The following is a 72089-nucleotide window of genomic DNA, read 5'->3' on the forward strand; positions in this document are numbered from 1 at the left end:
CTGGTCCTGCTGTGTATAACCACCACTGTTTCTGTGTAGCTGAGCAGAGGGCTAAAAAACTAATGATAATGAGAAACGTGCCTGCTACCCGAAAGAGAAGATGCAATCTCCAGCATCATTTACAAACCTACCTCCAGAGCTGATCTTGGCTGCAACAGTGTTCAGGTTTTTTTAGTAACAGCACCAGAAACACATTTACATAAGCAGAGCATCCAGACACATGAGTAGCCATATCTGACAGACCATTAAATGGGGTTTTTTATGGGAAAGGGTATGTATATGCAGTTCATTAGAGTTTGGGGGGCAATTTACCTCAAAAGTCCCATAAAGAAACAAAGCAGAGCTCTCTACCATGAACTTTATGTATGATTATATTATTGAACCATCTTGTTGCACAAAAATTCAATTTATGTTTTCCACATAATTTATTTTCCATTTAAATGGCTTTTTAATTACTCTCTAGGCGGTAAGCAAAATAAAGTATAATTTATGGCACTTTTAGTAACAAATCCATTGTTCATTTTCCGACGGAGCTGAACACACTAGCAAGGGAATTCTGAAGTAGCTTTTATTCAGATAGCCTTCATGTTTTCCAAAGAAAAAGTGTGCCAGCTCCACAGTCTGAGAGTGAGAATGCGTCTTTCTTTTAGCAGCGATTTACACATAAACACATGAAAAACCCTCCCAGATAAAAGGAAAGGTGCTTGCAAGGCTTTTGGAGATAGTGCCCAGCATAGTAACACAGCAATTGGTAAATTCCTCTTTTCAGGTCATTGGGATTTTCAGATGGCAAATAAATAGCAAACTGTTTATTTGGAGGTCATACCTCCCTACCATCATTCAGCACAACGAAGTTGCATGTAAGTTAAATAAATTAAATACATTTCTCATTCCTATTTTGTGCCTAACTGCTCCACAGTCCCAGATACCATGCAATCATGTAATGAAAGACAGATGCTGCTATAAAGAACGTGCAGCTGAAACAAACTGTGCACGGAAATGGGAGATGTAATAGAGACGCTGAGTTATCAGATCTTATTAATTTAATGTTTGGGTCCAGAGCCATCCCAGCAAAATTTTATCTGAAGTGCTGCAATTAGGAGGAGAATCACCAGGCCCCCCCCCGTAGAGTCGATGGAGAAGGGTAGTCCTTGCAGAGGGTGATCTGGAGCTCAGCTGAGGGCGCAACAAGGGAGAGGTGAATCCAGCCCTGTGTGCCTGGGCTGCCTGCTGAGCATGGCAGCAGGCTTACCACCCACCCAAGCTGGCAGGGGAAGGAGCGAGCCTGTGCCCCCCTGCCTGTCCACCACACTACATTATGACCTTTCTATTCTCCCCAAGATATCTGGATGAGGGAGAGCTCCAGCTGGGCATTCAGCAAGGCTTGGTGTCACTCCTCTCCTGGGGACCTTGTGTCCCAGGGAGGCAGTGATGTTTCTCCCTTGTTTGGAGGGTGCTGCTCTGGACATTCGGGATGGAGCAGGGCTTGGCAGCCTGTCCTTCTCCAGCATGGCTGCTCGGGAGCGTGGACAAAGCAGGAGACATACACCGCCATCCACCACCAGCCATGTGTCAACTCCACCAAAGTTCCTGCTGGGCACTGCCCCCCATGCACCTGAGCACAGCAGAGGCCTACACACATCAACTTTCCAAGTGATTTTGCTGTTTTTTTCCACTCAGCACTGAACAACTGCTGCATGCCCTTGATGCTATATTTGGTTGATGTTCCATATCTTTATATTTTCCTTTTCTTTTTTTTTGGTTGTTTTTGGTTGGTGCTACGGAATGTTTTCTGAATCATAAATCCACCACTCAACGCTCAATGCTCTCGCTTTGTCCCCGATGGAATGATTTTAATCCATTATTCTGTATTTAGTAACAAGAGAACTGTGTACCCATCATAAGACCATAGCCAGTCCACAAGGTTTTGTCATGAATAACATTGAGATCTACCATTTTTTGGGTGGCCTTTTTGATTAAACCAAGATATAATAGCTTTGCAGACAAAAAGCACTCAATGTTTTCTGTAAACCAGGTAACATTCAGATATTCTGGTGAAAGTTGCGTTATTCATCAAAATTATGGTTTATGGGAAGACAGAAATTATTCCTGGAACTTAACAGATCTAGTGATTTCTTCAGGTAGAAAATATGTACAGTGTTTTCTAAGACAACATTTGGAGCAATAGTTAATAATAAAAGGGTTTAGCTCCTGAAAACATAATTCAGTATTTCCTTTCAGACTAAATAAAATACTTGGTTTCTACCAAACAAAACTTAAAAAGACCCCTCACTTTAAAAAAAAAAAGCCATGCAACTTGAAAAGGGTCTTTAAAATGTGATGTGATTCAGCCAGCAGACTGAAAAATGCACAGCTCTGGTCTTAGTTTGGGCATCAATAACTGATCTAGCCTCAAGAGTGATTTCTGGAAACCTTGGCTTCCAAGCCCAGATTTTATAGAAGTGCTATTGGTAATACAATATCAGAAGCAGCATTTCAGTAGAGACTACTCTATAGCTGGCACTGCAGAAATCCTTTACAGAACACATACAACAGTTGGTAAACCTATAGAAAGCTGCCACTTACTCTAACCGAAGCCTCAGAAGAAGACTTTGCAGCAGATGTCTCAGACGGGCATGAGCATACCTGCCTTGCCTTGATTTTTCCTTAGTAACTCCATTTCCTTAACCGTTTGGGTATTGATAGTTTGCTGTCTCCTTTAGGTCTGAGGAACTTGGCTGCAGATAGAAATGGAACCAAACAGAAAAATCATCAACAACAAAAACTGGAGGAGGGAAAAAATAATTAAATCTGCTCCACAGACATGATAATGCCAATGATGGAGATTTTACACCTCTGTCGGGGCACCAGGTGTTTACTGTGGTGGTAGACAAGGTACTGACTAAGGGGGTGACTGGTGAATTGCACCCTGTGATTCCCTGTGGCATGTGGAGCTCAGAGTTCTTGCCTGAGGATCATCCTGTTTGTCAGCCAAGCTTTCCTCCAAAGAACAAAAAATGTTGATGACATCTGTGACTCCCCAGTGACAAAAGGACAAGTCAAAGCCTGGTGTACCCTGAATTCCACAAATTGTCTTTTTTTCCTGCCTGCTTTGGATAAACTTCAAAGAATGGGGAAAAGGACACTGGTATTGGTTCTGGAGGAAGTCCTACAGACCAGCAATCTGAGAGCCACCAGCAGACTGGGCTCCAGCTGGTGAACTGAACCTCACGGAAATCCACAGAGGATCCCCAGGGAAATGAACTGCTGAAGCTGAACACAAGCTGATTTTGGGAGTATGTTGTACGTTAGAGTTAATATGTAGTATTAACTCTACAGTTACTCAGTATCCTCTGCTGTAGGATGCAGAGAACTAAGGTTCAAACCCCTGTACCATCTTTGATTCACACAGGGGGCTGAACCTATATCTGCTAGATCCCAAAGTACTCTATCAGCTTTCTCAGTTTATCTTTCTGGAGTTGATCTCTTGTGTATAAGTAATTGCAGATGAAGAAAGAAGAGACGAGTCTCCAGCCCTAGGAGTTGAAATCTTGCTGCAATTAAGATTGAGCTCTGAGGTATTTTGGGTCTCCTAATCCTGACTGTGAGCGTTGACCATCTCAGGTGGGTAGGTCCCAATCCCTCTTGTTTGACAAGGAATTGCTGGGCCTAATAAGCTACCTAAAGTCTTGTCAGAGTGGATGTAAGTTTCAGAGTGAGCATAGTGGTATTTTCTGATGGAAAGCATTTGCAATTGGAAAAAAAAAAAAAAAAACAAACAAAACCCAAAACCAACTCTGGCAAACTCCAAGTATGGTACTTGCATGTATTTGATTATGTAAAAATTATGCACAGTTGTTTTATTTTAAAAAGAACAGATCAAAAGTGTGTAGCGTATTTCTTGAAGACTTCACTTCCAATGAATTCAACTGGAATTTCCCAATGAACTTATTTGAAAGAAACACTGAACCTCAAGTGTTTCTTTTTACTTATTCTGCCATTCGTACATTGCTTATTTCTTACAATCAAAGCTATTTATTCCTACTGTAGAAAGAGAGGTATGGAGAGCTTCATTGAGACTGAACTTTGTATTAGCAGCTCAGATGAATTCAACTTTATGAACAGGTCAAGCATTTGTTAAAATTCTGTTAGCTTGGCTGCTCTGGCTCTGCTCTGTTTAGGGTAACCAAGGTGAAGTGGTTATTTTAAAAGCACCTCCAGGAGTTAAGAGGTAATTTTTTAAAAGGGTTTAGGCTCTCAGGCTTTCGCTCCTTTAAAAACATAAAACAACCCAAAAAAATCAGTCTTAGAGATCGCCTCAGGGTGAGCCATGCAATCTCACCAGTCTTCCAACTCACTAAATACTGCATTGATGGACAAGAAGTACTGGGAGCAAATCCTTGGTATCCTGGCTCCTGGAGGTCCACCTCAACTGGCCACCCTACCTTGCCCCTTGCCTGGCACCAGTACCTCCTTGGGATTGGTTTTGGACCAAGGCCTCAGAGCACACGAGGAACTGAGATTGGTCACAAGATCACTTTTCATTTCTGTTTTTGGGGATTGTTATAATTTTACTGCTTTTGAAACCTTTCCTGAGAGGGAAGAAGGCCCAGCTATGGATAAAATGAAAGCACACAGAGGGAAACAGAAAATGAGCTGCTTCTGCAGAATTAACTCAGTTTTAAGCAGAGAACATATTTGGTTTTGTTCTTGCAGCTAATTTGTCATGAGTATGCAGGAACCCAGGATTTGACATGTACAGGAATAATCCTATCCTGACAGATCTGACATAATAAACCACCACATTCTTGTGGTATTGCAAAATATGTAAATCATTTTTAGAGTCTGTTTTAATTACAATCTTTCTTTCTGGCGAAACGTCGATGAGTTATTATTCATAACGTAAACTGACTTGGCAGTCCAAACATCTACACATAAAATTCAACAGTCTTCACATATTTTAAAGAACAGGGAGGCCTAGACTGAGAAAGCATGGGAAAATATTGCCATCGGCACTTGTGGGTCCTGTTGCCCCCTGCTTGTCAAGGGACTGCCGACTGAAAAGACATTTTGCTTTCTTCCCTCCAACCAGAGATGAAAAGCCTGGCAGCCTCTTGTAAGGATCTTGCAAACTGCAGCCCGAGGAAGAGCCTGATACAGCACGTAGCACTCACTGTGCTCGCCGTTTTAAGTTCCCTCTTGGCCGAATTAGGAACCAATTTACTCTTCAGATGCACCAATGCGTCCAAAGCTTAGCTGCTCTGATATTCATCAGCTGTGCTCTACTTAAAGCCCAGTTGCTGTTATCTGCGACCAAGAACTGGCAGGAACACTGGAAGAATCCTCAACGTTAGGGAAGGTTGATGTGACCCAGACTGAAGCTGGTTGGGAAAAGGGTGGTGATACCCTGACCGGGGAAGCGGGTGTTCTCCCAGGACTTATCTGAACTTGTGCTCAGTGCTGTTCCTTGCAGTCCTGACTCCCCACACAGCCAGAATGGGGGTCTTGATGAAGAGCACTGCTGTTCCCACCTGCCCAGGCTTCCCCTGGGTACTGGCAGAAAAAGAGAGAAGGCCATGCATCCCAGTAGGCAGTCAGGATGCAACAGCATCAGTGGGAAGCAGAGCCAAGCTCTTTGGTTTCCATGTAGCCCCTCAGGAAAGACATCAGCCATTATGCATGCCACCACCTGGTGTTCTGGTATCTCCACCTCACCTGGGCTTTAAAGAATGTCTTACAGCTTTCTATTCTAATGGTTGCTTTCAGTTTGTTTATGCTGACAACTCTACAAATCTATTAGCTTCTCAGGCTTTTCATACTTTTTCCCTTCATTCTGTCTTATTTTTTTTTTTCCCTCCAGTTCCTATTATTTATGCTTTTAGAACTACTGCTTACCTCCTGTGAATGCATTTGAAATTGTGTTACGTATTTGACAAAAAGCTGCCCGACTGCCTCTACGATGTGGGCCCTGTGGCTTGGCTCTACTGAGGTGAAAACTAAAGAAAGGAAAAAAAAAAAAAAAAAAAAAAAGCAAAGAGACTAGAGAAGGAGCTTCGGTGTCCAAATCATCCCTGCAACCAGGCAGGAAGTCCCTCTCAGCGGCGTGCCGCAGGCTGTTACGCAGAGCTTGCACAAGTCATTTAGAAATTAGAAAAGAGCATCATGTGCTTCCTGTGCAGATCTGAAACTGGAGAGGCACTTAGACACCCTTAGTTCCTGCCCCGACCTGTGGTGGGGGCTCAGCTAGCACAGCCTCCCGGGGCGGGGGGTCAGCCACCCCTCTGCAAATTCCCCCCACTCCCACCTGCCTTTCTTCAGTACATAAATACATTTGGGGCATCTGCTGGCCCTTCTGCCTCTACAGATTTTTACCCTGTTTGAACAATTAAACATTTAGACAGTCAAACTGTTCCTTCTGGAAAACCGGACCTGATATGCTGCGTATTAGCATCAGGTACAGACCTGGAAGTCTTCTTGCACTAGGCCTTTTTTTTCCTCCAGTGTTTCCAAGGCGAAATAAAAAGCAGTGCAATGAAGATAAAAACACTTCTCTTTTGTTATTTCTGCCTCGGGTTCATCATTTTTCAGCTTCAGTTCCAGTATGTGTCATGGTGGAAGCCAAGATGACTTTGCGATATCTGAAGACTGATGAATCGCTAGGTTTGATTGGGAAGTAGGCAATTAGTGATTCTACAGACAATAAAACCAAGTGGCAGACAAGTGAGCCCATGCATACAGCTCACTGGCCATTTAGCTCCTAGGCTAGCAACTCAGAAGCTGAAGGAGCTGAAGCTTAGTTGTAAAACTACTTTCCAAAAGCCATGGTCCTTTGAGACAAGAGGCCAAATTTTCAGGTGTTCTCCACTTTCAAGTGGAGTGACTGTAGCCAGATGTCAAAGAGTGCCAAATCCTCAGTGCTCTCAGCTGCACTGCATTCATGGACACTTTTTTGTTGTGCCAATGAAAGATGAGCCTATTTGAAAATCTATCCCCTGTGATAGGATTGGGCACTGCAAAAAAAAAAAAAAATCTCTAACAGAGAAAGAGTTTCAAATACTAATTTGGAAAACAATTGAAAGTCCTTTTTCAACAAAATATATAACTTTTCCATCAAAATGTTGTTTTCCAAGTGGAACTCCAGCTTTTCATAATTTTCTTATTTTTGTCAGAAAACCCCAAAGCCCAAATTGTTTTTCAACAAGAACCCCAATTGTTTTTCAAGTAAAAATTTGGTAACACTAAATAAACGTCTTTACTAAAAGCATACATAGCAGTAGGTAAAAAAAAATTATTCTGTTCCAATCTGTTTCATTATTTTTCTTCCCCTGATAAATACCATTCCCACATCATAAAAAAAAAAAAGAAAAAGGAAGCAAGCAGACCCATAGGCTCCCCAAACCATTTCTGCATGGCCACTGTAATCTCTGCTATCAAGACCAATTTTTAACCCTCAGCAAGCAGCAGAGCATGACAATTAGAATGTAAGGCATTAAGAAAGGCCCTTTTGAAAGTGCCCATCCCCAGCCAGTGCTTCCCCATCTTAGAGGGATTACGGCAATTATGATACGGACTATTGGTTGGCAGCGGAAGGCGAGAGGCAAGAGGGAGTATTCAGAATCCTTAGTCCTTTCTTTGGCCTGCACAGAGTGGGAGGAAAGGTGGATTTTGTTTCTTTGGGATCCCATTGGATAATGGCGAGGAAGGAACTGGCAAGCGATGAATGTGTGGACTGGGAAGCCCAGGTCCCTGGCACACCTAAAGAGGTTTCCTGCTGCTCCTCGGAGCTGACTCCGAACTTCAAGACTGCAGGGTTGATCCCGGTTTGCCTGGCACCCCGGTGGAGATGAAAACAGACAAACCACTGGGAAGAAAAGCAGGTAAACAAAGGACCTTTTGCAAATTGAAGTGGCTCTCTTTCAAATGCATACCAAAGTTGGACAGGAGCCCCTCTGATAAATTTTCCCCTTTGAGAGCTGCGGTGTATGGCTGCATAATCTCACTAGCTGTTGCCCTGAAAGCAACTATAAATGTGGGGTTGTTGCAAGAAAACCCACACAGGTTTCCTGTTTCTTATGGTTCAAGATAAAGGTTGCACACAGCGTGAGCTCGGTTCTTTACAGCAGTTGTTTTCTAGCAAGACTAGAGTGAAAGATCTACAATTAACTCAATTTCAAGCAACTTATAGCTTCTCAGAACAATTAAAGTCATTTCACACAAACAGCCATACCAGCAGAAGCTGAGATGCACACGTCTGTGGGAGGTTTTAACACAAAGCATTGTCCCAGCTCCTTAAGGAAAAAAAAAAGAAAAAAGCACAAGATATGGGTATCTGTTAGTGGGGCTCATAAACCGTCACAGGTTGGTTTGCAGTCTCAGTACAATTCTGAACATGGTGGTGCTTCAGATCAGAGCAAAGGCTGGTAGCTAGCTGCTAGAATCCGGGGGAAAATATTGCTCATCCTGTCAACCCAGTGTGTGTGTGTGTATTGAAAAAGAAAAAAAAAAAAAAAGGGATCTGGAGGAAAAGATAATAACATCTCAGCATCTCTCTCCACTAAGGTGGGTTGCATCCCCTGCACTATCCTCCTCTAATGGCTTCTCTGTCGCTTGTTCCCCCTGGAAACAAGAGGCGCCTCGGGGATGCGAGGGAGAAGCAGACGTGAGTCAGTGTGTGCCAGCACCACGGTGGTCGCCCTGCCTGTCATCTGTGCCTGGAGGCACCCGGGGAAGCCGCCGAGCATCCTGCAGAGGCGAGCAGCTGTGGCAGCGTGGGGACGGCGTGGGCTGGGAGAGCTGAGACGTGGCCTGCACACCTGGGGGACCTGCACACACACGCTCAGCTGCATGGCGGGGACCCCTGTGGCAGCTGGCTCTGGTGTTCACCGACGTAAGCTTGTACCCCACACCGAAGTCAAGGAAGTTGCATCGATGTAAATCGACCTGGAGATAAGAATCTCCTCGTCTACACTCTATGAAGTCCCACTGGGGACGCTGCTGCCGCGGCTTTGAGGTTTGTGCTTGTCGGTGCAGAGAGAAATGCAAGGAACCTGTACTGGCACCTACCATTTCAGTGTCTCCTTTCAGCTGACAGACCAGGCACTCTTCAAAAAAGGTAGGCAGGAGCTGGCACTGCTTCCAAGAAGTGCTGTTCTGAGGAGCTGAAGGAGACCACTGTTGCTTGGTGAGGCTACTGCATCCCTGGCACCTTTCCCAAGCAGAAAGCAACCATCAAGGCTGGGACTGGATCACTGAAAACCTGTGGCACCGCAAGCTTCTCTGCTATTTTCCACCATGAGACAGAAAGGCAATTTCTCACCTGGCAAAAAAATAACAGGTTTCAGAAGCTGATAGTTGAACATGACCTAAACTGCTGGTGTAAGGGAAGTTAGAGTGAGCCCCTGTGTGAAACATTACCTACCTCAGCTAACAGGAGAACAGCACTTACTCATCCAATTTTTCTAGCCCTGATCCTGGAGCCCCTGAACGTGATAGAAGAAGCATCACTTGGACCTGTTACCAAAGGAAGCCAGCATTACTCATAGAAGCATGAAATAGTCACCTCTGCTCGGATGGAAGGCAACCACATTCACCAAGATACCACTGTGCAGCAGTGGTATGTAGTAGGTCTGCCGGTTGTCTTAACCTCTATGGTATAAAGTCCTCAGGTAAGACATAGTTTGCTTTGGGCTTTTGCCCCTAAATTTCACCTCCAGCATCCTTCATGGGATAGTGTAAGCATGATACATTTCACTGTGTCTTTCTTTTAAATGTTTAAATTTTCAAAACAAAGTCCAGAAACTCTTTCTCAGCTGCCCCCTAGCTTAAAGGATGTTAAAATTCATAGGCGCCTTGCTTTATCACTATGAAATTCTCCAAGTGCCTCAAGTGGCAGTTCCATCTCTGCCCAGAACAATCCTAGTCCTGATCAGACTGAGCAACAGGGAACCTACCTGATCCCTCAGCCTTAAGGTCAAACCCGAAGTGTTCCTCCTCTTTCTTTCTGCCCATAAGAAAGCCAGGCCAGGCAGGTTTGCCGTGAACATGCCTAATGCTCACCACCAAGATCCTCACAGAATTCAAATGCTTCATTCATTTAAAACACTTAATGCAGCACCCACAGCTTCCTTTTGTGATAACTACATGAGCTCTCACTATGCCCAGGGCTAACTTCTGCCTGCTTTTCCCAGACATTTCCCTTTCTCCTCACCCTGGCAGATTTTGAGAGATTTCTGGTTTTATCTTAAATTTCTTTATTCTTGGTGAAAGTTCGGCTAAGTACCTGTGCACCTGCAAGGGAAGTCTGACCTTTCACTAAAGACTGCCAGAGAACTGTAATAGATGTCCACGATCTGATGCCCAGAAGCTGCAGCCTCTCTCTGCTCATGCACCTGAGACGCCCATGGCAGCCTTTTCTCATATCCAGTTTGCTCCTTAGCCTGAGGGAATTCCCACTCACATTTTCCAGACTCCAGGTCATTCAGGATGGAACTACATTTCTTCACTCCTGCCTGTAAAGCAAGATCACTTAGAGAAACTGAAATGCAGAGGATGTGGCAGAGAGAGTAAGTGGAGGAACTGAACTGAGTCTACCTTATACAACGCAACACAATGCAACACAAATAGCCAAATCTTTTCTTATTTAAAACACACGGGGGATGGGGCATCACCACACTCTAATTTGCTGGTGGGGAATAATGTTTGGTGTGAAAGTAGCAGCTTCTTGGGCAACTCATGCACTTTTGACTCACCGTACGTCTCTCCTGTAGCCAGCACACAGATAACTCCTGTCACAGGACATGGGTGGCTGTGCCAACATGGCAGGTGAACCCTGCTAAACCTGTCACCAAGGCACAGGGGCAGTCCTGCCATGTGCCCATGTGCCACCATCAAGTGAAATGGAGGATACCAGTCATGGGATGGGTTGCTATCACATTCTGTTGCTGGGCCAAGGCTAAAGCCCAGTGGGCGACCACAGAGAGCAGGTGGCAGGACTGACATCACTTCGCCTGACCCATGTCCTGCTCCATCATCTCTTTGGAGAAACCCCTGGCAAAGAGGGCAGCTGCCACCAGGACAGGTCAAAGGGGAATCTTGGAAGAACAAGCCTGACCCAAGGTGAGCTGGGTGTTAACATTTTTAATAAAAAATGTTCACCTCTGGATATAGTAGTTTAGATGGTTAATAAAAGTGTCTTAGAGGTAAGGTTTTGGTTTCAGGTTATACCTAGTGTGCTAGGAGAGGGTGCTACGGTGGAAAGCAGCTATCCTGCTCCTCCCTGGTCCCTTCTGCCAGTTCTGGTGTGGGCTCCAACAGTCGCAGGGTGAGTCAGTTCAGCTGGCTGAGCTGGCAAAAACCAGCCCTGCAAAACAGGGAGCAGCAGGAAAGAAAAGAATAATTTTCATTAGTTCAGCTGCTATGTCTTCTCATCCCCTAGCCAGACAATTATCCGGTCCAGTTCAAGGCAGAGGGAAAGGCCAAGAAGCAGGACCATTTGGAAAGTTCTCTTATTAGCTGAGGTGTAATGCAAAACCACACTCTCGGGGGCCCAGGTAAGGGAATGCAGCAGCTGAGGGTTGGGTACATCAGTCCCTTCTGCCAACCCTGCTGGGGGAAGGTCATCTTTGCCAGCAGGGCAGGCATATTTTAAATGTCCACAGCTGTTTGCTCAGTGATCTCTTATCATAATCTTCAGCTTCTTATGTGACCTCCCTTCAAGAGGTCTTGGTTCAGCTGGTGTCTCATGGTGCTCAAGCAGCAGGAGATATTACTCAGTAGGCAGAGCATGGATTTTTGGAGAGACAGAGAGGCTGATGTATACTTCCATGTATACTGATCACTATGTGATGCTCTACAGAGAAGAATGATCAGCTTGGAGTTTTTTAAACAGATGTGAAGGTGTGTGTCTGGCACATCTCTTATAGGATAGGAGCCAAACGCATCACTTGGTTATACAAGAGCTGGAGTTATAGCCAGGGCTGGGGTCCCTGCCACCCTGCAGAGCTGCACAGAGGTGCAGGAGACATAGGTCTAAATCCTAGAGCTTCGACTTAAGTGGAGAAGACAGAAAACTGGTGCATCCAGAAGGAAATATGGGACAAAACAGAGGTTCTATCAACAGACTTTGGATGGAGTGGCTTTGCCTTCTGGGATGTCCCATGTAAAGCCATTCAAATACAGAGATACCAAAGAATGCAGATCCAGCCCGTTTCCCAGCTGCACTGTTCTGCTCTCTGCAGACAAGTCCAGGTTGTGGTTTTTTTTTCAAATGTCATTTTAGTAGTTGAAATTTATTTTGTACCACACCACAATTTTCTTTGCTAAGAGCGGATTCAGCTCTATAGTGCATATAAATTGGCTTCTTAACACTGATAGGAGCACTTTGTGTATGTGTATTTTATTTACATATATTTCAAACTTAACTGTGCCTGACATGACACAAAGAGATTTCCCAAATGTTAAGGGTAATCCGAAGTCACTAATCACTTTGGCAAATCCTGGCTATATTGGTGCCTGATTAAAGCCTATTAAAGTCAATGGAAAGAATTCCCTCTGACATCAGTGTCCTTCAATCATGCCCATAAAACTCCCATTCACGTTTGTACAAGTTACACAAGCACGGGGATGGTGGGACAGGGCGCAGATGGATGTTAAACTGCTCCTGTAAAAAGTTGCCAAATAACTGCTGCTTTTACTTTCAAATCACAGGCCCATCAGGGCCTCTGCATTTGTATGCCTCTGCACTAGTCTTCACTCTCACTGCTATTTGTTTGGCACAGCTTCCCCCCCATGCACAATGCTCTGTACCTCTTCACAAACCCGGATAACAGGTATAGAAAGCCTTCAACTGCAGGAGGTTGCCCAGCTTCTGTGGAAAAATATGGGAAGGCAGGGTCAAAATGACAAAAGCCTGAGGAGCCCCTTCTTCCCCAGCCCTGTCCTATCCTCACATATCCTAATTGCTAAAGCAGAATGTCCAACCTAGAAGATTCTGTGATTCTGTGTGATTCTGTAGTTTAAAATAGAATGTTCTGCTAAGTAGGAAAACCCACTTTTTTGCTACACCCAAGCAAAAACCAGTCCTCTGCCTGTTAGTGTCCCCCCAGGCAGGTGTCTCCTCCCTGCCGCCGGGGAATTGCTTCTCCACTTCTGCAAGACCTAATTCCACCAAGGTGATCTCCAGTAGCAGAAAGGTAGAGGGAAAAACTCTTAAATGAGAAAATATTGCCGAAACCTGCTTTTAAGTGCATGCAAGAACATGATGTCAATTGACATGTCTTTGACACGTTCAGTCGTGTTGCATCATCACATTCAAGCCTTACTCATCTTCTCCGAGTTCTGTTTTCAAGTGATACTTCTCCACCAGTACCATTGAACCCTTCTTTTATTTTCCTCAGATGGAACTTTTTCATTTGTATAATTACCAGGAAGCTGGGTCCCAAGAGAAAAATGAAAAAATGTAACCTAGATAATCACGCAGAGTGAGTGAACAAGTCCCATGTGTCACCCACGCTGCTCCATACATCAGAATCAGCAAGGGAATCTATGCATTAGTTGGTTCATAGGCAACGTTACACATCTTTCTTCTTGGGCTACCAGACTTCAACTCAAAGACAGCAAAAGATCAAACCTCCTTGACTAAAGATGACAGAGCTCAGCCTTCATAATTTAAGATGCTCTAAAGTTAACACCTAACTCTTATTCTAACTGCAAATAACCCCTGCGAGTAACTATGATGCAATTTAAGAAGGAACTCCCCATATTTGGCATCAAACTTGCTTCATTCCAGAAACCCTAAATCACATTGACTAATCACAGACATACTTTTCATCTGAACATTAATTCTTTTTTCATTAAAGGAAATAGCATCATCTTTGCTGATTCCCATGCTTGAAAAGAGAAAGGGAGAGACAGCTGGGAATTTCGGCTTTTTGTCTGATTCATTCCTTCACCTAACTCATCTTCCTAAACAAACATCTTTCATACTAGATGTGAAAAGCAGCGTATGCGTTTCTGCTGTACAGAAATTGTATTCATCGCATTAAAGTTAAGTCCCAGCTATGAAAACAGGCAATGTAAGTGCCTGTATATAAATTGTTAAAGTGAATTGATAGAAAACCCATAAAACCATGGCTCTGGTTTTACTGTGTCTCTTTATCAGCATTGTTAAGCTATTGTCCTGCAAGCTATCTGTCTGTATTTACATAGGCAGATACGTCTGTGTTTTAATGTAAATTATTCTGAAGAAAGGAAGAAGCTGCCAGAAAGAGAGAAAGAAAGACAAATGATTATTCACTTCTGATATCTAGTAAGTAAACAAAGCTGGGAATAAATCCTTTCTTGCTCATTTTCTTCTTTCTGGATACAGAACTTCAAAGAATCATCCAATTTGCAGAGATAAGTCTGTCGTTAAAAGCAAGTGAGAGCCTGTAATCAAGAATATGCAAGTTGATTAGTCAGGTTGCTATTAAGCTTGGGGAATGAATTAACTCTGCTGCCAAATACAGGCAGACTTTTTTCCCCTTCTTGGAAATGTTATATTAAATACGCCCTTGCTATTTCAAGGCAAGCTTGAAATTCATAATGTGCTCTGAGTCTGGTCACAGGAGCAAAGACCTTGAGCACAGTATGTTAGTGCCTATTACTGGACTCAAAGGTTTGTTGTGATACTGAATTCTCCTGGGCAGCTTTCTAAACACATCTGCCACAAAAGACAACCCTCATTTTTCCAGGAGGAATAGATGATGTCAGTCAAGAAATTACAGGATCTAGGCAGATCTTTTTCCTTCACCATTTCTTGATGCTGACCCAAGTAGCGCGCCATTGCAGCATGTCATACATTTGTGGGGGTCTTTCCGCACCCAAATAGTGAAGTCTGACCCTCTACTCCACTCTTCTGGTCTCACATGAGTCACTTGCCCTTCAGCAATGGAGTCTACCTGCCAGAAGACAGGCATGTGCCTGCATCTGATGTTTTTCAGGAAGCCACTGCTGTGAACTTTTCCCTTTCCCCCTTTCCCCAATCCCATCCTCCTTTCTATGTCCTCCTGATCCCAGAACTTTCAGGAAAATCCCCTCCATTTCCCATAACCTCCATTTGTTTTGAGCCAGCAAATAATGAACAGGAAGCTAACGAGCAATAGCCATTTATTTTTTCAGCTACCTCAGTGCTTTATTACTTGGCTTCCCAAACAGGGAGCCTGCTTTTCTTCAGTTCTCATTTCCTTTCTGAAATGGTTCTTGCAGTTCCTCCTCCCCTGCTTGAGTGCCCTCTCTCCCTCCACTCCCAGGCAGCCCTGCACCAGCACCTATTCCAAAAAAATGCATCCTGCCAGCTCAGGCTCTGGTCTCATTGATGCCTCCATCAACATTTCCTGTAATTCCTGCATTGCTCTTGTGTCCCCCTTTTGCTTTGGCGTTAGATCTGGCCCAGTGAGAGCACCTGCCTGCTTATAGCAATTTGCTCTCTCTCTTGAGAACAATCATTTATTTGCTCACTTGCTCGCTATGTTGAAAACTCTCATTTATTGAACTCTCGCAGTTCAGTAAACACTGGCTGGATGTATTCTTGGTGTTTCTCCTAATGTGCTGTCTACAGGCACAGGGGCTAGAAACATGTGCCTGCAGAGACGCCAGCTGCCCAAGCCAAGGAGGGCTGCAGCCAGCTCCACCCTGCCATTGTGGAGGATCTTGACCAGGTCACGGTGGTGGGAGGTGCAGGGGTAGATTTTCGGGTTCCAGGCCAAGGATGCTGAGCCTGCAAACTACCCTACTGTCCAAGAAGAGAGCACGAGAGTCACTGAAATGCCTCAGCATCGCCAGGCCTTGCTATGGAGAACAGTGCTGTTCCTGGAGGCAAGCCACCTTGCTTCCATGCCCATGCAGCAGGCAGTGACGGATGGGGTGGGGAACAGGATGACATATGACAGGAAGGCAAGATTGAAAACAAAAGGAAGGAGAAGTGTTGGAGCAAAATGTCCAATTTCCACAAGAATTTAACTACTTTAGTAGTTTAATCCCCCTAATGTTGTATTTCAGTTTCCAAACAGCGACGTAGTCTTTATTAGTGGACGATGGTGTGACAGGAGAAGATGTCTGTATTTCACAGTGTGTAACTAGTTGTGTAGTGTGGACAGGCCTTGTTGCACTATGTGCTGAACAAACGCAGTGGGGAATAGCACCTGCTCCAAAGAGGTTACGTGACAGCTATAGGAGAGGGGAGAGGAAAAAACACACATGCACCATGGGCAGGTTACTGGCAGACCACAGATTCCTCACTGAAAATCACGGCTCCCAGTCTTGTCCATGGCATTACCTGTGCCTCAGAGAGCTGAAAAGATCGTAGCCTTATGCGTGGTGGTGTGCTCTGCCCCAAGGTCAGCGATGCAATGAAAAAATCTCAAGTTCTCCATAAATTGTGATAGCAGTGACCCCTATCACCATAAAGCTGTTCTACCCAGCGAACCAGCCAGACTGGGAGAGGCGGCAGGACAGACTGTCTCTTTCCCCTCTCTAGCGATGACAAGTGATCCTGCCAGGCTGAACAAGGGCTTTCCCACCAGGAAGCCTGTGCAGTAACATGTGGCTATGTGGGACTTATTTTTACAAGACAGATGGAGCCTTCAGTTCTCATATATGTTTTAATATCTCATCATTGTTTATATGAGAAACTAAGTGGTTCTTTAAATTGAAGTCCTTTTATTTCAGGGACAGACACTGCCAGAAGCAATAACACTTGATAAGTTGTGGGCAATAACACGATCTTGGAACGGGGACAGTTCACTCACTCTTGAATTTTACTTAGGTCAGATTTAACTGTCTCCAACTAATACCTCTTTTATTTTTTTCCTCCAGTGTAGGAAAAGAGGTTTTTAATAGCAAAGGAGATCAGCCAGTAGAACAAATGAAAAGGGAGAATGGTGGATTCTCCTGTTCTTCAAACTAGAAAAGACATACTCTGGCTAGAAGTGCTCTGGGGCCCAAAGCAGTGGAAACTGTGAATATTACAGTGGCCTATTATACAGGGGAAGCCAGAGAAGATTCACCTCTTGTGGTTTCCTGCTCTGTAGCTCCTCCGTACCTATTCTGTATATATATTATATGTCTCTTTATCTTGGCGTAGGTACCCAACTCAGAGCTGCAGGGTGGTAGAAGCCAAGTGAAGAAGCTGTGCAGCCTCATCACAAGTGACCGTGAATCTCCGTAGGGCCTGGGACTATGGGGAAGGGGCTCCAGCATCCTTTTAGTCCTCTCTAATCTGCCCCTTTGATACAAGTCCTGCAGCTGTAATATCTGAGGTCCCCACAATGTGCAACAACCCCATTTCCTTGGTCGTTCTGGGGCTAGGAAACTACTGTGAGAGGGCTATGAAGTAAGGGACAGATGCTTCTGCCTGGGCAAGCAGCTGCAGACAACAAGCTCACCAATCCCAGTCTTCATGCTCCTCAGGTACAAGACACCCACCAGCCCCAAAACTGTGTCTGATTCAAGCACAAGAAAAAGAGCATGCTGTGAAGGAGGATCTGTTAGCTCAGACATAGCAGTGGACTACTCTAGCTGCATGGCTTCCAGTCCAGAGCTGGTTCCTAGCTAGCCTACTTAGGAACTGAGTCAGCAACCCCACTTCATGTCCTCCCTGGCGTGGCCCAGAAAGCTGTGTGAGGCCCATGAATCAAACCCAGCCTTATTTCAAACCCAAGGGGTATGCTGTGCTCCTTTCTCTGTGGGACAAGGACTGCAACTCTGCAGGTAGCTGGTTGGCTCTCCCAAAAGCTGCCCATAGCTCTCTGCATTTCTCTTGTTCTGGAGACTTCCCAGCTCCCCAGGAACTGAAAAGCAAATCTGTATCCCCCCTGGGAACATGCAGGCATTCCAGCTCTACTCTCTGCAGCAACACCTGTGTATAGCAACAACAGCATAATACAACTATGCCATAGCAACCCACAGATAAAATAACTGGAATGACAAAGACAAATTGCTCCTGAAAAGCTGATAAAGATGTGTCTAGTGTCCTAGGAGATGGAACTAGATTGGAAAACAAACCCAATCTTCAGGACTTGAGATGAGGGTTTTCAAACACTTATTAGCCCATATATCCAAAAAAGGGTAGGTGCATTGTGTGGTTTGCTTGAGGTTGTTTGGGACCTCTTTGTCCAGGTATGGGCAGTAACTTCATCCAAGGCAAAATGATTGTGAGCTATTCTAGCCCTAGGCCCTGCCCATGAAAGGCGCTTATAGGATTGTCTAGGTTGGAAGTGACCTTTAAGATCATCTAGTCCAACCATCAACCTAACTCTGACAAAAACAAAAAACAACATCATTTGATGCTTTATTAAGGGGAAGTCTCCAAAAATCCTCAGCTCCTCACTTGAGTGTGGATGATTTCAGCTGTTTGCCAGGCACTAACCCCTCTTCATCCTCCAGAAACTGTAGGGCCTGCTCTCCATGCAAGACAGAGAGAACAGAGCAGGGAAGACCCTGCCAGAGGCGCATTTGGTAGAAAAGGAAAATAAAATTCAACTTGAAATACTTGAAATAGGTGTTTCTGGGAGCAGCATTCACTTGCCACAGCAATAGCCCAACCCAGTGAAATGACTTAGACAATCTGGATGTATGTATGCCTTATGGCATCTTCCTCCTCCCTGTCTTTTTGTAGGGAGAGATGATACAGTGCTATATGAACTGCCATTAGGATGTTCTATGTTTTTCAGGGGAGTTTCTTTGTCAAACGGGAAACCTATACATATCAATATTCAGCTCATTTTCATGTAACATATGTTACATGCAGTAACATATGCAGGTATCTCAGAAGACTCATGTTTAAATACGCATTCCCCTGTGTGCAAGGTACTGTTTGTCAGGCTGATGTGCTTTCAGTAGGTAAAATGGCCACTGTACTAAGTTGTTGGCCACTTTGATTGGCAAAATTGTTGGAGAATGTAAAGAGGGGAGAGCAGAAGAGGAAAGGGGAATTCTGTCTCTCTGCTAGCAACAAGGACATTTTTCCTGTGGATATTTGCCCTTTGTGGGGCCAGTCTGCCCTGGACAGAGGTCCACAAGACTCCTGAGAAATCAATGAGGCATCTGGTTCTGAAATGTTATGCCTCCACAACAACTCCAAAAAACACAACAAACGTGCTGGCATCATACTGCCAAGGACCTGTGGACTCCCTAAGCCAACAGAACAGAGTTCAGCATTAGAGAGAACAGTGTTAAATAATAGTAATATGAGCAGTTTCCCTGCTCATTGACAAATTAGTGTCTATGTAGCCATGTCTATATAACTCTCATGCCCAAATAACTATGCTAGTTAGGAGGATAATTTTTTGATTAAATTTAATTTAGTACAAATGAGAACTTGGAAGCACAAAACGTGCTACAGAAACAAAGCTTGTTCCCTTCTCATATGGGAGTACCTTAGATTACTGTATTCACTTCTGTACCACTTTAACTAGACTGAGCAGTTTTCCAAGATCGAGAGAAAGTCTAGAATAAAATGGAGGGTTTGGCTTGGTTTGGTTTGGTTTGGTTTATTTGTTTGTTTGTTTAATCTTGTTTCATTGACAATAAACTCTTCAAAGGTTTCCTGGAATATCTTTATATCTAGCCATCCTCCCCATTGTATGGCATCTTCAAGATCTTAAGATGGTCTTAAACCTGGAGGTGGAAAATAAAAAGATTCCCTCTACAGTACTTTCTGAAGATGTATTTATGAGATGCATTCACAGAGAAAAAGCCTAAAGAACAGCTACTTACCAACAGGTGTCTAGGAAGGACTATCTGATAAATAACATTACCTGTAACATGAATCTGTAATTATGCCATGCTTTAAAGAGACAGCCATGAGTGACAATTTACGAAGTGATAATTGCCATGAATGTGTCTACTCAGAGCTTGGGGATAGCTAAATTGGATGCTAGTTGCTCAGGGGAAAAATGTGGGTGGCAAACGTGGGTGCCATTGTGTCTGGGCAGACAGTAGTGTTTCGTTGTGCACTTGTATTAATCAGTTATCTGACATTTTCAGTACTTCAGAAACTTTATACTTCTGAACTGCTTCATCTGGTCACCTAATGAAAGCATTGTCTTAAGTAGTATTCATGTATAGAAAAAGCAGGATAAAAATAATCTGAAATCAGTTTGAAAAACTTTAAAAGATGACTTCAAGTCTAAAGTGTCTTGCTGCATATTGTACTTCATCAAGGAAGTACAATCAAGGATAGTACTATCAAGGATATAGTTATGATTTTATTAAATTGTAGCTTGACTTTGCTTGCTACCGCATATGAAGAGTTGACATACAACATTTATAAAGGCTGGAAATCAGCTTCTATTCCCTCATGACTAAATTTGGCTTAATGCTTGGTGTATGATTTATATCTTCTAGAATCACCTGTTGTGCTATAGCTGACAATACTTACTTACACCAGTAAGTAATAAGAGATCGTCAGTAGGAAACTTTATTTAGTTTTTTCAGTTTTCAATTTTGTTTTCAGAAAGTTCAGCTTAATTCAGAAGACTGTGCTTAATATTTTTAATTTCAAGTCTGATCAATTTTAACCTTTCTTATCATGTCACTTAGATACACGGGAATGAGCACTTAGAATTTGCTTTGGTCTGGAGTTCCAGAAGGCCAACACTACCCAAATAACACTTACAAGAAGGTCTTATCACTAGGGGAAGCATAATGTGGTCAAACTGTTTTCCAGGCAAAAATAAGAGCATCAGGCTCCAAAAACACAACATCACAAGTCAATGGATCCCAACAGAGAAATTCAGTTCAACCCTCAGGTGACCTGAAATGGAGCTCACGTCAGTTAAACAGACCAAAATAGTGATTTTGAAATCAATATATTTCAGAATATTTCTTCTTGTGCACATTTTTTCGTTCTTCTTAAAGACAAAAAATAGCAAATTCAACACTTGTATTCACCGGGGAAAGAATCTGGGAATTAAAGTCCGATTGCTCTCAAGAGACTTAGTTGCTCATGGGGGCATTATGTGGCAAATATTTTTTGGATGTCTGCCTGAGTTCTTCAAGAATTCTTCTGATGCAGTTTGAAAATTAAAAAGACAGTATATAGCCAGGGATAGATTTAAGAGATAACACTGCAGATCAAATAAGGCTCCAAAGTGTCAAACTCACAGACAGAAAGAATGTGCTAGAAAAACAAATGATGGTAATGAACACCGTTCTACAAACTGCTGTGAAAGAAACGGAACCCGTCATAATCCCTGAACACTAATGAAAATAAATGGTTCATATTTACATTTGATTACATGGAAAACTCAACATATTTAAATAATAATAATCTGGTCAAACTTCTAAAAGGGAAAGAGGGAAAAGATATATAATTCCTGGGGTATGTCTGCTTGGCGTTTGCAGGCAGTCCTGAGTTGGTTCTGCTCTGCACGGCCAGAAGCACAGTGGCTATGGCTATGGCAGCGTCGAGCCCAAAATTAACACACCCTGCAGGGAGCTGATGTGTATTACTGTGGGCTGAGCATCCCCCTCACCTGCCTATCCAGCTGCAGCCGGTTAAACGTGTGCGCAGTGCATACACAAGCTCTTAGATGGCTTTAAATGGCTTGAGAGGCTCAAGTGCCTACGTGCATGCTATGTGCCCGTGCTCTTGTTATAGTCTTGGAGATTCAACCAGACTGCTTGGACTTCAGCCTCTGGTGAGTACCTCTGCTTGTGCCCTGAATCCCTCTTTAGGTTCCACTGGCTGAACTGATCAGGGCTCAAGTCTGTTGCCTGAATTTAAGAGCCATCAGGCAATCAAGGGTAATCAAAGATGCCTTTGGCCCTGCCAGATGCTGATAGGAAGGCAACTAATCAAGCCCTAGCTCTCCACTGCCTACAGCAGGAGCTTGTACAGCAGGCTCACAGCCCCTACAAGTGAAGGCAGGTGTCTGAAACTGGTGCTGAGCCTGCCAGCCTAGAAGAAAAATCTGGAACTATTCATGCAAGTAACGTGTTCTAGATGTGTTCATGTGAATAAAAATTGCCTGGTCAAGTGAATAAAGCAGTAGCTGGAGCTCCAGTAGAACTACTGTAAGGTTGAACCCACATGCATGGGAGCAGGATCATGTTTAATAGGTGGTTTAGGCTTACTAACACCTTTGTGGGGCTGAAATGGTAATAAACTAAGGAGGGAAAAATCTGAGCTGTATTACCAAAAGAGTACTTTCTTTCGTCTCCCCTCTACCTGTAGCCACTGAAGGCTCAGGTTATTTCTCACTTATCCTTGCTGAGGCATACCTTCACCCATGGTTAGTCCCACTGAAATGGAATATGATTAAATGAAATAATTAATGGTGGCCGAAGTCTGGCAGCAGGAAATCAAGAGGCAGAATTGTCCGAGTCAAACGCTGTTCTTGCCCAGGGAGTGGGTGAAACATCAGGGTTTTCTTTCTGGGTTTGTGTTTTTGCTGATCACAGGGTCAAAATTTAATTATCTCTTAAATCTGTCTGGTTTTAGGACAGATTAAACAGTTAAATGCCTGAATTAATGAAGGACTGCAACTGCTAAGCATAGTGAAACATAAATAGATTTAAGACATGAAGATAAAAACTAACAAATGGCTCCAAAACAAAGAAAATTCCTTCATAGCAATTATTTGCTTTTTGAGGCAAGAACATTGCTTTTCTTGAGTTATTATTGAGACACTGGGGCACCACTCAGATAAAAGGTGCATTCAGTACATCAAACAAATTTTGTGTGACCTCCCTGTAAAGTTTTGCAACTGTCCCTTCTCACACAGGTTACTTTTCAGCTCCTCACCAGTCCTTGTTCCCTCCTAGCCGGTTCAGTGTGGTGAGAATGTGTGTATGACTCACTTCACTTTGTCAAGGTCACAATACTACAGGGAACAACCTTGAGGTAAAGAGGGGACACAGAAGTCACCAGGCAGAAGAAGGGGTAGGCAGACTACCTCAAAGTGTGCTTGGTTCTCAGGGTTAATGCTTCCTGTGAAAACTGTGTGTAATTGAACGGTTTCCCCTTCCTCTTCTCTATTCCTTCTCCAGCCATGACCTTGACAAATAACATGGTGCTAATCTCAACTTGCATCTTCTCCAAATTCTGCATTTCTTCTATGTCATGTGTGATGCTTAGACTCCCGTCCTAAAACCATACTGTGAAACACTTATGAGAACTGAGCCAGCCAAAAGCTAACCTGGAGGAGAGGAGAGGAGAGGAGAGGAGAGGAGAGGAGAGGAGAGGAGAGGAGAGGAGAGGAGAGGAGAGGAGAGGAGAGGAGAGGAGAGGAGAGGAGAGGAGAGGAGAGGAGAGGAGAGGAGAGGAGAGGAGAGGAGAGGAGAGGAGACACAACACAGTTTTGGGGAACCAGCTCCCTTGAGCATGCATTTAGTCAAGGACCAAAGAGAGAGTGCAAGGGTTTGGATATGCAACCAAGTATGGTAAGAGAGCTGCAGAAATCCTACATCAGATTGGCTGCCACATGAAGTGAATGGGACAAATTGCTCCTGGAAATGCCTATATCTCTCCATTAACTACAGACATAACCTGCACAAGTATCTTAGGCTGTGTGCCTACCTGTCAAACGACTTCAATTAGGTAAAATGAATCCTTCCCCTTGAAGCTACATGTGTTATTGTGGTTAGTGCCGAGGTCTGGATCCTGCCCAGATTCCTTGCAGGCACACAAGTAGGAGCAGAGGGAGCTCTGCATCCTACTGGGGCTGTCTCTCTTCACTGTGCTAGTTAAAAATCCTGTGCACAAACTAATCATGGTGTAACACCTGGCCCATTGCACCGCTAATTGACTTAGAAGGTACTGGGACTATTTACAGTTCTTGAGAGACTCAGATCCTTCGTGGCAGAGAACTATAGAGACCCAGGAAAAGACTTCCTGCTCTTCTTTATTTGCAAGCATTGGCATGAGGGGTTTTCCTAGCAGAAGCAAATCCATGTTTGAACATCACTGTGCAGTTCTACTTTCAGAGCTCCAGCTAATTACTATTACACCCTAGCTACCCTAGCTCATGTTCCTCAAAAAAAAACCCCAAACCCAACATCAATGCTCTGGGCTACAAAGTTCTGCAACTGAAATCACAGATCAACTGGTGGCAGAGTTGCATAAAACCATGAGGATGTCTGCTGTCCCCAGTCTTACACCTGCTTCTAAGGTGCACTGAACAACTCCATCCTTGGTGTGTCTCTCGACTGGATTGCTTCGCGCTGGCTTCTGCACAGACATTTTTAAAAATGAAACTGTTTCAACTTCCAAGAAAATTAATTTATATGTAATAAGCTTCCATTAATAAAAGGTTTATCCATGTCTAAATAGCTCATACCTGTTTGGCTATCAGGTATTGCGGTGAGGCTCTGGTTTTAATCACCCAGAAGGCTTCCTGTTATAGTTTCATGTTTAGCTTCAAACAAAAGAATTAGCATTCCTTGTGCATATCGTCACTTCCCACTGGGTTCTTGAAACACAGATGTTTTGTCCAGCTGTATGCTCATGTGGCTGCTGGCATTCATTTTCTGGAATGAGTTTTGTTCTAGTGTAACAATAATACACCAAAGTGAGCCCACCTTCCTTTTTCCATTTCATGGAACCATCCACTTTTGAAGGCTGCTTTTCCTGGAAAAGCAGGTGCCTAAAGAAAAGCTTGATTTCCAACCAGTCACTGGAAAAGCAGGTGCCTAAAGAAAAGCTTGCTTCTGCTCTACAACCAGGATGGGATAAGGGTTTATATATTTCATCCTTTAGACTTCCAAGCTTCACAGAACTCTTCCTCATGTGCAGAGCCTATTTCTACTGCAAAAGCTGTTGGGAAGATTTACTATTAGAGGTTATAAACTCTGTCATTTTGCCATTTTTTTTTTAATTCACCAAAATAACATTAATAACAGTAAACAAAAAATAGGCGGACTGTGTTCTTGCATTGTACCCAGATAGGGATGGAAAGGCAATGTAACCTTAAAATAATTACCATAAAGGTAATGGTGTAGATGTTGTTAAGGCTTCCTTGCACCAGTGAAGTAAATCAGGCAGCTGAATTCTACGCTTATGCTCATCTGGAGGACTGGGACATGAGCAGCGCATAGCAGAGGGAGTTACAACAGTTGAGGCATGAAAAATACACTGCTACTTCTTGCAGTGTCCCTTGCCTTGTAGCTTTGCTAGGTAGGGTCCTGCATCCACGTGATCTGTGGAAGAGGCACATGTGGAAGGGCAGCTAAACCCTAAGTTTATGTCTTTCTGTTGCAATATTTTCTATGCTTACTGCAAAAGGGCTATATTAATGGGGACAAGCAAGGAGAGAGGAAGCTGTGTATCTAAATGTTCTGTGGCTTCCTGCTGGTTTAGCAGAACTGCAGGGCCCAAATCTGCTTGAATATCCAGGGCAAATATTGCCTGCCCTGGCCAGCTGGTGGCTGGTGCATAGGGGGGTGTTTTGATACGCAAGATGTAAAAGTAGTCAGCAGCAATGGTTGCTGAAATCATTTGAATCATTCTTAGAACAAGATGATGGAGGAAAAGCCATTCCCAAAAGTTTATACAACAAGTCACATTTTATCAGGAACATTTCTACAATTTGACTTCCTGCACTCCTGTACTGCTCCCTGGCTATTCTCTAGATCCAGCTGCAGTCTGTATTCTTTTGTTACTGGGATAAACTGAATGCTGCATGGCAGCAGCAATTGATGGCTGTCCCTTGCACAAGCTGCTGAAAGAGGTGTCAAATGGGGTAACAGCTCCTCCAGCATCTGTATGTCAGGGGTGGTGTGACTAGGCAAGGCCCAAATCTTGTTCCTTTTACATCCAGACATTGCTGAGGGAAATGCCAACACAAAGTCTGTTTTGCTCTGTGTTCAGATACAGATATGTTTTGTCATAAAAAGACTTGAGGTTTCTGGGTCCTGGATCTTTGGCCATGTGACATCCCGAAGCTAGCACATACTTTGCCAGTGCAATGTCTCCTTCATCCGTTTACAAGGCAGGAGACACAAGTTTTTCAAAGGTATTTTGCTTACAATGAAAATGTACTTTCTGCTAGTTTTTCCATTCCTTGTTTTGAAAAACCCTCACAGCTATAAAGGGCACTCTGTTTAGTATGAGGCGCCCTTTAACTAAACCTGCAGTGAATGATGTTCATTTCAGTTCCTCTCACTATGTAGATAAAGTATATATTATTCAAAAAGCAAGTCAGCTTTCATTATGGTGACATGAATAAAAACACAAGGGAACATATTACTCCACCAAACCCAGAACCCAGGCAGACAGCTCTGCGGAAGGTTTTTGTTTCAGATTTTAAAGGACCAAATATTTCAACTAAACCTCCGGCTGGAGTCTGTGTATTTACATAAATTCCTTTTCTTTCCCCTGGAGCTTGACCCTGTTTCCTGAGGCTTGGGTGAGGGACCGTCTTGCTTTTTCTAGCTTTTGAAAGGCTTGTCTTTGCGCTCCTGCTTTCTTATTAAATATTAATCAGAGACCCTTAAAGTCAGTCTACACCACTTCCACTTGATAGAAGATTTCTACTTAAGGACCCTTTTCTCCATCCTTCAAAAGGAGTGTTCCTTAAATTACACGTTTTCTTTAACAAATCACTTGCATACTACTAATGCTCCCCACTCAAATCCCTATATATCATGTGGCTTTGAGGCTGTGGCACGCTGAGGTCCTCTGGCTCTATTATTCATGTCTCTCACATATGAATAATAACTCCACTGATACAAATTCATCCAATGGAGGCAACTTTATGCTCAATAAATATTGTAAATACTTACTGAGTATCACAAGGCAGTAAGAATCTCTCCCCATGTACTTCCCACCAAAGGAGAGGGGCTCTCTTGTGCGTGGAAATCACTTTAAGCCTGGCTCGGGTTTCAACCTGTCACCCTGTTCACTCAAGTGAGTGCAAGCCCGGTCCTGATACAAATTGGAAATGAAAGATGTTGACAAAAATTTCAGCTATGTGAGTAATGATTTATGACTGGTTTTGCCCAGGCACCTCAACAATGTTCATGCATAAAGCATTGGGGTCTGTGGTAGCAAATAACTCATTAGAAAGACAATTTCAACTTGATTAGAGATTGCTAACAAAAGAAAAAGGAAAGACCAGTACATTTTATGAATCAACATGCGCTTCAGTTTCCCTTCTTTACATTTCTGTGGCAACATGTAAAATTTTGGTCGTGTTTTTAACCATAGGCACCTGCCGGTGGCATGTTGCCAACGCACAGTGCTGCTGTCAGCAGATTGTTTCTGCAGGGGTTTGGAGCACATCTTATATATTTAAATAGCTTGCTACGTGTGACTGGCAGATGTAGTTTCGCTATGCAGCTATTACAGAAGAGCAACATTTTCTTGTTTATTGTCTAGCTGTCAACCTAGAGCTCCTTTTGTCATTAACAGTGAGCATAATAGTTTGCACTGTGACCACATCTGAGAGTCCCATTTTTGGGTTGGAACCCATCGTCATGTCTGAATATGAAACATTCACATGATTCTGTAAGCTTTGTGAATTTTCCCTATTCCAGACTGTCTTTGCTATGTAGAGAATCTTTTACTAAATGACAATATGACAGAGAAAAGAGGGCCTGTTGTAGGCAGATGCCATGTGATACTGAAAAGGTCTTGTACAGAAATCCTAAAGTATCACTCTACCTCTGAAAAGAAAAACGAATTTCCCTTGCATTCAGAAAATAAAATTAAAATAATTGAAATTATTGATGTATCCATGCACACCCTTGAAAATATGGCCTGTCCTGGATTTAAAACCAAGTGTGTGCTCCTAAATCCCAGTGTTTCTGTAGGCAGCATCTACAGAGAAAGCACCAAAAGCCCCACCCTGCAAGAAAATCATCCTCCCAGACGCCCTTTCATTCCAGACATACCCATTCAGACGCTGCTTTCACAGCCTTTTAATCAAATCAGCCTTTACAATCTTCCTTTCACATCACCATCCAGTCTGTCGCGCACATGCAAGCCAATTTTACACTGCAATTGTCCTCTCATTTCTGAGCATCACATCAGCCCCACTTTCACTCTAAAAAGATAAATCCCTTTTTCAGACTGCCATGAAGCTGAGAGAACTTTATATAACCTGCATGTTGAGAAGGGAGCAGAAGAGGCAATTACAGCAAAGCACAGAAGCTCCTAGAAGGAAAATTTCCTTCTGCTTTGACCTCTGTTTCCACCTTTCTTCAGCCCCAGTTTGCAGGTGCAAGAAGGAATAAGTAGCTCTAAAGACCAGTGACAGATGTAAGAAAACCTAAATACTCTGCATGTGATCCTGCATCCTACCTTTAGGAGATGCAGACCAGAATCTGCAGGGATACCTTAAAAGTATTGGTGCCTAGAGCCATTTTTGTTCACTTTCAGTCCTGTTTACAAGAACAGTCCTCAGAAGGTTTTGATGTTTCTGCTTTCTGCTATTAAAATCAGTGAGTACTAGAATCCTTTTACAACCTTCTGACCCTTTTAATGCTGTGAATGGGGTCCAAACCGGGACGGTGACCCTTGTCCCCAGCTTTGCCATTTTCTCCTTTGGGAAACATCCCTGAACTAATTGTTCTAATGTGAGCTTATGGCACAGTGTTATTGTAGATTGGCACACTGATGAGGCTAGTGACTTAATCAGAAAACATGGAACACTAATACTGCCCTGTGGTGTATTCCTGCCAAGATGTAGTCTGAAAAACACAGATAAGGGAAATCATATGTGATGGATATCCAAAGAAGTTTTCTTAGCAATAACAAGCACATAAAAGCTCTCCAACTGATGCTCTAACAAGGAAATAGTTGGTGAGAAGTGCTAATAACATTGAAGGAGTGAAATCAGAGAGAGCCTCATAGGCAAAGTAAGTTACATGAGTAGAAGAAGTGTATGTTTTAAGCAGTTTCGAGATTATCTGGAAGTTTGAAAACCTTGACATAAATGTCTTTCTTGACATTGGCAGTGTACCTTCTGCTTAACAATACCAGTGTTACTCCTTTGTATTTTAGTAACATTTCAATGCAGTTCATAACATTTCAACGCATTTCATAACATAAAAGAGCAGTCACTGTGTGGAATTGTGTATCACGGTCCCTCAGAAGCTCTAGTGGCACCTGATCATGCAAGGACTCCTCCTGACCCCTAAGGGAAATGAAGGGCTCAAGAGCATGGAGTCTGCATGGTCTTGATGGCAATGGCAATGGCAGCATGCTGGCTTCAGACAGCTGTGTACAAGATCAGCTGTGGGGTGCTGTGGGGCTACACAACTGTAGGCATTGGAGAAGGGCAGAAGTGAAGGATACAGCTGTACCCTCCCCTCTGAGGATGCCCCTTGGCTGCCTAGGAATCTCCACAGAGCTGTGGACAGTGGTAAATAAGTGTGAATCTTATATACCAAGCCAATTGCAAAACATTGGTTTGAGTGAGATATCCTGCTCCAGAAATATTCTCAAAAAATCACTGAGGTATACCATACCTTTTTGGTTTAGTGAGCAGCTCAAGCTGTCTGATGGGATCCCAGGCTCTCCATGTTTTCCATGCTTTTCCAGTGACCACAACCCAGACTTCACCACCCTTGGCTACTGCGGGTTAATACAGCTATGTCATGTTCAACCAAATCAGCTGTCACATCAGCTCCCCATTTTCATGCAGACAGCCAACAATAGTTATTTCCACTTGCAGCACTCACCAGCTAAATCAAATTTTCCACTAATATTTTAACACCAAGGTCATTTTGTTGACAGTAGATAAAGGAAGCAAATTCTGAATTCTAAGTAAACATTTTCTATCACATGAATGGTAACCTTTTATTTATGCAGTTCACATTTAAAACATCTCTAACAAATAAGCAAATTTGTGATTTCTTTTCTGGTATGGACAACCTATCTCACATTGTAAGCTGCTTCTTTCACTGCATCCCACATGAGACAACATTAATTTAAAATTGCACCTTTCTACAACAGCACTCAATCATTTCTAGATATCTGTATAATTTTTACTAATTCAGTGCCTATGACTGGGAAGTCAGATGATTTCTTACTAGGGAAATACTAATGCTCTCTTATAACAATGCTGATTGCATTACTGATGTTGGAGCCATGCACAAAGCAAGCATTGTGCATTCTTTGTCAACATAGGAATGGTAAACACAAGACCTGTTTAAGCAGATATATACTAGTCATCATTTTAATGTTCTGCCTGACCGCTGCTAAACTTAATGATAAGCAGCCTACTAAATTAGGTGTGTGCCTCTTAATCTCTTCTGGCAAAAATGTTCCACTCGGTATAAATAATTAAATGCCCAAACAGGGATTTCAGTCTAACTATTCTGTCTCCCAAGCGAGTATCTTCCCGAGCTAATCCCACTTGCTTTTTGTGTGACCCAATAGCGTTTAATTATTTATGCCAAGCAGAACGGTTTAGCTGGGAGAGATTGCAATAGCGTGCCTGTCTACCAGCGCTCTACAGCTCACAGGTTCCCATGTGCCCCTCGGGGTGGATGGTACACGGTCCTGTTCCTGCTGCCGCAGGGGGAAGGTATGGGAAGAGCAGTCACACTGCATGTGTAGGCTTCCCCACCGCTGCTGGGTATAAGGTGGCATCACATTCCTTTTATCCTACCATAAGTTTCTGCACTGGGGCCCAGAGGCAAAGCAGCCAAAGTTTGTGACACCCACTTGTGCTCAGGCACAAGCTGTTGGCAAGGATGGGTATATGCATGTGTAGAGGCGGCAGTGTAGGTACCTCGGTGACTTCATGGACAGACACATGGACCCTGAGAGAACCGACTGGCTTCCCTGGTGATGTGCAGCCAAGCAGCAATGCAGGGATGTAAGACATCTGTCAGGCATCTGAATCCCCCCCGGGATCTGGCCCGTGACTCATAACACTGCTCAGATGCTGACTCCATGTTTCAGCGTGGGCCCTATACCATGAGTAGCCACCCAAGCTCATTAGGGGTGTTGAATGAATTAGGTTTAGCTTGACAGGTGAAGAAAGACAATTGTGGCCCCTTGTTAGATATCACTAATCTTATTTATCTAACCTGTCATATACAAATATTATCAATAACATTATACTCCATCAGTCGTGGCACAATAGAACAAAAGTGAATAGAGCTGAGCCAGAGAAGGACGGCAGCTGGCTACGTACAGCCATGCAGTAGCAGCATTTTCTGCTTCCATTTAGGTTACATGAACAGCTAGTTTATTTTCTAATTTTCTTAGTTCCCTTGTAGAGGAAGAGATCAAAAGACAGCAGACAAAACGACCCCAGTGCTTTAATAAATTGATGTCTTTTTCAACATTAACATTTTCATGGCAGTGTGCAAAAGGTCTCAGCACTGGGCTTTTTGGCACTTTGGTGTTAAAAGAGAGAGAAAAAGAAAAGGGATTTTGTTGTGGCTTTTTTTTTTTTTTCGTCGTTTTCTCTTTATGCTTTCTTCTGCTTTGCCTGGTTCTTGCTACCTAACCATCACTTCAGGTCTGTTGAATGCATCTAATGAAACTGTTACTAATACGTAATGTCTTAACATGCCCTCTCGTAAAAATGCTGAAGTTACCGAGCAGAAATCTATAGGGCCAGATTGCAATCCACCCTGTAAGCTCATTATACAGCGAGGCAGGGAGGAGGGAGCTTTCTCAGGAGATGTCTCCTTCCCTTCCTGTGAAGGGGGAAGAGGAAGGAGTGGCTGCTCCGCATGGACCTGGCACATCCTCATGGATGCAGCCCATGCCAGCGGGTGGCTGGCACAGCTCCCTGCATGATAAGAGATGGGGCAGCCATCATGCCACTGAGCTTTACAGGCTATTTTTTTATAAACAGACCTCACAGATCTGCCAAATCCTGGCAGTGCCTTTTGGTGCCGGGCCAGGGGCTGAGACTAGCTGTGCTCCTTGCCCCAGGGCCACGCTGATCACCAGAGGAGGCCACAAGTTCTATGTAGTGCATCCCCTGTGTTAGCAGGGGCAGGATGTGGTTGCACTTGCCTAAAAGTTCCCACCTGCCCTTGTGATGTGTGGTCTGGCACCCTGCCCTTGGATGTCCCTCCTCTCAGTGGCTGGTGTGACAGAAGTGCACATCATGATGTGGGAGCAGACCAGGGAGGGAATAGAGGGGTTGTCCTGCTCCATGGGGCAAGCAAGGGACCTGTGCTAAAGGCAGCCCGAGCTCAACCAGCACATCTCAAACCTTGCCCGAAGGCTGCACCCCAAACGTGGCTATGTTGTGCAGATGAGGGGCAAGTTCAACTCTTGTGCACCTACTCACTGTGCCATATAGATGCAGTAAAGGTAGCTCTCTATAAATAACATTTAAATAAAACAACGCCAAAGACCCTGAGCTTGCAGTTTTCTTGCATATCCTCCTTTCACGCAGCACAACAAAGAGGCGACAGCTTCTGCACGTAACTGTGAATCAGGCTCTGTAGGCACAGCCCCCACTTCCTCCACAAGAGAAACAAGAGCGAGCCTAACGCTGGAGTTAATTTCTCTTTCCCAATTTTCAGCTACGGGCAGAGGCCTGAAAATCAATGGCATGTGTGTCTTCACGCTGCCCTTCTACAGCACGCGTGAGAAGACGTGTCGCTATTGACTTGTGAGGCAGTAACACCGATTGCAAGCCTGCTCCCCCCTCCCTGGAATACCTATCAGCGGCAACACCGATTGCAAGCCTGCTCCCCCCTCCCTGGAATACCTATAAGGCGGGAAACGCAATTAATTCTGGAAGGAATCCTTCCCGCTGGCAGGCAGCCAGAGATAGCAGAGCCGTAATAGCTTCTGGGCAGCCACAGCACAGAAATTACAGCCGTTCACCGAGGACACTCCCTCTGAGCTTCTGCTTTCTTGAAGTAATTGCAAATAATATCACTTGGATTCAGATAGCTGGAGGGGAAACTCAGGCACCAGCGAAGCATGAAACAGCCTGGCCGGAGACCTAAAATAATCCTGCGTAAAAATTCACAGCTGCCCCTTGTTAAAAATAAAAACAGGGACGCAACCCCCTCTGCTTTCCCTCAATGAATTTCCCTTTGTTCCCCTGCCCCTCCCGGCCTGTCTGCCTGCCCGTGCCCTGCCAGATGCCCTCCCTCTGCTCCTCAGCACCCCGGGGACAGGGTGACGCCGGCCTGATGCCAAAGGGTGGCTGCCTCCCTGCTGAGCCACCACCACTGCTGTCTCCTCAGGGATGGACTGTGGTGGTCCCGCTGGTGGCAGTGGTGGTGGCCCATCCTACGGGCAGCGCCTGAAGCTGCTCTCATCAAGGGTAGTTTGGGTTCCTCTGAGCACAGGCAGGTGGGGATGTCACCTGCTCAGGTGTGAGGTGTCTGGATGCAGAGTCGGTGTGGACAGAGCTTGTGCCTCCAGCCAGGCCATGCATGGTCTCTTCTCAATGGGTTGCCTGGAGTGCGGTTTCACAGACAACACAGTGTTTGGCAGGAGGAAAATTCCACATTTTTATTGACCTCTGATCTTTCTTTGCCTGAAAGGTCTCAGCAGAAGAAAGAGATTCAAGACTTTGATATATTTTTTCAGCATACCGAACTGAACATTGTGGCTAAAACACATGATGGAAAGCAACCAGGAAGATGCAACAAAATTCAGCAGGAATTAACACTAATAATGACATTTCACTGATGGACTACAATCTGATCCTTTTCTCTATAGAAATATATCACTACACCCTGCACTTCTGTAGCCTCCTCTATGCAAAGATCACAAAATGTCTCCCAAAGGCAGGGAATCACCTCACTGGACATGGCCCAAAGCAGTGCAGACATCTAAGCCTGAGCTAGGTCACAGCCAGCAGAAAACCAGCCAGTGCAGCACTGGCTACCAGCTCTACAGTGGGATCCACTTAATCCCCCAGCGACTCACAAGGCACTGGGAAAAAATTACATCTGCTGAACATCCTTTGCAGCCACAGGCCATCCTGCTCACAGCAGCTCTGGTGACATCCTGCTGGGCAAGGTCAGGAGAAGGTAAGATGACCACAGGGAGAGGATTTTCCCCCTGCTTCCCTGGGACTGCCCTGGAGCAGAAAGCAGGGGGAAAGGCTTATTTCAGAATGATAGGTTTGGTCAAACTCCCTCTTCGGCTGCTCAGGAGACCACTGTGCTGCACCTCTTGTCCTTGCAACTTCTGGAAGCCATCAGGCACAGCATGTGTTCTCTGCCTCCACATCTGCTCTTGAGATGTGATGATGGTGCAAAGGTAAAGAAAATAAGTGACTGGAAAAGCCTAATTGGAATAAGTAAAAAGTCACAGACTGTATGTTACCAAATTAGAGTAGGTAAACTCTTCATGGATTTTTATCTATACTGTTGTGGTACAAATTTCTTATCTAGCAGGCTGTCTGAAGATGCTGGTCTCCCTCGCTACCCACAAGTCAGGGTGCTGGCCTTCCACTTCCCCATGCTTTGAGCACTTCTTTACCGCAGAAAGTAAAGCCTTCCTTTTCACCACTCCACTCTACAGTGGCAGGCATGAGACAATGTATGTGCATATGCAATGCCCACACTACACAGGTATCATTACATACACATGCCCCACATAGAAAACCAAGACCCAAGCCTTACGTAGCGGCATGAGAAGTAAAAAGATCTTGATACAAATAATATATATCTACTGTGCACATTTCTCTGAAAGGGCAAAGTGACTTACAGTGAGCTCAGATTTGCCTTTACAACTTGTCTTTTGCATTCTCTGATTTTAGGGACCCTGTCATGACCCACTCCTCTAAACACAAGCTTGTCTCTCCCATCCTCCTGGCTATGGCTTCCCAGTTGTTTCTGCAATCCTTCCTTCTGATTACCCACTAACACCTTGCTTTGTGCTGCTTCTGGTAACTTTCCACTCTTTCAAACCACACTCCTTACACAACCTGGAAAAACTGGTTTGTGTAAGCTTTAGGTAACCCTTTGTGCCAAGCCTATTTCCAACTCAGTAGTTGAACATTATGGTTTAATAGCCAAGGGTTGCTCCTAGCAAAGGAGTTAAAGAACATTTGGGGAGGAGAGAAGAGAGGGAAATTCAGTTACATTTGGCTGAAAGCTTCCTGTAAAGTTTATATTAAGATTCATATCGTACATTTACAGGGAGTCGTTTGCAAGGTAGTGCACCAGGTGTACTGGCGTGTCACTACTAGCTAAAAAGCTTTTATTTGGCTTGGGATTGAGCTGTTCCACAAACAGGTGACTGGTGGCTGATCGCACGCTCGAGCAGTGAATCACTATTAATACTGCTATCAGGGACAAGCCGTGCACTTGCAGGACAGAGGCTGGAAGAAGTCTGCGTAAACTCTGTGTGGAATGGTGTCAGCACAGACGGAGTCTTGCTGTGGTTTAGCGCTCCTGAGCCACTTGCCTGCACTATCTGTACTTGAACACAAAGTCTGAGTCAACACTAAAAATCAAACAGAAATGTTACTGTGTTTATTGCCTTGGTCAAACAGAGACCATTTTTTACTGCAGTTTGCATGGCTGTACAGGCGAGCTGAGCTTGCTTGGGAACAGCAAAGCAGCTTCAAGCCCGTCCTTCTGCTGTAGGAAGCCGAGCGCTCACAAGGAAACACAGCTAGAGGTTCACAGGATGTTGGTAAAGGGATGTCTGCGTGGGATGCAAGTCATCTACAAAAGGCTACAAACACGTTGAAATCAAGGCAGGAAGCATCTGTGGGGGTCACTGAGGAGCCATGGAGAACCCAATCCATTTGACGTTCTCTCAGACATGAAATTTTTAAATGAAGTATAAGGCTGGCTTTTCACTAGAAATATTTCTACCTCCCTTTCGTTTTATTCTTCTGTCATTGGTACTACAATCTCTGCCCTGTACCCTATTAGATGTTTGAAATTTGAGTGCTTTCAGTCTCCTGAGAGGCCAGTGGCCTGGTGTGGAGAAAGTGGCCTTCAAGTTCATGGAGGGAGTGCAATTTGGAAGAAATCTAATAACTATGCAAGTAAACTTCCATGAAGTTCTCCAAGGCATTTCAAATTGGACACAAAAATAAATAAAACCATCCATTCCTTCAGCCATTCATTTTTTTACCTTTAGACTCTTAACCTCTCTGATTTAGACCTTTTCAACAGTTGACACCTTTATAGGCTCACTTTTCTTCCCCATTCTGTCCCATTTTAATCAAGCTGTGAGAAGAGTCATGGCTAAGCACCAGCAAAGCCCACAGTCCACCCTGAATTCTTCCGTGCAGGTTGACCCATCAGTGACCAGGCTGTAACCATTAATACTTGATTCAAGAAAAATGCCTTGGTATTTTAATTTCTTGATAGTGGTGATTTCCACATTAAGTAGTACTGTCATTGCTCAGGGATAAGCTGTCCATGCTTCCAGTGCAATTAATGCCAGGACCCAAGCAGCCTTTATCTGGGAGAAATGGGAGATATGACCTGAAATGAAGACAAAAAAAAATTCAGGTTCCCCAGTCACTTATGAGTGTAAACTATTATCTAGAAATGAACAAAGATTGCAACAAACAGTAAATCCCTAGTCACCTTTAAAAGAAAGCTGGAGAAGGCACCAGAAAATGTATTGCACAGAACAAGTCTAAGCTGAGGTCAAGATGATCAAGTACATTTTTTCCATTTCTCACTTCCGTGATTCTGTAGCACATGAGATCACCTTCCTTTTTATAAACGATATAAACTTCTGCATTGACTATTGTTTATCCAAGGTCCAAAGACTACGTGTTTCTCAGTATTAATCTTACATTAACCCCTTGCTGTGAATGTGTCCTGGATTTGTTCAAGTTCTCCCACTTTTTATTCCATGATTAGAACTGTATCAGAAATGCATTTTTCTCCTTGGGAACAGTGATTTTGCTTTGTATATATAGGAATAGTGGCAGGAACTATGACTTGGTGTGCTTCCATAGGATTGAGAGTTTTATACCTCAACTAAATAAGTGGGAGAAAGATGATTGACTACATTCATTAGCTGATATTTGGACAGGAGAAAGCATTAGGCAGCATAAACACAGAGATCAGACACTGAGATCAGGGCATAACAGAAGAGGAACAAAATGATCAAAATCGGCTTGGAAACTAAAGGTGGTTGCATTAAAAATCTGGAAAATAGATTGAAATCAGTAAAATAAAACTAATGCTGAGTAACACACTGTTCCTGTAAGCTAATAATTTTGGTTTTGTTGTTGCAGGGGGGAATGCTTTGATAACAGGACAACCTGTTGCCGGTAAACACAGTTTCAGTATCTGACCTATGTTAGCTGCTAAGCCAAGGTGGTGACACAAAGGAATGGGCTGCCCTGCAAGAAGCATCTTGCAACACAGTGCTCAGGACACTTTCATATCAAGATCAAAGGCTTTAGCTTCAAATCACAGGCTTCCCATTCACATAAAAGATGTCTTGCAAAGAATTCTTTACTTATTCAGTGCTTCATTCTTTATATAGCCTGTTACCGTCCTTAGAAGTACCCGTTCCCATGATAAGCCTTTGCAAATAGATCTGATTATTATGATGCAATCATTACTGTATTTAAAATGCTTCTTCAACCATCAGACGAAGAATAATTCACAAATCGGTATTCCTTGGTCTATTTCAGTGTCCAGCCTTTATGAGGCAAGGCCCTCGCACTTGAAATAACACCTGGCAGACTTTCAGCTCAGTTGCCAAACACCATCACAGCTGCTAAGGGCTGTATCCACACAAGAATGAAGTGCCCACCTATCCCTTTCTACTGACTACACACTAGCTGCTAGATGGTGAACCCCAGCCAGTGGACAGGCCAGACGCAGTATGGGAGCCATAGATGCTAGTCTGATGTTAGCCACGAGTGTCCTTAGTGCCCCCATCAAAGCATATTTAACTTGTGCCAGAGGAACATACCCCTTTTTGCTCACAAACTGTGCAGCACTACTGCAGGTTGGTAGTGGAAGAACACATACAAACAGAAGGATATACATCAAATATCTGAAAAGGCGAGCTTGGACCAGAATAAAAAAAATAGCTACATCCATTCCATACACGACATCAAACCTCAAATGGAATGCACCTTTCAGAAATGATCGTTTGCTTTATAGAAATACATTTTGAGTATCTCAAAATGCTGCAGCCAGACTGAAATTCTGGAAATCAGATGCAATATCTGCTGCCTCAGTTCTCTACCCCATTCACGGATATACTTAAACATCTTAAAAGCGTGTTTATCAAACCTAATGTTTGTGATACAGGGCTCTAGCTTAAAATGAAAAGCTTGCCATTCACAGAACAGCATCTTGCAGAGCCCTCTTTATTCGGTGCTTCATTCATTATGTTGCACGCGGTAGTCATTACAGGCAATTGTCTGCTGGTGCTACCCACACCTCGGCTGTTTGTACAACATGAGTCACTGGCTGTGAGCTGCAATTCCAAGCAGAATTCCTTCATCCTGTAGTAACCACATACTTTGTTCCAGATTACCCCTTTTCCTCGTGAGTAGGCAGAGTTAGTAAAGTGTAATTAGCGATAATGCCATTTGTCCCCGGGCTGATATTTTTATTTAAAGCATTTATTCTTTCCAGTACCTCATATATTACATCAATAAAGCTGCCAGAGTACTGAATGTAGCATGTAATCGGCACAGATCCCTGAAGAAAGTTGTATCTTTCCTGCTGAAAGGAAGAATATTGGCCCACCAGAGTTTGATTCAACATGTAAAAATAGTTCTGTAAGTGTCATGCAATTTAGTCTAATTCCACTGCTCTCTTGTGAAAATAACTTCCTACTCTATCAGGAGAGAACAGATGATTCTGTACCTTTCTCCTTCTCTGCCAGCGCTGGGGGACAATGCTGGAGGAAAGCGGACAATGCATTTTCTTAAAACTATCTATTTGCAAGCATTCATTCTAAAAATCTGGGTGTTGGAGACAACAGACTATCAGGCAGTTCACCTTTGGTGTCTGCTATTTTCTTTTCTACCTTCTTTCCTGCTTTCATTTCTGGTTAGATGCTGCCTTTCTCCCTTTCCATTTGCTCCAAATGTAAACAAAGTGAATGGATTTTTTTTTTTTTACTGAGCAAACCATTCCTAACACCTCAAATAAATGGGAGGGTGCCTTTTACTGCTTTCCTTATTAGTAGAGTAGTGTAAAATACCTTTACATCCTTCTTGAGAAGCCACATTTCAGCTCTTTTATGATAACCTGACTCAGACTCAAACAGTATATAGATATGTGGAGTTAACACACATTGTGCCTCTCAATCCTGGCATCTGTCCTCACACAGATGCTTTTTGACTGTAGTCTTTTAACCCTGTGGGGAAATTACAGAAAATTAACAATGGCTTTATATGACAAGCCAGATACAAATAACTCACAGTGCTCAGGTGAGCTATGTGTTTCCTTGGGCCTTTTTTCCTTTTTCCTATCCTCTTTGCTGCAAAAGCGCTATTTGAAAGACAAATTCACTCATGTGAAAACCTGGGAGCAATGTCCTTCCTTCACCCCTTTGAAAAACAAAATGAAAAAAAAAAAAAGTCGTCCCTCTTGATTTATTTATAAATGTGCGTTTTTATACTTTTGGCTTTAGGCAAAATACTCCTTTAAAACGTCTATTTTTTTTTTGTTTGTCCCAGGTGGCAAAACACACCCACGCTTCTGGGGCGGTTGGGACTGGCTCATGAATGAAACTGCACTTACCAACAGATAAGGCTGAAACCCAACCTGGAGATTTGCTCAAAACAAGGCAAACTGAGAGTGCAGCTCTCATATTCTCCTCCAAAGTGTCAGCATGACGGGAGGGGCAGTGCTTTATCTGCTGTTGATCTTGAAAAGCGTGTTGGCTGCAGAACTGCCCCAACTTCATAAATTCGTTCCCTTTTTTTCCCCTCTGTCAAATCACCCATGGTTTTGACGCAGAACAAGCATCTCCAGCAAGCACGGGTGGCTTTTACCACCCGTAAGAATTAAGGAGAAGAATTAAGAATTAAGAATTAAGAATGAAGGAGGTTTTCTTCCCAAAAGTCGCTTCCAAAAGGAGAGTTACAGCTGTGCAGCATGCGGCTAAACCAATTCCTCCACCTCCGCTGACAGAACTCCTGCGGCTGCTGCTGCCACCTACGTGGCACCAGGCTGGCAGAGCCACCTGTGGAGCCATCCCGGCCCACTCATCACTGCCAGCATCCCCTCCTGTGGACTCTGAAAGCAGAAGCCCAGGGGACAGGTACTGCCTGCCACCATGCCTTCATGGCTCCCCAGCAAAATGCTTCCTCCAGGCATCCCTAAAGTGTAGGTGGGCATCAGCAGCGTGGGGCTGTGCACCGTGGGGAACTGGCCTGCTCCCAAAAGGCAGACAGGATCATCCACCTGCAGCCCAGCCTGTCATTACACCAAGATCTGTTCTTCTGGGAGCTAAAGGTGGTTTTTCTTGTGTAATGAAACCAAGCACAAGTTAGCTCTTCCATTCAGAGCTCCTGAGGGATATTGGTGCTTGCCTTATACCAGGCTCCATGTTAATCAAAGCCATAAGCCCTGCCTGTGGCACCTTCTGCCTTTCTTACCTTGCAATCATGTTACAGTGCCCTGGCACCGCTGGGCTTTGACAGCAGGATAGCCAGGAGCAGGTACTGCATGGCAAAAAGAGACCTTTTTTTTTTATTTTGGCCTGGAAGAGAAAGCAGACTGTAACTTGGAAAGACTTTTAATCTGGAGAGTCACTGAAACAAAATCCGCCCCTGTAATTGCAACTGGTGAGTCCTGGCCCCGGTCAGGGATAGATGGGAGGGACTGGAGGAAGGTCTGTGGGCTGAAATTGTGCGCTGCAGACAGATGTGTGCCAGCTGCTCATGCTGACTGGTCTGGGTGGTCCCCACCAGCTTGCTTCTGTGAGGAAGAAGAATTGTTGGACAAGTTAGATGTCCTCTGATGCAATCACACCTCTTTACAAAGAACACAGTTTCAAACCTCCTTCAGCCAGCCCTCAGCTGTAACAAGTGCTGCCATTTTTACTTTCCCAAGCACATACTGTCAGTCCAGGCAATGTTGGTGCTTATTTGTTGTCTCTCTGTTTCTCAGGGGAAAAAAACACAACCCATGCCTCTTTTCCACTTTGTGCCTCTCAGCATCAGTGACATAACAATTCAAATTCAGGAGTAACGTCACATACCCTTTGAAGCTTAGGCAGAAATTTAAGCTGGGCATGGAGGGCAGGATTCCTCTACCTCACTGCAGACAGTTACAAAGCGGGCGCTGGTATCTGCATTAGTCACACTGACTCCTCTTTATAGCAAACGGAGAGGACAAACGTTTCCAGGGAAGGATTCCTCTGACCTACTATTACACTGACCTATTATAGGTGAGATTAATCACATCCTTGAGATGTATTTCTCTCCCTGTTTGCAAGGGGAGCCCAGGGCGAATAGCTCAGCTGCTTGACAGACACCTAAGGTCATCTGAAATGAACCTCTGCTAAGGAACCAGGCCTCAGACACAGCAGAGCTGAGATACCTCTTACCTACCCTGATGCTGCTGAGGTGTCACCTTTTTGTATTTTGTTTATGGTCCCGTAATTTGCTCTGTCTATTCAGCCTGGTCTGAACACTACTAAGCCTCTGCCACTTCCATACTGCTATTTTTGTGTCCCCCTACAGAGAAGATTGCAGGGTGAAGTGTCTGATCCTTACCTAGACAGACTTCTGATCTGGTGGCACATGAGTGTTCCTGGGAACCAAGAATGAAAGGTGACAAGAAAGTGCAAAGCTAACATGGGGATGTACTAATGTATTGCACAGCAGGTAGCAAGCGAGAGATGTCCCCTGTGTAACTAATGACTGTCCCTGTAAATAATCCCACTGGGAAAGACCCTCTGCACCTAAGGGCTTCTCATTACTGTCATTTACACTGTTTAGCTCAAGAAAACATATTGCCATTCCTGACATACCTTTCACTGTGTGTACCCTCAGGCCACGGCAGCTGTAATGACACTACATCACTGCTAAATCTTTTGGATGTGACCACACCCACAGCACAGGATCTTTTTCTCAAGAGCAGAGAAGATGGAGGGAAACAAATGGCACGCCCTACACAACCCTTGCAAGGAAAAGCATGTGTGGAGGTGATACTGGAGGAACAGCTAGTGCTCGGGAGCAGTTGTGATTGCAGGTAGAGGCCCCTCTTCATCACTTAATTCACTCAAAGGAAGAAAAATGAAGAAACACTCAGAGGAAAAAGAAGTCACAGCAAAGGCTGTGAGAGATGACATGAGGGAATCAAAGTGGAGAAGCTTTGACTGATGAGAGAAATTCACTTTTCCATAAACTCAGGACCATGAAGATGGAAAACCTCTGCTCGGGGAATCCTTTGATGTAGTTCCTGCACTGTGCAAAGCACTGCAAAGCCCAGCACCACCAGCGCCCACTTTGGGGGAGCATTTCTGATTGTGTTTATTCATAGCAACACCAAGAGATCCCTTTAGGGTAGATCCATAGTGTTCCATCATGGGTACCACACACAGGAATATAGCAACTCCTGTCCTGGAACAGTTGTACTAATCCTGCAAGGGAGGGTGATGTGGGAGGGAGAAAGCCCTGAGACATCCTCCAAAAGAAGGTCCTTTACCAATGCTGCATCCCAGCTTCCATCAGCTTCTCCTGTCCCCTCTGCCTGCTGTTCCTTGCTCCTTGCTGTAAAGCTTCCCTAGAACTTGAGAGATGGGAGTGCTGCAAGAACTCAGCCTGTTATGAAAGAGTGGCCACAACAGCTAACAAGATCATGCTCCTTAGGCAAGGATTTCTCTTCAAGACCAAGACTTTTATGCCATCTTGCAATAAGCTGCATTGGAAAATATCTGATATTTCCTAATAGCTTTTTCTCAACACGCAGCTTGTTAGGTTTTAGCACTTTGATCTTGTTTGATTATTTGTTTCCGTTCTACCAGCAATTTTATTCTGGCTCTTGTGTTTCTGAAGTGTTTCTTTCTGACAAAACTTCTCGCTTGATTTCACACACATCCTTCCAACTTTAATCTCTAAATGAATTTAATGCAAGGTGTTTTTATCTGCTGGTGTGTATAAGAGTCAAAGGAGTGAATGTGTTGGGCTTTCTTTTCTTTCCTGAAAAAAAAAGCCAATTCAATACAACTAGATGTGGGTTTGTGTTTTAATGGAAATTCTAATGCTTTGAGGAGCTCTACAAGAATAGAAAATGTAATCAGTAGCCACTGAGAATAAATGTTGCTTGTAAATAACATCATCTTGGGCAGTTTTCCTCCTCCCAGGAATTAAGAGAGATAGCAAAATGTAGTCCTGTCTCCATAAATATTGCTTTATTTCAGTTTATTTAGAATACCTTGTATAAATTTCAGCATCTATATTTCTTCATCTCTGTGGAGATGTTGTAATCTGTGGAGATTACAACAAAGCAGCTGTTAGTGGAGCTTGCCACGTTTCCTGATGGAGTGAAATGTCTCCCTATGTGATGGCTCAGTTTTTTACCACAGGATTTTTGTTTTGGTTTGGGGTTCTGTTTTTTGTTGGGTTTTTTTGTAGAATATGTTTGCCTGTGGAGGGAGAGAGAAAAATTCTGTGCCTCAATAAACTCAGTTGCGCTCTGAAAGGCTGTCAGCAGTGAGAGCATTGCAGAACAATGGCCACAGTGGGGGTCATGGTCTTATTCTCACCCTACTTACCCACTGTTTTGTACATCAACAAGTAAGGAGACTGCATTGAGTAGACTGGATATCTGATAAGCAGGTTGCACTTGGATGAAGAAGACAGGAAAAGGAAATAGCATTCAACATTTATTTTATTAAATCGTTCTGCCTCCTACTTGCTGATTCACCAGAAATGGTTGCAAGAGTATTCTGATGTCATTGTTATCCTTGTAACCTCAAAAAATATGGTTATCCAAGATCTAAGCTAGACATGGGGAGGCAATAAGTAAATCCCTCATCAGTGCAGTGTATGTCTATATTCAGCCAATATTGCAATTATACGCAATATGACCTCTAGCGCAGCAAGACACAGACACTAGATGTGCAGTTAAAAACAGATGCTAGCAGTGAATTAATAAAAACCACGTCCAACAAGAACCTTGCCAATCACTGTGTAAGAAATGTGGCCTCTGGCAAATTAAAGGTTATACAGCATGACATGGATCGTATAAGGCTGCCTGCCCACATGTCAGGGTGGTGCATGCCCCACTGCTTCTGAGCAGGGCAACGAAGGAGGTGCAGAGAGTCCGGCCACCCCACAGTGCTCTGGTGAGGTCCTCAGCCCACCCAGACACATGGAAGCACTATTGCAGTGTGGAAGCTCTCAGCATTTGGAAGGGACACTGTGCAACTTGAAGGGAAAAGAAGTCAGACTGAATGGTTACATCTATTTCTGACCTCCATGCACAAATCTTTTATGGTGCCCCTGCACCACCCACGTCAGCTTGCCTAAAAATAAAGCTTTAAATTTTCCTCACAGGGCTTGCTTTTAAGTCTTTAGGCCATCAAAACTCCATTAATACTATTGCTCTAATGGCAGCATTATTGTGAATCTTTTTTTAACTAATGGGGATTGCAGGAAAAAGTATCAAATGCCAGATTTAAAATCATAGAATGCCACTATCACCAGAAATTCCTGAACTGACCATTGGTGTGGAAGAAAACAATTAATTTGAGATAGCAGGAAGATGGTGGTAAGATCTTATGGAAGACTTTCAAGCGTCCTGTAACTTCTGGTGCTTCAATTTTTAAAAGGTCTTGATTTTAAGAATATACAGTTCCTCAAAGTCCAAATTTCATGAAACTTTAAGAACTCTAGATGAAATACCATAAAACTGAAACATAGGGAGATCACACTCTTTAAAAAAAAAAAAAATCCAGTCAATATTCCTGCAGGTGTGTATTTGTTCTTAGTACAGAACAAATGCAGCTCTACCAGTCTGGGTAACTCATGCACAGCACTGCCCGGTGCCAGAGGAACATATTTTTTTTCTTCCTGAAACCCTTTCTGAACTAAAAGACAAAGTACATAATATACCACTGGGGACAGATGTTATATTCATTTTAGAGCCGAGATAAGTGAGGTTGCCAAGTATGCCAGTAATGAAATTGGGAGCATTCATCCTGACTCCACACTTATTTTCTAATCACCTCTTCCCAGTTCAAAAGGCAGCATACAATTTATAACCCTTTTTGAAGAGGTATGGCATGCTCTTTACATCTTCTGCCACTGTCACAGCAGAACACAAACTGTAGCAGCAACATAGCTTCTCTACTGCAGGTATCTACCATTGCTGTGGGGTGCCTAGAGGACATCCATCATCTCCTAAAGCACTGATAAACACATCGTGGTCATTCAGTAGCTAGCCTGAGAGAGTGTTTTGTAAATGACCATACTTGCAGGGGTGAATGCTTTAATCAGTGCTCCCTTCTCTGTTCTGCCACATGCTGTGGCTGTGTATGTACCCAATGGAGAGGATGTGAGAGGTGCAGGGATTTCTGTGCTGGAAGCCCAGCTGGTGCCATCTCCCAGTCGCATCACTTCTCTGTAAAAGCACTTTGTGGACAGCCTGCGGAGGTCTGCCTGGGCTGTGCTAGTCTGCATAAAGTCCCAGGTGTCCCAGGCCACATGAGCTGGTCATACCATGGGCTGGGTTTTAAATTTGCTACCTACATGCAGGGCAGTCTGTTCTTGAGGGCAGTGCCAGAACCACTCCTCGTACAGAGGGCAAAGAGAATTAGAGGAATATTTCCCATGCTCCTAATTGTCTTCTTAGGTCTGATTAGTTGCAAACTTCAGTGCAATTACAGTTTATATCAGAGGGAATGCAGGTCCCTGCTCATACCTACCATGCATGTGTTAGTAATCAGGAGAAAAAAGTCTATTCCCTTGACAGCTGTAGGGATGGAAAAGGTTCAAAGCTCTTGACTGACCATGTGGGGACGAACATAAGAACAGATCTCCAAGGAAATTATGGTATCTGACTTGTGTTGATGGAGCCTTTTGGTCATTATTCCACTGCAGCCAGTGTATTTTGTGAAAGGGAAGAAGGAAATATCTGTTCTCATCCCTCTGAGGTTGAAGGCAATGGGACAACTTTACAATGACATGAAGACACATGAAACAGGAGCATGGTTAAGATTTTCCAGTTCTGAGGAGTGTCTCATCTAAGTAGTTTGCTGAATGTTCTAAGAGATGGAAACAGTTTTCACTAGTCTTACTAAAGTTTTGGCAAAAGAAGACATTTCACTCACTTTTCCTAGAAAGGAAACAACCAGCTGAAGATAAAGTACAAATGAGAGAAGCATCCAAAAGGAATGGTCATGCATATGAGTGTGCTTACTGATATCCTATGAAATGATCACGGTATACAAAACCATATATTTTTTTATGGTAGCAAGTAACTTATATGAAGCTGTAATCTTCTGGGTTTGGAGAACTGTTGAAGGTCTAGGAGGAGTTCTGGGCAAGTGAGGGATGCTGTACTGGCATCTCCTGGATTTATGGCAGCGATCTTACCTTCACTACAGGTTTCTCTCACACTTAATGTTTCCATAAGGACTTCCCACAAATGTTCATCCACCTTCACATCAGTGTCAGAGCTGCAGAAACTTGGGGAGAAACTTGGGGTCCTGCTGCCCTACTGAAAGGGAGTAGCATCCTCCTGCAGCCAGGGGAAGTGGCTGGGCACCAGGGAAGGGTGAGAGAAAGGCTGAGGGACCTGGGGCTGTTCAGCCTGGAGAATAGAAGACTGAGAGGGGATCTCATCAATGCTTATAAATATCTAAAGAGTGGGTGGCAAAAGGATAGGGTAAGGTTCTTCTCAGTTGTGCCTAGTGACAGGACAAGGGGCAACGGACGCAAGCTGGAACACGGGAAGTTCCATCTGAACATGCAGAAAAACTTCTTTCCTGTGAGGGGGGCAGAGCCCTGGAACAGGCTGCCCAGAGAGGGTGTGGCGTCTGCTTCTCTGGAGATATTCCAAACTTGCCTGGATGCATCCAACTTGCTCTGAGTGACCCTGCTTTGCCAGGGCGTTGGACTGGATGATCTCCAGAGGTCCCTTCCAACCTCTAGATTTCTGTGATTCTGTGATTTTATTTTTAAATTAAGGTTAGGCTATGAAACTTTTTTTTTTTTTTTTGCATGTTGTTGACATAAGACAGATGCAGTAAGGTTTTGCAGTAAAGAGCACCCACACCACTTTGAACATCAGAGTCCTCCAATCCCTTTCCATATCTGTACGTTACCCAGCCTGCCCGTCCCATGTTTTGACTTTTGTTCAGACATGCCATGTCCTCATGTCCTTAAGTGAAATGAATTCATGTCTGCATCCACATCCCATCCTGCTGCTTTTTCAGGCTTGGCAGAGCCAGGAAGAAAATCCATCTGTGGACCAGATTTTCCCCACTCTGAAATTCTCCAGTTACTTCACTGTTAATGGCTACGGTAATTATATGGTATATCCAGAAACCAATAGTGGTGCTTTCATTTAATAACTCCGTCTTACCGTCTGATTAGCCTACTCTTAAAGTATTTCCTTACTAACCAGATTACAAAAAAGTTACTTGATTTTTCCAGCTGACAGTTAGCATGTTGACACTCTCCCTGCTTAGTAACAGAAGTCACATGAGATTATCAGGAGCAGGATGCAAACACATTTCTGTGAAGGGTGAGAGCAGGGCATTGTTAGCAATCCCGGAGCAGAGTCTCAGAGCAATCTCACCCCCATTGACTGCTCTCCTCTGAGGTCTCTTGCATCAGCAACAGCCCTCTCAAATTTCTCCATCTCTTTTCAGATCTGATCTGAAAACCTCTTTGCGCCACAGCTAGCCTGTTACCATCTAAATCTTCTCATCCTTTCTTTGCACGCTCTCAAAAATACTAATTAAATCAGTAAAGCTTTTGGAGATATAATTTGAAAGCACAATACTAAATAAAACTGCACTGCCCTTGGTCTCATGCTAAATTAGGAAATTGTGTAAAACTGGCAGTCAAACAGAAGGGTATTTGAACTGCTCTTATCTCAAACCTAGAATAAGGACATCATTAAGGACAGTTGTTGCTGGGAAGTCAGTGCTTGTCCTCATTTTAACTAACAATACACTACAATACCAAATTTGAATATGCTGAGAGCATGAATGATCTAACAGTAAGGAGGGCACCAACTATTCTCAGTGGCTTGAATGGAAATAGCAGGTGTCTGGTACTTTTCTGGCCCAAAGACAATAATCAGTCACAGATAATTGATTACTTTCAGATCCAGAAAGTGATTTGCAAGGGATTATGTTTTCAGTGTACTGTACTAGCTTAACATTAGCTGCACAGGAGGAACCAGATTGCTGAAGCACCAACCACACAACCAGTCATTTTTGATCATTTAAGCCATCCCTGTACCCAGTACAGTTGTATGTTTAAACTTCTGGGCAAATACTAATTATGCCTTCTAATTGCAACACAGCTGCTTCCATTCCCTCTATTAAACTCTATTCATCCCTTATTATTAAACAAAATGTAGGGCAGGAAAATAGAAAGAGATTTTCCTATGCATCTGTCTCTTTCAGGACAAATTCCTTTCCTGAACAAGTACAGCCATGTCTATAATCATATATAATATAGAGCATCACGAGACTACTCAGATTCATTTTGAAGGCCTATCTAGCAGTGAATTATCTCCTGTTTTGTCAAAACGAGCATGACTGCACATTAAGCACAGCATGACTCACGGGCAGAGCAATATGGAAAACTGCCCTTTTGGAGGCTTATCTAATTCCACAGAAGCGCCTGGAAAGAACCTTACCAACTTTAGCAATGGCTTAAGAGCCGGAATCAGTTACCAAGAAGATAAGCACTAATGCAACACAGCAAAATGCAACCAGGGACTGAGTCTGGAAAGCAAACAGGAATCCTGCCACAGTAGCAGGAGCACAGAGCAGCCCCAGCCCTTCTCCTGCCAACCAGGCACTGGGAAAGGTTGTCTGGGCCACTCCAGGAGATGTTTCACTCTTTAACCCAGCTCAAAATCATCTCAAAAGAAAAGGTAGCCATTTTTCTGCAGGTGAATGAGTTAAATCAGCTCACATAAGTTCACCTTGGTCAGCCCAAAAGATAGCTAGATTGGTGGACAAAAGATTGGGGTGTGAAGGAGAAGTGAGACTTCACCCCCTCTGGTAACAATCAGCTCTTAAATCAGCTCAGCTACGTATGTCATGGCAGCCACAGTTCTCAATCTAATTAAGCAGAGATAGGCAAGACAGTTCTTAATTTTATCAGGAGAAAAAAAAAAACCCTCAGAACCTGTGAGAAATTTCTTACAAGTGCTGGTCTGATGCTGTCTCTGTTCCTTCTCATTGAATTATCTACAGAAATGTATACAAGGTCATTCACATTAATGTCCATGGAAAAGTATCTGTCCTAGCAAAAGGCTATCATAAATATATACAATAATCAGCTAGGAAATGACCTTTTAGGGAATTGATGATCTTTTTGTGAAAAATGCCAATTTCTCTTTCTCAAAATTGTTCTTGTCCCATTTACAGAATAGTTTGTGCTGAAATCAAATGCCAAGGTTTGTTCCTGGGAAGCCTAGCTTTAACTCTAGAGCCAGTCCCTGAAGGAGAAGCCATCTGCCACCCTGGAAAAAGTGCTGCCCACCAGGCAAGGCAGCTGGGTTAATCCCTTCCATGCCTCTTTGGACTGTTAGGTTTGAAGACGAGTTGGGGCAGATGCTACACCCCTGTGTATCTTCTCTGGAAGGTCCATTGCTTGCTTCTTCAACACAGGGTGGATGAGGAACCTTTTGGTGCAGGTGGACAGGGGAGGGCTCTGTAGCATGGTCTCCCGGCAGAGTGCCCTGCATGGCAGGCCCTTTTATACCCGGTACATTTGCATGTCCTCATCTTCTCTGGTGATGATTAAATCTGGCCTATCTGTTCCAACACCCAGCTTTTCATCAGAAACAACCTGGTCGGGAAATGACGGCTTTGTCTGAAGCTGAATGAAATATTTTTCTCAGCCCACAGACCAAAAAACAAGCAGGAGAAAAAAAAAAAAGCCCAACAAATTGAGCTGAGATGTACTAAATTATTTTTTCCTCTCAATTTTTTGGTTCAGCCACCACACTGAAAAATCAATTATTTTCATAGCTCTACATCAGTCACTCCTATTTATAGAAATTCTAGTCATACAATCTGAGAACAGATTTCCCCTGCTGTTACATTGGCTTTAGCTTCCAGGGAAGCCAATGTAGATGAACTCTTTGGGAAAAATAAGTCCCTGGAGTACAGAGCCTGACACTCCCCTACCATGAATAACAAACAGCAAGTGTTAGAATGATTAGTCTCAGTGAACAGTTTATGGGAAATAACCACTGATTGAAATTTCCTTGCTTAAAAGAATTCAGAAATCTAACTAGCTCCGACTGCTATGACCTGTTGAAAGGACTTATTGGGCTTTGACAGTAGACAAAAGTGTGTGTTACTCTGATTTTACTAGGAGGTTTTATATGGTGCAACCCCATACTGGGGTTAAGGTTATCTGGTTATACTGGTATAGTTCATTCACCTATGAAAAAATGCATTAATCTATACAGGTTAGGCAACTTAAAACTGATGTGTGATTGGATTTTGTTTCCTGCACAGCCTCAAAGTCAACCAAAGTCAACAAATACCACATTGCCTGTCTGTAGCAGCACCCTTCAGGCCAGTACCACATAAGCCCTGGTATTTCCAGTGAAAAAATTTTGTATCCCTGGGGTTTAGACCATCCCTGGAAGTGCATGTACCCATCTGCAGCACTGGCAGATCTTAATGTTTTGTAAAGCTTCCCATCAGCCTGGCTGGCCTTGCAATGATGGCAGCAGGCAGGATAGATAGCTACAGCCCCTCTGGGCTCTCTGGTCTCCGAAGCAGCTGGGACTGGTGGTCAGGCTGGACCAAGCCAAGGCCTGCTGCCTACCAGAGAAAATTTGCAGGCCAAGTCCTGGGGTCGTCACTGAAGCTGATTCCAGGAAGCAGTGTAGCTGCTTCCAGCCACACTCTGTGTAGAGTTGTATCACTGCAAACCAAGTCCTCCCATAAAAAACAGCATTCCCCCAGGACCACATCTATGCTAGCTTATGGCCATAGCTAAAAGCTTATATAGGTGATGTGTTGTGCTTGTGTTGGATTTCTATTTGTACTAATCCATGAGAAGAGGCTTAGACTCGAGTCTAAGAATCTTATTTTCTATTATTTTCTTTGTTCTGTTTAAAATTAAGAAAAAAAAACCCAAAAACTCCAACCCCCAAAACTCTTCATTAAGTCAAAGAAGGGTTTAATGCGGCCCTTTGCAGCCATTCACATCTTTAGAAGTCACCTGCTTAGTTTATACTCATTCACCTTCCTCAAAAGGCAGTCCTCTCTTCTGAAATATGTTTGAACTGAGATTTTCATCATGGGCAGCTCTGCATAGTGGGCAGGAAAACAAGTTGCATCCATCAAATGAATTATTTCATTACAAGTAGCGTACCCAGAAAGCATTGCACCAGTTGTGCATCAGTCAGTCATTGCCCAGAGGGTTCAATTAGTGCTAAAGAGGTTACCTGCTGACCTTTCATTTTTTTCTACGCTTGGATTTTCATTCTGACTGATGAAGCTGCATGTCAGTATAATTTCACTGGCATCTGTAAAAGGATGCCTACTGAATCCTCCACCTTATATTAGTCTCCTATCCTTCTCCTTTGATCTTTGACTGAAGCATGGACACTGTCAAGCCTGAAAAAACATCCATTTCCTTCTTTGATCTGCATCCTCATGACCTGATGAGGAGAACAAGTTTGCATTTCATAACATTACAGCCAAATCCCTTGTGTGTGTAAGTCATTCCCATGGGGCTCTCATTCAATTGGGAAATCTCATGGGAATCACACCAGTCCAGCCTGCCCCATGTCTGGAATTGGACTAATAACTGACTGAGTCTGCAACAATCTTACATAAAATGATCAAACGAAATGAAAAAATTCAACTCAGTAGGCTGAAGATCAGTCTCATGTATGAAATTATTTGACAATGATTAAAAATGCAGTCATAAAATACTTAAACACAAACGTACAGCAAGGGAAGGCAAGTTCATTTTGGCTTTCTAGCAGAAAATAAAGCAGGAATATAATTGTTAGAAAATATGTCCTTAAAAGCGTAGTCCTGTCACCCTAAGAATGGAACAACTGAACTGAACAAATAGGGTCAAGGGGCTTATGGAGCAAAGGGATAGATCCTGGGATGCAAGATAAATTTAATGTTGTGTATTATCTGTCTTAAATTCTCCCTGCAGCTTCACTTGGACGGTGTCGGTGGGTAGTGAAAGAGCTTGTTGGGGTCTCCTTAGAGATAGTTTCTTGGGTTTATTCTTTATAATTTATTTACCACCCTTGTGTTATTCAGGTTTTGTTTTATTCTTAAAATGTCAGTTTTGATGAGTCAGGTTACTTCAGATGGCAAGGCTCAGGTTTTTAAGGCTACTTAGACTGTTTTCCATTTAGCTCTGCAAGACTAAGTAGCTTTCAACAGGATATAGGAGGTGAAATGTCTAAGAAATGATGAAAATGGGACTCAGTTGTCAAAATCACTCAGGCCATGCAGTTTTTCTATGATTTGTGGCTTTAAGAGCTTTGGAAATGAGACCTTGATTTCGCTTTGTGTTCATACAGCACCCATCAAAAAAGGACCCTGGTCTATGATTGCTACAGCTATGATACAGTTGAAAAAACTGTTAGCCTATATGAGGAAAGTTTTAAAATGTAAACCTTGAAGAATCAAGTTTGCAAATAAATAAGGACTAAAATTCAATGCAATAGTATATATATAAACCCTGAGGTCTTCAAATTTATATCTCATGCTTTGGATGTCTGATTTGTAAACACTAAAGGCATAGGGTTAGCAAACCTGATCTGCAATCACAGAATCATAAAATGATTTGAAATTATCAGACTGAGGTTCACAATGTGACTGAGGGAGGTCAAAAGGAAAACTGCACCTAACTGTGAGTTCTGATCGCACCCAAACAGAAATAACCACTCTGTTTTTCTTGGGTTTTCATCTTTGGAAAAGTTTTTCTGACATATATCTTTCTGAGCTGGTCTCAGACCAGCTTCAAAACAACCAGAACACGTGCACAACCTGAAAATTCAGTGATATTCTGCCTCATCCTTCCACTCAAAAACAGCTTTCCAAGGGTGTCTTACACTACAGTTCACAGAACACCTAATGTATTGTTTCAGCTAAGCCAGTCCCAGTTTATTCAGTCTAGCCAGTTTGCAAATCAATTCTCAGGCCACCACCAGCATTGCTGCCTCTAAAAGTTGTAAAAATCTCTTTGAAATGGTAACCCTAAGCTGGGGTCTTTCCATAGCTTCAAAGGCATGATGTCCCAACCTGAATTCCTTTGAAATATTTAATTTGAATAATAGACTAGCAAAGCATCAGCATATTCAGGCTGTTATCAGTTAGCTCTGACCAGTGGAAACTTTGAAGTGTTAACTGTTTAGCTGGGCTAAGCTGCAGACTTTACCGGTTTTGCAGGAAGCAAAAATTAACCCTTTCACACCTTACTGAAGAGAGAAAATTTTAATAATGGACTCAGAAAAATCCTAGGCATTATACCCAAGACCCAAAGTGTTCACAGAGATGTAACAGGAAAGAAACTAAAATCCACCCATTTTCCTTTTTTATTTCCACAGAAACAATAGTTAGAGCCCGTGACTACATTGCAGAAACTTTGCTTGCGCAGTGACTTGCACATTGAAATTCTTGCTCAGTCTGTACAGCACAAGCAGCAGAATGAGCTGATATTTGTAATGATGCATGCACTGAAATATGCTTGAATCTGTTCTTGGCTGCACCATTGGCTTGATGGTGACCTTGTGCCTTTTGGATGCTCTTCTCTTTGCTGCAGGTTCCCTTGCTGTAAAACTGAGATGACATCATCCTTCCCGGGGGGGCCTAAGGATTAAAAAGCTCAAAAGAGAACTTGATACTATCATTCATGATGATTTGAAATAAAGAATTACTGGGGCACACCTGTTTATGTAGCAGAGGACTGCTTTCCTGGACTGTTTCAGTGGGACTCGTTCTTTGAGACGTTCCCACGTATGGGGCATTGACCCCCTCCTTCGTGGCCACCCTTCGTGGTTTCCCCCCCATTACAGGCTTCAAGCTGCTCCAGCTGAGAGCAGGAAGCAGTAAGGGAGGCCTTCCCGTAGGGAAAGGCAGACAAACAAACAAAAGCCACTCATGTGCTGTTCCCTAGAGCAGCCCTTGCTGTCTCCCCTCCCCACACAGCTGCTGGGGCTGGGGCCTTCAGGGCTGCCTGTGCCAGGGGGGCAAAGACGTGTGTATCAGTGTCCTTGCCATTATGAGCTGGGCCAGCCGTACTTCTGAGGCACGACCATGGCTAGTTGCATCCCAGCTCGGCTGTTGCTCTTGCTTTGTTTTCCTTCTTCTCCACCCACCTGCCTGAGATGGCAGTGTGTGCAACTGCCTGCTCTTCCTGGTGGTCACCTCTCACAGCCGCCTTTCTCCCCCTGGTCCCAGCCGAGCCCCATCACCACCCTCCCAAGATGTCACCATGCTGAAGTTTTTACTCCGTTTGATGACACCACACAATGCCGTAACTCACCTAATCTCATCAGGAAGAAATAAGCCCCGTCAGGAGTATCGCTCAGACAAAAAATTGACCTTCCTCTTCTCTCCCTCAAAGCAGAATTATTTGCCTTCAGTGACCTGATGGCATCCTTGTCTGCACCAGTCTCTTTCAGGACAATTTGGAAGGTTGTGCCTCACCTTAAGTAGACCTACTAGTGTGAGTAACAAGGGGTGCTGCACAGCAAGAGTGCCAACATTTCTGTTACCAGAGCATCTGGACTCAAAACACTTGTGTGAACAATGGAGCAACTAGAAGTCAGGCACAGCCTGCTGATGGCTCTCACAGCCCTGTTACCATTTTTTCTCTTTAAGTGTCAGATCTTTTGCATTCAGGAATTAATTCCGTTTAGTCCCAAATGATCCAGGCTCAGATTTCTTAGCATGTCCTATCATGACAAGTTGCCAGTTTAAAGCAGTCATGTGGCCAAACTGGGAAAACTCTTACTTCTTGCAAGGAACTGTAGAGTCCCCCCACTCTTGCAGTGTTTTTTCAAGGGAATAAAACCAATTTTTTCCCCCCCTTTCTCCTCCCTCTATAATACCATCTGACAGGATGCAGAGTTCCCAATTCATGACTCTAGTGACCTCTATATTCCCATTACCTATGCTCTATCTTAGGGGATTTGCAGAGCTGTGTGTGTATCTAAAAGCAGTTTCTAAATCCTTGGCTTGTACTAGTGAGGATTAATGGGAATGTCACTTTCCAGCAATTATCAGAAATCAAACTGTACCCTTATGCAAAGGGCTACCACAAGGCCTAAGACATTTTAAAGAATGTAAAAATAAATTCTCACTTTCTAATGAGGATGTAAAAATAGAAGAGATTTTGCAGCCCACTAAATGACCTTGGATGATCATCTATCCAGGGTGCAAAGTTTTTTAAGTATTTCTTTGAAAAAAATGGATGCTCTGTTACTTGGGCAACCCAGAAGAGACCACTTTTGCTGCACTCCACAGATGATATAAAATGTTCACAGCTTGTAAGGGCATACATAATAGTGCCAGCGGCAAGACAGATGGATATCTGAAAATTACTCTGTGTGACAACAAAGGATGAGTGAAGAAAACGCCAGGTTTGCTGCTGGAGGAGGGACTGGAAGTTGGGAACGGGGCAGCTTGGAGCCTGCCTGTGGGCAGACAGGGACAGAGGTGGGGAGCACTGCTGGCAGAAGTCAACTCCCGTTTCCAAAAGCCGGGAGCTAGGGAAAGGAAAACAGGCTGGCCCAGCACCAGAGCCACAAAAATCCTTTCCTTCCTGCTTGAATTCAAAGGAATGGACACAGCTTCACAATTCACAGTGCTGCACTATTATACCCAGTGTGGTTTTGTATTCATGTTGATGTTTGTTGTATCTATCGGAATCTAGTGAACTAAGATTTTCCTCACTTGTATGACCTTTTGTTACTCCCGTTCTCAAAATACATTTAGTGTCCCCTGTGGCCTGGCTTCAGTCCAGAGAGTCCAATCAACTGCAGTAAGATTTGAATGCCATCACACAGTGTACAGAGAAGAATACCTGGCAAATGGTGTATGTGAGCCCAGAGCCAAAGGGAGACTCCTGCAGCTAGGGGAGTCACTGGCATACCTTCCTTCCACTTTGGGGGTGCTGACTCACGCCCAGGGCTCCCCTGGGAGAGTGAGCCATCGGTTCCCTGCCACAATGAAATGCCGTCATGAAAGCAGAGACCATTGTAGTCCCTCTGGTCAAATTGAGTTACTCTCTGAAGCAGAGTGTCTCCAAACTGCTTCTCCTAAAGATGCAAAGTGCAGCTCACTGACAGGTCTACTCCTCTCCCAAATTCTTTACCTGGCAGACATCTGGGAGAGGCATTAAATCAGGTCACCTGGCAGGGAAGGAGTATGTGCTACATGGAGGGTGAAGGACTTCTGTACCCAGGTTTGCATCCTCTAATAGGCTTTTTGTTGTGCTGGAGCCTGTAGGTAGCTGAGTGGTGGCTTGCTCCTGGTGGCAGCACTTCAATCCTCTGCCATCCCAGGTCTCACAGGACTGGCACTGCTGGGGAGCAGGGTCAGGTTGGTCAGCTGCATCAGCATCAGAAAACCATCAGCATCAGAGAACCAAGAAACAGGCAGCAATGCTGCAAGTATCTGAGATATTGTAAGTCCTGACCAATACCTTGGCAGGGCCTGTCCTCCAAATTTTTTTGTATTTGCACAGTGTAGATGTGCAGTGCAAGCATCCACAGCCCTGGAAGTCAGGCAGCTGTAGAGGGTCTTTGAGGGTGCATGCAGTGCGCTTGCGGCAAGGCAGGAGCAGAGCAGGTTCAGGAGACAGAGTGTAAGTTTGGTTTGGCAGGTTCGTTTGGCCACTACGCTGTCATGGGGGACTTTTCACAGAATTTGAGGAGTAAGTTTTATCTCCATATACAGACACTTTCAGCTTTTGGATTACACCTTCTCATAGTACATGAGGTGAAAAAACTAATGCAAACATCCTAATGTATGTAAAAAGATAATGCTTCTTTAGAATATCTTTTCTTCATCAGTAAAACAGGCTGTGATATTGGCACCTGGAGAAACTGCAACATCACCGTGAAAGGGAAGAATGCTGTGTGAATTCACTAAAGTGGATTTCCAGGGCTCTGAAAGCAGAAGGGAGAAAAATGTACAAAACCCCAGTAGCAAAGGTACCCCGGCAACCAAAAGGTGCATCCCATCTAACCTCAATAGAAACTTCTGTTACCTGAGCTCAAATCAACTGGTATAACGACATTGCAGCTTCTTTGTAGCACTGTTCCTGGGAGACCGGCCTCTTGTCTTTTATTACTCATCTCATGTTGTCACAAATGTTTTTGTAACAGCTTACTTGTGCTTTAATTAGGGGGAAAAAAATGCAAGCCTTCAGAGCAGGCTGGTCTCAAAGTTCAGACTACAGTGTGTGGAGATTCACAGGCCCTGCAGGCCTAACAAAGCCAATAAATCAGAGCTCACAAACCAGCTTTGTGCTGACATGATTTATCTTCCAGGGCTGACCTGCTTGGATATGATTTTATAATGATGGCAGCCAGAGATGTGAACAGCAGCCTAAAAGAAGCCATTTACACTGGTAAACCTGGGACTGAACATTTATTTTACTATAACCCCAGCACCAAAATGTGGGATAGATCTAAAATGCACGCAGGTAGGTGACCTTTTCTGGTGAATCAAAAGGATGAGATTTGACAAGAAAATTTGTCGCCCCCGCCCCCAACCCCTCAAACATTAGCTCTAGTAGTTAAATATTCTTGGAAGAAAAGTCTAACAGAGACATCAGATGCTACAATGACTGGAGACTGAAATACTCAAGATTGAAAGTAGTACCACATGCATGCCCTGAAGTAGCTCAACATGGAGTTCATGTCAATGCTGACCATAAGCATCAGAAAGGAATACTGTCGATGGAATTTATAGCACAAGTGTGTTCACAGTATTCAAAGGCTGTCTGGCTGTTTCTACAATGCAGGAGTCAGTGATAATTCAATTTTGAGTGCTATAAAAATACTAAGCCACCTCTACTAGGGTCATTGCTATGGAAGTATTGCACATTGTCCTTTTTGAGGGAAATGAAAATAAAGGTGGTGTTCTTTGGAAAGATGTGCTTTCTCAATAACAAAGTGCTTGTTGTTTTGCTTTGTTCTGCTTCAAATTCATTCTACGACATTTTACTTATGTTGTAGGAATTTAATCTGATACTGACAGGAACATGAGCATCTTGAAAAGCTTAAAATAAAGGATGGTTTTAAAAGTGGGGCATGTGGAAGGGGATTATTTTTTTTCATTAGTGAAGGCAGATCTAAACCACCAGGACCACAGCAGCCTGAAACCCTGGTGGAATTTCAGATCTTTGTTTTCTCTTTTCAGAAACAGAAAAAGAGCGAAATGAACACAGAGCCTCATTCAGAAAAACATGACTTTGAACCAAATATGCATCACGTTTTATTTGTGGGCATATGAAGGAATTTAGTCTTAAAAAGAAAGAGGCAGCAACTCTAAATGCATAGATTCTAAAAACTGCGTTCATTTTCTTTGCACTGAGATGCAGATGTTTTTACTATCGCATTATGTGGGAATTCTATAGTCCACAGAGAGATGAAAGATTACCCGTGTCACAAAAAAATGTGTTTCACTGGCATCCTAGAAGCTCTGTGCTACTTATAGAAATGAATGTCATAAATAGGTTTTGAGCATCAGATAAGCACTGACTGTCAAAGCATTCAGATACATTTCAGTAGTATGCTCAAGCATATTCGGAGACCAAATTATTCATATAAGGAAATGCCTGTTTACTGTAATGCTCCTTATCATTTCACATTGAAGTCTAGCTAGTATATAGAGCATGGCTAGTATAGTCAAGCTAGTATATATAAGGAAATGCTTTTTAAACAATTGTACAAATGCTTAAAGTGATAAATGTACTCAATTAAAGTTATCCTTCACCTCCACTTCTGCATCTACTTTAGCCTCTAAGATTCAGAAAGTCAACGCAGAACAAGCAGCCATGTTAAAGAGCCCCCTTTAAGCACATTTAAAATATTGCTGTGATTAATGCTTTGGGAATAATTAAGAATGAAAAGAAACCTTTAAAACACATTTAACTTCTTTGCTTTCAACATAATGTTTACAGAAAACGTGCATCCTCAAAAAAAATGTTTTTTCAGATGTGCTTGATTAATGTCTGTGTAACCATTTACTTGTAATTGGTCACAGAAGTCTAGTAATACAATTTCTCTGCACCAACTGGATGAAAGTACTAACCCTTACAGAGCAAATATCCACATGGGTAAGCCTCAAGTCCAGCATCTGTGAATATTTATGAAGGCAAATTTGAATCTTACCATATTTACTCTGACTGTAAAATATGCAAGCCTAGTTGTTGAAAATACTATTACACAATCAAATAAATATTTGAAAGATTTTTTCTTTCTTTGGCTGTAGTTGGGGCAAAACTGGATCTTTAGGCAGATGCCATTACATATACCAGCTCTGAGATCTTCTCCAGACTGCAGTCAGTCTCTCTGACCTTGGGTCTTCTGACTGGACAATTTGTAATTGACCTCCAGTCTAAGCGATCCATTACAGTAAAGAATCAAACTACTTATGGTGCTATCATGGCTGGCTTAAAGAACATTTCAATGTCAAACTAGTAAGGCTGTTACCCTGCTTAGAACACCATTTTATCAAAAAGATAATCAGAAACACCTTCTTCTGAAAAGTGATCTTTGCTAGGAAAAAATCTCCCTATCTTTCTTTGACATCTGTTTTGGAATTGGGAAATTCCAAAATATTTTGCTTGCCAGTGAACAGAGACCATGCTCTATGGTATCCTAGGAGTCTACTGGTGAAACGGCTTGAAGGGCAGGATTATCAGATTGAGAGAATTGTCTCAAGAAGTGGACCATAAGAGACAAGAGGGAAAGGGGATGAAAATAAATATTTGTCAAAATGTGTTTAGAAGGTGATAGAAGTCCAAATCTGAGAGTCCTGCTGTCCATGTGAGGAGATCAGTCCAAGTATGTTGTGTCCAGGTACCCCAGGTTTTCTGTTTGTGAGCAGATGAGTTCTGTGGTCACTCTGGTATCACCCAAATGTAATGGGCTCAATGTGCCAGCTCAGGTGTGTGCAACAATCACAACATGTTCCAGATGCACTGGACATGGTGAACGCAGGCAGCCTCAACGTCTCTTACACAGTGAGTCCTATGTGCCTGGGACAAATTGGTCTCATTGTGCATGAGATGTGGGATGCCAGGGATGCTAGGCATTCAAAAATATGATGGGGTACTATTCAAAGCAACATCCAGAATGTCAGAGTTGGCTGGCAGGAAACTGCTGCAGAAATATTAACTAAAGAAAGTTCCAAACTGAAAAATACTACATAAGACACCACAGCTACTCAATGAAACTTTCATTTTCCCCTCCTCAGGACCATTGCCACTTTGTCTCCTGGGGAGTGTGCACTGTAGCTAGAAAGCCTGGAAAAATGATTGCAAGTCGAAGACTGTTTTCACAAAGACAATTTGCAGAAAACAAAAAATAATAACTATAACAAGTGATTGTGATAGAAAATGAAACTGTTTTATTTTCAAAGTCAACACTCATATCTTGTTCCATAATGCAGTTGCTATCAATTACATATGGATGAGGAGATGAAGGAAACCAGAAGTGAGGCAATCAAGCACAAAAATGTTTATGATTTTTTGTGAGAATTTTTATCAGTTTCTCAGTTTGTTTTATAAAAGGCTGTGGAATAATTTTAAGTGACAAAAGGCTATATCCTAAGTTAAGATTGATACTGTAGAGCAAACACATACAACAGAAAGCAGACAACTGGAGCAGAAAAGGTACTCTCTCTGTCTCTGAAGACCTTGCACCATAGTGATTGCTGCAAACACTGAGTAAACGGTAACCAGGAATAGCCTGATCACATGGCAAAGCATCCCACTTTCTTTAGTGATCCTTCATTGACACTGAGTTTTTTGAATTAATATTTTATGGGTAAGAGAGATGCACTTGGAAAAGTCAACTAAAGAATAGTTGGAAGAAGTGGATATTTTATCATAATTTTGTGTGCTATTTTAAATAAATACAATTTTACAATAACTAGATTTCCATATTTACATGTTTTTCTTTCTCCCAGTGGTTGTCTCTTGCTTACTGCTGAGGCTCAGATCCTTCACTGAGCTCTACGCATGGAGGTATTTGTGCCTTCCTGAGCACTCAGTGATTAACATATTCTGATTAAAATATTTCTGACTTACAAAACCAACCACAATGATCTGCCCAAGCATGTCAAAAATTGTGCAAAATTGGAAGATTAACCTTGCTTTCAGGAAAGAATATATAAAAAAGGATACCCACTGATATTTAAAAAGGGCCACAACTGAATCCAATCTGTAAAGCACTTCAGCTGCCTAACTTGAAATAACCTGTGGAAATATCTTAGCAACTCTGTCTTCCCTCTTCCACACCCTCCAACTTTCAGGGAATTTGGTCTCCGAAAGCCTTAGAAAAATCCCAGTTGGCTTCTATCTTGACCTTGAGATTAAAAATATCTCTGAAAGTGTCAGCCATGCCTATTCCCATTTGTACAGCAAATAGCAGAATGAGACCTCAGTCCTCTGCTCACAGTCATTCATTGTTGTGGTGGAAACAGAAGAGGGAGTGAAAGAAATGCCACTTATTTCAGGGAATGTGGCTTGGATGGGCTCACAGCTGCCTAATCAACAGCTGCAATTGCAATGCAGCTCCATATGGGCTGGCACGCAAGGCTTAAGTGGCCAGAATGGATTTTGCTCCAACTATATTATATTGGCGAACATTTTGATATGGGTTCCTTATTAACCAGTGACAGATTAATGGCACCTAATTAAAGCAGGGGACAGCAGGAAGAATGGACTGGTGGTGGAATTAGATACTGCACAGCTCCTGTCGTGCTGCTTGCCTTGAATGTGCATTGGTTGGGGTGACTAATAACACAAACCCAGGAATTAACTCTCCCAGCTAATGCTATTGTTTCTGGCAGAAAGCTTGCCTGTCACAAGGATTAATTCAATCTATACTGTTATTTAGTCAGCAACAACAGATGCTCATTCAAATATCTGGGCAGAAGAAGATGGCTCCACTCAACACCAGCGCTTGCGTGGCACCCCAGGAGGGTCATTTTGCTACCAGCTTCTGGTCCTCAGCACCACTTCAGGTCTACTGCTCTGTTTAGATGCATTTTATTTTCTCTCTGTGTGTGACATTTAAGATAGATATTTGGCAATAACATCTCGAAGAAAGCAGTACTCCTTCTGGGAAAATGCGGAAGATCATTATTCAGATGAGGAAAATGGAAACTCAAGGAGAAACAAGTGATTTGTTCTCCTCCTGCCACATCTCCCCCGCAAAAGCTGCCACCCCAGCCATCCTGTCCCTTCAGCAAAGGAAGCGGGACTGCCAGCAGCCAGTTTTTCCGCTGTGGTAAATGTCACTGCCGTCCTTTGACCAGGTCCTCAGCTCCCCTCCATAGCTGGCTGCCGGCCCATCCTGCACAAAGGGCCTGCTCCATCCCTCCCCATTTCTGCCAGCTCCAGGAAGGTTTGGCTCGGCTGAAATCTGTGGAATAAATCCAATGGGAGTGAGCAGGGAAGGAGGCCTGATATTATCAAATGACTTAAGATGGCCCTAGGCCCGGCATTTGGTGCCTCAGCTTCAAATTCCTCCACATATCTGAGATGACTCTGTACCTCTGTGGCCCATGGACGGGATTTTTGTGAGCGATTGTTTGTCTGGCAAGACCCAACTCACAAGGGAAATTGCTTGAGGTCGCACACCAATTCTTTGCTTTTAATAAGAATAGTTCCCAGCCTGGGTGTTGGGCTGGAGCTGGGGCACCAGGGATCTGCCATGGATGCTGAGCAGCACCTTTCATGTGTCTTCCTTGGCTGGGATGCTTTTTCTGGGAGGAAGAAGCTTTGGGAACCGGGAGTGTCCCACTGAGAAGCCATTGGGATGGGAAGGGATAAAACCTCCCACGGATTTTCCTTAGAGAGGACCTTGCAGACCAGGCTATTTAAGGAGCAGAGCTGGGTTCCCCTGGGAGACCCATCGGTCCCTCCGACAGCCTTGTGCTGTCCCTGGGAAACCTCCTAGGTGCATGTCCCATGGATTACTACCTGCCGGATGGGGACAGGGTGGAAGGATATTGCAAAACAGGATTTTTCCTTCCCTCACAGCAGGACATGGCTGAGCACAAGAGAACTAGAAAAGGTGCAGAGAGCCCGACGTGCAATTAGGTGTATGGGAAGGTGGTGGTACGAGGAAAGACTAAGCAGGCTGGGATTGCTGGGGCTGGAAAGGAGTCAAGAGGGGATGACTGAGGTGTATAAATCCTAAATGATCTGTAGAAGGTGGGTGGGGAATAGTCTCCCCCTCCTGCCTTTGCACAGAAGTAAGGGCACCCTTTGAAATTAGCAGGCCGCAAGCTCAAAACAAATAGAGGAAGTCCTCTTTCACACAGTGGAAATTAAACTGTGGAACTTATTGTTACAGGAAGCTGCCAAGGCCAAAGCCCGACTGTATCCAAGCAGGGTTATACAAGAGCTATGCCAGGGATGGCTATTGAACCTCTCAGCCTGCCTCAGCTCAGCAAGTCCCCAGGGCACTGGCAGCCAGACGCTGCACCAGGAGAGGGGAAGGATCACCGGAGAATGACCCGCATTCCTACACCCTTTCCTAAGCATTTCTGGGAATGTCAGGGAACTCCTTGTACCGGGCCAAGGTACTTCACTGTGCTGGAGATGGAGCATGGGGTCACCTGTACTATTGTTCTGACCTGCTCTGGCCGTTCTTTTGTATTTGTATAAAAAACTAGGGGCATTGTCTTCTGAAGTGAACGGAAGGCAGGTAAAGGTGTTTGAGAAACCTTTGGGCTTGCCAAAAATACCTTTCAGGAGACTAAAATTGCTGTGAGTGCTTTAGCCTGAATTCAGAAAATAGTGTTGTTACCAAAGAAAATACACAAAGAGAACAATGCAGTACCAGAACCACTCATGTCAGCTTTCTTGAATGAAATTAATTCTTTTCCAGGAACATCAGCATGAGCTAAAATCCTGACCTTCTTAAAATTAATTGTAACAAAACAAGCATTACGTTAGGTTGAACACAGTTTGGGAGACGGGCTTAATATCTTTCTTTTCCAGGTTGCTAAAAGTAATGAGAGAAACTATAGTAAGAGCTCAAACAAGCATGAAGCCCAGTAACTACTCTGGGGAAAAAAGAGTATTTGCACAGCTCCTTTGTATTTGTGAACTCCTTTTTTGTGCTGGGAATCACAATCATGTGCTTAAATGACTAACCTTGCACCATGTTTCTGGGATGTCTTTCATGGGAACGATTCCCGACACCAAAAACGCTGTCGCTGGGAGATTTGTCCCAGCACAACCTGGGGGAACTGCTGTGGGTGCTCCCTGTGCCTACGGCTAAGCATACAGGTGCCTAAGCATAACCTTAGTCACAGGAACACAGGGTAGGAGGAGGCTGGGCTACTGGGGCTGCACATCTCCGGGCACCAGCGCACTGGAGCAGGGAAGCAAGAAAACCAGCAACCTGGTACATGCTGAAGTAGAGCCATCTTCGCTCCCAGAAGTAGGGGATTGCAGAGATTTCCTGAGTGAGGTGAGGCTGCAGCCTCTCCACCAGCCTCCTCCCAACAGGGGGGAAGACCCTTCCGGGGGAAGACCCTTCCAGGGGAAGCTGCGCAGGGCCACCATACAGGATTTCACAAGCAGAGGGGCTTCCTCAGCTCAGCTGCCAGTGGCACCTTTGATGAAGACATTGCTCTTTGCAACACCCAACCTGATGTATTAGGTTGATGACATAGGTTGATGATTAGGTAGATGACATAGCAAACACGAGGCATATGCATTTCACAGGGGAGAGGCCAAGAGAATGAAACTTATTTTTAGAGAGTGGTGAAGGCTGCCAGATGGGCTGCCAACCCACCTGGGAGCCAGTGGCAGCAGCTGGGGGCCAGGAAGTGTCTGCTGGGGGCCTGCAGGCATACACTACAGATATGAGCATATGGGGAGAAATCCCCACCTTTACTTTGAAACCACAGAGAGGCAACTGACCCCTTACTCTTTGGTGTGAAAGAAGAAAGGTGATAATTCAATCCTCCAGGCAAAAAGATGAGTGGAAAACAACAGGCAACCACCCCAGAAGAACTGAAGATATTCCGTTTCCACCACCAAAATTAGCAGCCAAGGCAGAGCTGTCAGAGCTGGAAGAGTCACTGGGGTTTTCAACCCTAATTACCAGCTGGCTAAAACAATGACATAATCAAGTGGAGGTGAATCACATTAGTGGTCATATCCTGAGAAGAAGAACTGGATGCAAGAAGTATCCTACTGAACTGTAAACTATTCATAACAGCACTCTGAAAGAGTATTTACAAACACACTGATGTTCAAAGCTGGATGTATTGTTTCAAAGGAACTGAGGAAACCAAAACAAGAAAATAAATTACGTTGATAAGTGGGTTTTACTATAATGATGCCTTTGTTAAGCCTATAAAGAGAGCATCTATTGATACCATTCACTACCCATTGGAAAGTAGGGGATACTAGTAAATGTATCTAGTAAACTAGTGAAATGGTGGAACAATACAGATTTACATCAGCTAGCAATGTCATTTTACCGGAAAAGCCAGAAAAGTCACAGGTTTACCTAGCTGATCATGTGGAACCTTGTTTAATCACATTAAGGCCAAAGGGATCCTTCCATTGACTGCAGGAGGCAATAAATTGGGCCAGCAATTAAGAAAAAGTGTTGTAGCTTCTTTTGGCATTTGTTAGCCACCACCAAGCAGATGAACTTTCTCCCTACTCTTCCCCCTTGAAACGAGAGCACAGTGCTGAGTGCTCTGGCAGTTATCCAGCAGAGCGCTCTGACACGGGTAATCCAGCCAAAGCCCACAGGGCAACTCAGGTGTTTAATGGTAAGCACATGCTTAAATGTGTCACTGGATTAAGGCCAAAAGGGTTAGCACCTTACAGCCTGCAGCTCCTTGGATCCCAAGGACGGTACTGCTATACCCTGCGTGGATGGCCATTTCTCAACTCATGGGTTACTGGTGGTCCCTGAGATGCAGGGAGGTCATCTGCAAAATGTCATCTGCTGTGGTTTTGTTTTGAGCCGTGCTCAGGGTTTCCTATGCACACAGAATGGGAAAGCAGGCAAAAGAAAGCCAGAGAAGTTTAACCTGGTTTGGTTGGTTTGTCTGTAAGTAAGAACCATGTGGCAACACAGTGTTAAATGATCTGAATTTTATCAGTGAGGGGGAGGTTTGTCCTTGGATTACAATTTCTCAGGCATTTGTGTTATCACAAGTAATTAAAAATCAAACTGTAAATAATTTCCTGTTGACTGACTAGTCACATGACGGTGAAATCTCTGGAGGATGTAGCTGTTCCTGTAAAAGCAAGAAGGAAGCCTCGCTGGTTTGTGAAAGCAGGTGAAAAAAACTCAGAATTATTCTTTCTGCTCCCAGAATAGTAACTAGAATTAGACTATGACCTTTCCAGAGTGATGGGTGTAATTAAGGAAATCAAAGCTACTGCTGTATCTCCGAGGCAAAAAAAAAAAAAAAAAAAAGTTTTGATCACATTTACTTCTTTTTATAAACCATGAAAGCCAGGATGTGCACTGTTTAGACTGATGCTCCCTCTGCAAACGAGGAAATGCATTACCTCACATAAAAAGGAATATGGGGCAAAAAAAAACCCTGAATGAAATATCAGCTCCCATATACTTTTCTGATGTCTTGGCTTTCGTAGTATTCAAATGTAGAGGTTATTTTCACCTCCTCTTCTGCCTTATGAATTCCCTCAGGGACTGTGATTTGAGCTTCAAACAGAGAAGAAGAAAAAATTCTTTTTTATCATGGAAGCTGATAAAATGGGCAGAGACAAGAAAGGCTTCTTTTGTTCTGATCTTTCAGGCCTCAAAGAGTATTTTGATTAATGAAAATTTGCACTTAAACCTCTTACAAAGCAACGGTATACATTCTATTTACCTTTTTAAATAAATGCACTTTGATTTTAATATTACATGTATTCTTTTCCTTTCTGATACAGAAAAATGTTTTTTTTTTTATTTAGAGGATGTCTGTTATTTCTGTGCTCTGTTACACGTTATTTATTGAAGCTTAAGCTGTTATAGTCTCTTACATAAAACCTTCTTAGTACATGGATTATTGATCCTATAATCCATAATAATATTGTCTATTCTGTCATCCAGCTGCCAGCCATAAACATACATGCTAAAATTTGTTACGAAGTTATACTAGAAAAAAAACCAGAAACAACTAACATGATCTGTGAATGGCACTTCTAATATATATTGTGATTTCTCTCCAAAAAAGCCTAAAGACAATACACCACATCATTGGATTTACGGTCTCTTAAATTTCAGGTTTAAAACCAAAAAAATTCTTTGGTCATGCAGACACCCTTAAATATTAAGCTTGTTTTCCTTTTGTACTTGCCATATCATTTCAAAGTGTTTTCTTTTTACACTTTTGAGGAAAGTACTTCTTTGGCTCAGGTTGCTTTGAAGGGCTCAACCAAAATGGTAATGTGGGATTGTTAGACTAAACAGGAAAGTTTTAGCAGGGGTTCAGATTCTGCACCTGGCACTTAATCTCTGCCACGGGCAAGTGATACAAATCTGGATTTATAGCCTGCCCTGATTTAGGGGCTAGCTTGTGATCCCACCACCTGCTCAATTTTGGATTGCTCCAGAGCAGGTCTGGAAGACAGCTCTCATCTGTCCACATGGGCAAATGTTGCCACTGGAGCAGATATTAACTATCAGAGGGCTGATGCTGTCCCTGTGGGGTCACCCGTGGGAGGTTAGGTATCTCTCTGTTCAAACCCAGTGTCCCTGTGGGTTAACGGGGCGTTGCAACCTGCACACCCAACTTTCACTTTGGTCTCAAATCTGGACTTTTTTTTTGCAAATGTGGGCTCAATATAAAGTCATCATAAAACTGAGTAGAATTCAGCTCTTGACAGTAAGTCTGCGCAAGATTTCACCTTCACAGAGATGTGAAGAGTGTGCTAAGACATATCCTAACATCAGGTCCAGCTGTGATGCTGACAGCATATGAGAGCATGAGTCCGACACCATCCAGCACCACTCTCCCCGATTCTGGTGCTCTTAGAGTTAAAAAAAACCAAAAAAAACAGGAGCTCATAAAAAAAAAGTCAAGCCATCCTAGTCATGATGGTCTAGCAGAGAGGCTCTTCTTTACTTATATCAAATCCGGGAACTGGGTCATTTTTGAAAGCCTGAAAGCCTGAGGCTGCATCTCTGCTGTGCTTGGGCTTTGCAGCTTCCCTGCTCACCCTGGTAACTGGGAGAACCTCAGGGGAACTGCTGAAGGAACATGATAACCTCTGTGCTGGCAGGTCGGGTTTGTGCCATCCTGGCTCCTCCACTCAGCAAAGCAGAGCCTTGTGTCAGGGAAAAAGCAGCTGAGGGTTTCTGAGAGTACCAGTTTCTCCTGGGTTTCCTTCTGGGGAAGTAAGGATAGCAAATTTAAAAGGTGCAGTCAAGGCTTTAGCAAACACTTGAATGAAGTGTTCCAGTAGTAAATAAAACTGAAGAGATGACACAAGTCTGCATGAAATACATCCAAGTTTAGAAAACTTACATATCCCGGTCTTATCTGTAGAAATGTGGCTGTTGGGAATGCCTGATTTACTCACATTATTTTTTATTGGCATAGTTGTTCCAATAAGTGCCTCATAAATCACTTGTGATCAGGAAAAGTCCCTAAAATCACTTCTACCCTGGAAAAGATCCAAACAAGGTACCTGTTTTTTCCTGCAAGTACAGAGATAATTTCTTCTGGCAAACCTGAAGAGCTGGTTAGGTGAGTCCTGCCCCTGGCGACAGTTCCTCTCTTCAGAGGTGGTTTCTCCTTGCCTGTACAGCACCTCCAGTGCTCAGCATTTTCCAAGCCAGTGGCTGTTGTCCCACCATCCCTGTGCTTCTGCAGTGCACTTTAGATCTGCAGCACAGGACTAGTTAAGGACCTTACAAAATTAATTTACAAAAGTTTCAGATTCTTGTTTTTCAGATCTCTTGTGAACTTCATTCATCTTTTTTTTTTTGTAGGGAAGAAGGATATGTCTAAACAGCAAATGTACAGGCCTGCCCACTTGTAACTTTTTAGCCCATCAATTTCAGCCATGCATGATGGGATGGAGTTTGATAGCATAATGATCTTAAATATGTTAATATTCCAAAAGTTTCCCAAAAAGGCATGGAAGATTGACCCTGTCAGTTCTTGTACTGGGAGATGAATGAGCTCAACTTGTATCAAATGGCAGGGAATTCATACAGGAGAGCTATCGTGACTGCCATAAATGTCAAATATGCTTTGGTTAGAAATTGTACTGTATTAGGTACCTGAAACACAAAGCCTTAGGAAACCAGGCATCATTAGTCCTGCTGCTCAAGGACTTTGGCTTTTGGGAAAGAGACGCTAGGGAACAGGCTTACACAGAGAAGTTCACTGGCTTGGGTTGATTATGCCAGGACATTGGCTCTGCTTGGGACAGATGAGGCAGCAGCAGTTCAATATACTATTAGCACTTCAATATACTATTCTGGTTAGTGAGAAAATTAATACTTGTAAAGAATGTATAGTGTTTTTGATGGAGACCTTTATACATCTACATAAATGCTGCCAAGGTTTTTAAATCTATAATACATGTATATTAGAGGGAGACCATAGTCCCACTTCTCATTCATAACTAACTAACATCTATATATTCCCCTTACACACATAATCATGTTTTCTCTGCCAAATCCTTCCCTGTACTTGTGGACCAATTAGTATTATTTCTATACTGCCCCCATCCATACTCTTTCATTTTAAAAAATGTTAGGAAAGGAAATAAATCACATAAAACCCCCATTCATCATGGTTGTATCACGATGGTTATGTTGCTATGGAAACCTCTGTGTGAAGAGACTATGATGCTCTTGGAGATTAGCATTTTATCCCAGATTTCCAATTATGTCATCAGACTGGATTTGCAGTGATGTAAACCGACATAACCACAAGAAAATTAAGTAATTTATAACAAGTAAAGATCTGAACCGGCAATTATATGTGAAAAAACCTAATAATTTACATGATGAGGAAGCTGAATCTAAAACTCCTGCTGCCCTGTGTGTATTTGAAAGGGTGGGTTGAGTTCTGCTTGAATCACCCTGGAATAATTCTTGTTTCCTAATGAGTCCTAGGATTCAAGAGAGCAGCTGGGAAGCACATAATCTTTGACTTAACGCTGAGTTTAACTGGATAGGGTACTAAACGTGGTGCTGTGGAAGGGGTATGGCTGTCAGCACAGACTACACTGGGCTGTAGATACCTGCACAGGTTGTCCTCACTGATGTCCATGGGAACTCAGACCTCATCACCCTCAGGCAAAGCCGCTAGCTTCACGCTGTGTGTCTGTGCATGTTCCCACATCCCGCAGCCGTTTCTTCCACTTGCAGGCTGGGTTAGATTTAGACTAGATATAAGGAAGACTAGATATAAGGAAGGGTGATGAAACATTGCAATAGGTTGCCCAGAGAAGTGGCAGATGCCCCATCCTTAGAAACATTCAAGTTCAGGCTGGATGGGACTCTGAGCAATCTGATCTAGTGGAAGATGCCCCTGCTCACTGCAGCAGGGTTGGACTAGATGATATTTAAAGGTCCCTTCCAACCCATTATATTCTATAATTCTGTGATCTTCATTCTCCTGGCCCCATCTGCCCTCTCACCCATGAATCCCAGAACCCAGGCCATGGCTTAACTAAGGAGCAGGCTGCAGGCTGGACTATATACCAGGCTGAAGGATGAGTTTGAATCCTCTTAGTGTCTCAGCTCATCCTTGCTGTGTAGGCACAGGATTGTTCTAGGGAAGACTGGTTGGCCTGGCAGATCCAGCAAAATAGGGAGTTTTGTGCAAAATAGATCTATGCTTTCATTTCTTGTGAAATATCATCCAACATTATGTATATGCTTGAATATAGTTGTAGGTATATAGTACAATGATCTGGGTTTGTATACATTGACATCATTGTGTGATCCCATACTTTACATCACCCTAGCTTGTCTGTGTCCAGTGAGTCCTACTGAAATGGGTGACTCAGGTCTGCAGGCAGATCCTGAGGATTATCTCAAATCCAATAATTGCAGGGTGAGTACAACCAGCCTGAAAAACTCAATATGCAGAGCTCCTTCTGAAGCCAGTGGTAGTTAAGGAACACCAAATAGGGTTGGCTCCAATGGTGTCACTTGCAGGGAATAACCTTTCTACCAATTAAACTTGAAGTATTTGAACTTTTAAATCAAAGGAATTAATTTTCCTGTTCTGCTTACTCAACAAAACATGTTTCTGCCACACCTCACTGTAAATTATGTCCAGATAAGTGCATATAATTATTTTGGATATATTTCCTTAAAGAAGAGAACAAGCAGTGGGAGAGTAGGGAATAATAAGCAGAAACTGAAAATGAGGAGAGAAAATGTGGCTTTGCCTTTTTCTGCTGCATTATGCAAAAAAATGATCCACAAGTTTCTTGTGAACTATGTTGCATATCGTTTACTACCGTGTCAGATAAGGGAGGCAAACACAACAATAAGCCCTTTGTGTTATCTGGACTGTACAGGGACTGGTAGGAACAGTGAGGAGACCAGTTATTTGTTTGCAAGCCAAAGTGAACGTGGGGCCAGTGCTATGAATTTATAATTGATGTCACACAAATGGGGAAAGCTCCTGTCAGATTCCATAGATCCCTTTGCTTTTTGTATAGATTTCTTGTCTGCCTGTGCACCAAATGTTTTCTTTCAGTGCTGAGGTTGTGGTGACTCCCAGCACAAACATGTAATTTCTCCATCAGGCTGGTGTCCTTGTACTCAAGGAGGATACTAGCAGTAGACTCCAAAAGGTTATAGGA

The sequence above is a fragment of the Calidris pugnax genome, unplaced genomic scaffold, assembly GCF_001431845.1.
Source record: "Calidris pugnax isolate Ruff unplaced genomic scaffold, ASM143184v1 scaffold188, whole genome shotgun sequence".
NCBI classification, from domain to species: Eukaryota; Metazoa; Chordata; class Aves; order Charadriiformes; family Scolopacidae; genus Calidris; species Calidris pugnax.